General features: G+C 36.8%; 1 protein-coding gene across 4 annotated transcripts; it reads left to right on the top strand.

Annotated features, from left to right (window-relative positions):
- The first annotated feature begins 18,040 nt into the window (after positions 1–18,040).
- Positions 18,041–71,273, top strand: ERCC6L2 (ERCC excision repair 6 like 2). Of its 4 annotated transcripts, none has more exons than XM_009561626.2 (19): positions 18,041–18,136; positions 22,122–22,543; positions 25,128–25,247; positions 27,163–27,356; positions 28,675–28,836; positions 29,494–29,701; positions 31,102–31,242; positions 32,343–32,456; positions 33,910–34,029; positions 38,245–38,316; positions 39,469–39,614; positions 44,156–44,251; positions 45,448–45,547; positions 49,742–49,894; positions 51,070–51,150; positions 52,514–53,705; positions 54,387–54,541; positions 68,082–68,266; positions 70,080–71,273. In XM_009561626.2, exons 1-19 carry the CDS (start codon positions 18,118–18,120, stop codon positions 71,032–71,034), a joined length of 4,635 nt encoding a protein of 1,544 aa, XP_009559921.1. In that variant the 5' UTR covers positions 18,041–18,117; the 3' UTR covers positions 71,035–71,273. The 4 variants fall into 4 exon arrangements, 3 of the variants coding, with proteins under 3 accessions (XP_009559921.1, XP_053910557.1, XP_053910556.1); XM_054054581.1 differs by lacking the exon at positions 18,041–18,136 and adding an exon at positions 23,742–23,806 and having other exon boundaries at positions 22,466–22,543; positions 70,080–71,272; XR_008447827.1 differs by lacking the exons at positions 45,448–45,547; positions 54,387–54,541; positions 68,082–68,266; positions 70,080–71,273 and having other exon boundaries at positions 52,514–52,649.
- The last annotated feature ends 816 nt before the right edge of the window (positions 71,274–72,089 follow it).

Here is a 72,089-nt window from a genome sequence, read left to right as displayed (position 1 = left end):
GCTTTCACTTCTCGGGACTCAAAATTTCCCAAAGTCATCATTGTACAGACCTGTAATTACCAACTGAATCTCTCAAATAAGGACCATTTGAGATTCAGAATTCAGACCTTTTGCTATTCAAATCTTGAAGGATTTGTTTTCCACAGAAAAGAAATTCCATATTCCATAATATTTCCAAGTGTTTTTCAATTTAACTCCATGAACACAAGACTAATAGGCCCATACACCAAATTGGTTCATATGTGGTCTACTGAGAAGCATTTTTATAACTTTTAGTCACTTTGGGGGCTTACCTTGCCAGACAAGGAGTATTTCCATTCTTTGGTGAGAGCCAGATAAACAGAATTTTGCCACAAATAGTTAATCTTCTGTAGTAAGACAGAAGCATTTACCATAAAACATAATACAGGGATTGCAGCCTAACATTACCACCACCACAGTTCATAAATTCAAGTAGAAGTGATTCTCCCTGCTATTCTTGAGGCCTTATGCTCATATTCTTTACCAGCCAGAATCTTTCTCCTTTTCTAAATCTCTCCTCAGCCCTTAAGCTTTAGGCAAAACTTGCAGACTTCCAAAACAGACTCATAGGGCCCATGGTAGATGATTTTCTAGTATTTAGTATATGATGAGCAAAATATAGTCTCATGGAAACCAACACTATAAACAGAAGCCCACCTTCATACGCAAAAAGCTTTGATGAGTGGCACTGTGTTAGGATACAGTGCTTTGTCTCAGGGCTGAGGAGTACCTCATCTCTACCCAGTCTTGAGAATCCACTTGCACAAGACTTGCAGTAGTGCCTAATGTGACTAAGAAGTCCCAGTATATCAGCAAGAAGTCTGCAGCCAAAAGCGTATGACAAACTTCTGAGCATGAAATGGACAATAACAGTATTTTTAGGGGACACACACCCCTGTTGTCTTTTTTTCAGATTAATGAGAACAGCTAATTGCGGTGCAGTGATGAAATTCCTGAAGCTGTGTTTGAATTACAGTGTTCTTTGGAGACAGCAAACATATTCCAACTTAAATCCATTTCTTAAGAGGGAAATAAAAATGGAAGCCCCCACATGACACAGGGAGTGTGTCTGCATTGTATCTTCCGAGGGCTAGAGTTGTGTGTTTATTAGATAGAATCATAGAACGACTAGGTTGGAAGGGACCCACTGGGTCATCGAGTCCAACCATTCCTAACACTCCCTAAATCATACCCCTCATCACCTCGTCCATCCATCCCTTAAACACCTCCAGGGATGGTCACTCAACCACCTCCCTGGGCAGCCTGTTCCAGTGCCCAATGCCCTTTTCTGTAAAAAATTTTTTCCTGATGTCAAGCCTGAACCTCCCCTGGTGGAGATTGAAGCCATTCCACCTTGTCTTGTCCGCTGTCACTTGGGAGAAAAGGCCAGCTCCCTTCTCTCCACAACCTCCTTTCAGGTAGTTGTAGAGAGCAATAAGGTCTCCCCTCAGCCTCCTCTTCTCCAGCCTAAACAACCCCAGCTCTCTCAGCTGCTTCTTATAAGACTTGTTCTCCAGCCCCCTCACCAGCTTCGTTGCCCTTCTCTGGACGCTCTCAGATTATGTGGTTGGGAATGTGACTGCATAATCTTTCAGCTATCAGTTGCCAGTTTGAAGCTCCCCCAACCTACGGATCTTTCATAAAAGAGGAACTGATGGGTTTTCCCAGTTCCAAGGGAAAAATTATCCGTCCTCAAAATTTAACATTAATTCAGTTAACCTGATTAAATGATTTAATAGTAAGTAAGTTTTGTCAGGAACATAGCTCCTGTCTGTAGCTCCTGTCACTTCGCCAGGGGCCTCTGTCCATGGTGCCAGCCCAGGCGCTTCCTTACTTGCAGTCTGCTGGGTAAGTGGCACAAGAGAAGGTCAGAAAGTGTGAATACTTAAGAATAACATACTAGAAGAGTCTGAAAGACACAATTTAAGATATCTCTTTAACCTTCTGGAGGATTACAAGAAAAATAAAATCGCAGCCATTTGATCTTTTCCTAAAACAGAGGTTTTAGAAAAATATTCATGTAACTCCACATGTAGAGAAAATGGGTTTGGTCCCAAAAGCCTACAATATAGACAGATAACAAAAAAGACAAAAAGCAAAAGGCATGCGGCAAGAGTAGAATGATACAGCAATGATATTGAGCATGTGTCTCTGTTTTCTTCAAATATGCCCTTTCATTTTTTTCTCCTTCTGTATTAACTGCCATGTTGAAGAAAGAATTGAAGAAATAAGATAAGTGTAGTAATATTAAATGAGAAGAAAACATATCTCCACAAACTCAAAAGGTACTTTTCTGCATAAAACTTGACCTAGCAAGGGCTGTAGCTTTTAAACTAACCTTTCTGCAAAATACTTACTCCAAAAAAACCTAGAAGTAAATTTACCACACAAAATTAGGCATCTAAATAAGAAACCCACTTGTAGACATGCCATTGCCTTATCTGCTGTGAAAGAAAACAGGCCTTTACAAACTGCATTATAGCTCCATCTGTAGGAAGCTTGGACATAAGTTATTGTGTGAGTCAGCAAATATATGTATGGATATGTCTCTCAGCTCCTGGATTTCTCGTACCTGTTTTTGAAAGCCTACAGTCTCTACTTCAAGCTCCCCTTTGAGCCTACAAATCCTTCCTGAATTCAGAAGGGAAACAGGCAAAAGGAAAGGCAAGAAAGATATAGAAGTGATGTCATAACCTATGTCTTCATACCAGCTAACTGAACCAGTTAATGCTACTTGAAAGTTAGAAAAAGACTCTATATAAAATATATGATGGCGATGTGACTGGAACACTTTTCTAGGTTTAGTACCTGTGACTTAAGTTTTTTTCTTTGTCAGCTCCAACACTGTGACAATGTTTTAAAGTGGCAGTCAGCTATGACGACGAAGCTGGTGAAGGGGCTGGAGAACAATTCCTATGAGGAGCAGCTGAGGGAATAGGGGCTGTTTAGCCTGGAGAATAGGAGGCTGAGGGGAGATCTTATCACTCTCTACAACTACCTAAAAGGAGGTTGTAGAAATGTTTGTGTTGGTATCTACTCCCAGGTGATAGGTGATAGGACAAAAGGGTTTTAAGTTGTGTCAGGGGAAGTTCAGATTGGACATTAGGGAAAATGTCTTCACAGAAAGGGTTATTAAGCACTGGAACAGGCTGTCCAGGGAGATGGTTGAGTCACCATCCCTGGAGGTGTTTAAAAAGCGGGTAGAGAAAGTTCTTAGAGATCTGATTTAGTAGTAGACAGGTATAGTTGGAACTGATGGTCTCAAAGTTCTTTTCCAACTTAGTGATTCTATGATTCTATGATGATTGTTCAACTAGAATAAAACTTATTTTGGGTTTTGGAGAGAGGTATTATTGTTGGGTTTTTTCCTCAGGAGAAAAATAGGAGTTCTGTAGGAACTAGGAACATTAATATGTTTTTTTCTCCCTGTCTAAATTCCTGGGCCTTCACCCACTCTATGAAGCCACAGCTCTGATGCAACTGGAAGTAAATATTCAACAGCATCGATAAACTGTGTAGATATTAGCATAGTGATCTAAGAGTTTCATCTATGACTGGATACTAAATAACTAAACTACCTTTAAACTGGCTTGCTTGGGTGCGGTTATCAGTGTCATTTCAACTAGTCAGAGCACAATGCAGGCTGCACAGCCTACAAGAAAAAACACAAAGCTTATCTTTGCTAGGCTCTTTTCTGACATGGTTGAACTTCTACTTGATACTTAGATTAGCTAATTTAAAGCTAAATCACTGTAGATAATCTGCAGAATGAATTTCTGCTACAATACTATAATATAGCTACACTGGGATACTCTTCTAACTTAAATACAATCCACACTGACAACAGAGTACTATTTTTGGAAATAACCTGTCCTATTTACCGAAACAGTTAATTCAGTAATTTCTTAGTCAAAATATATAATGAGAAATTGTGCTACTTATATTAGGATACTGGGAGAAGATTTCAGTACACATGTAGACTCACTGGTTTTGCGAAATGAAATTGCATTTGTACAAAGACAGTGGCTAGGTTTCAGTGGTGTATTTTAATTGACAGTTATGTGAAAACTTACTAAAATAGTACTCAATTTTCTTATTTTAGAGGCACATTCATTTTAAAACAGAGAGCAGAGTCAATCACTGCACAACATAGTCTTTTCTGGTTATGTTATAGAAATGGCCACATCCACTTTAGCTGATATGGGAGGATGACTTCTACATTTATAACAGACTGCCTTCTTGGCATGAACATTGCTGTTCCAGTGCAGATTTCTATATGACATGTTTCTGCAGCTAAGCTTGCAGCTGAGTTTGGAGTGCTTTGAATTCTGTATGAATCTCTAACTTCTAGTACAAAACAATGTATTACCAGTAAAAGTTAGTCTTAGAATTTGAATTTAGTAGTGTAAATCCGGAGTTTAGCAACTAGAAACTAAGAATCAATAGATGTTTCATTTCTAGCTATTGTAAAATTTCTTTTTTCTCTGGGTCAAGTCTTTTGATCAAACTCCTAGTGTTTACTTGCTTCTCTATGAGATAGAGTCATACAATCATAGAATCACTTCATCAGAAAAGAACTTTGAGATCATATTACAAAGTTGGTAATATAGCAAAGTGGAGAATTGTGTAGTCACACAGTTGCTTTCACAATGTACTGCAGTTTGTCTGGCATTTGTAATTTATAGTGCCCTACAATAATTTGAAAATACCTGTAGGCATATTTCCCAGTGGCTATGTTTTTTTCTGGTGAGCAATTAAAAGGCACAAGATATGTTTGCCTTCTTTTTGCAACAAACAAAGCACATCAGGATCAATCCTGGTCCCCGAGAATACTGTAATCTAGATTTGTACTGCAGGAAAACCCCTCTAGTGAATAAGATGAAAGCAGTTCATTTTTCATGAATAATCATCCCTCAAAATTTATGGAGTGGGAACAGAGTACCAAATTTGACATACGAAACGAATTATATACCAAGAGATTTTGACTGACTTCTCCAGATCATGCCTTTAAAAAGACTTATGGTAACAATGAATTCTGTTTGTTCCAGTGCTAACATTCAGCTGTGTGAATGCTGTACTTTGGATCTTTTTTTTTATATTGTACCATATATATTCTAATTTTCCATATGACGTTGCAAAACACATGTGATTTTATTATTGGCCTTTTGGCCAATTTCAACTGAAGAGACAGAAAAAAATAGCTTTTGACAAAGCTAGTCAGAAGGCGGTTGGGGTGATCATACATACAAACTCTTGATGAAAGAAGGCCTGGTTTCAAGTTAGACTATGTTGCTCAACATTTTCTCTGGTCAAGTTGTAAAAACTATGATTACATTTCTAAAATTCAATGAAATTTGTCATGTGGATAGAGAGGTCAATACAAATGGCATTGCCAAAGGAAAGGCGGATAAGAGGGAGTTAATACCTATTTTGCTTGGCTTCTGCTAGTCAGCTGACAATAGATATTATGGTCTACATAGGAACTAGCAAGAAAGAACCTGGTGAACCTATAAAGGGCAAAAAATACAGTTTGTTAAGTCTCCTGTTTCCAAAGTACTTAGGAAAATGAAAGAAAAAAAGCAAGATATTAACCAGAATTTTCATTTTTCATCTATTTTTTCTCTCTTGAAATGTAGTTCCACTTCTCAAATAGGATTTTCACAGAGCTATAAGAAGCATAGACACACAACTGGCCCAGATTCATAACCAAAGAATCACAGAAAAGTTTGGCTTGGAAGGGACCTTGAAGATCATCTAGTTCCAACCCCCCTGCCATGGGCAGGGACAGGTAAACCGTACTTGCAGATCATTTCTAAGTAAATGTGAACAACTTAGATTTTAACTAGAATTAAGTTTATTTCTGGAAAATGAATTTAGATAGGCAGGTCTTTTTTTTATTATTTGCCATCTAATCCTTCAATTCTTTCAAAAGTCCATCATTTTGCTTGAAGTAACAGAGCTCATTTAGAAATGCATCAGAGTAAGAAAGCATCAAACACAAAAGAAGGGACATTGGTGTCTCTAATTATGTTGCACCACTCAGACTTCTGTGGATTCATACAGTCTCTTCTAAATCAGGCTAAACACAGATTTAAAAGCAAACATCACAGAAGAAGAAAAAATGGCTATTTGTTTATGACTTTCATTACAGATAAAAACATTATAGATGTAAAGATTTTTATCATATCTTAGAAACTGTAGGCGTCTGGACTTCTGGTTGTCCCATTACAGTAAGAAGACATATGAAGGTTTATTGAATGGGTGACTGGCATGCCAGCTGTCTAGCAATGGAAGATAAAACTCTTTCCTCTGAAGTGTTACCTGCACATTTTATGGTACTCTATCAAACATTCTGTCAATAAAAAACCTTAAATTATTTGATATCATTTAGTATATTACAACGGAGGCACTAATATAGTTAATACCTCTCAAGTGTTAAGAGCATAAACAAAATTCGGTTTTCACACTGCTTTCACTGCTGTTTGAATTGCTACCTAGCCTCTAAGCACTAAAGAAAAACAGCTTACATTGACAGAAATAAATCCCAGTGTAGAGGTAAAAGTTTACGTTTGAACTATCCTAAGAAATCCGTTGTACAGAAGCATGGTAACTGTGGTTTCTCCATACCAGCAGTGAATCCAGCGATACTTAGCAATCCAGAACTATGTATTCCTGAAAGGGAGAGTGACATCAAAACTACTAAGCATTTTCAGGGATCCAGTAATACAGACTGGTTTCTTCTGATTTCAGATGTGGTTTGTTTAACTGACAAATTGGATTTTATTTCCTAGTCAACTATATCTTTCAATGACCAATCATCATCCTGCCCTGAAATAAATGTTACCTGATTAAAGTAGTAAAGGTTAAAACATTTAAAACACATGCTGCAGATCTCAGAAATCAAGTCAAGATGTGTAAGGGTAAGAATTATTAGAGGATTTATGAAATCTGCCCCGAACAAATTAATTCATCAGTTTAGCCAAAGGCCTGTCAATGAATTCAAGCGCTTTTAAAAAATTGAACATCTGTTGCATATTTAAAGGTTCTGTTTATATTTGAAAGTAGTGGATTATTCTTTCTGAGGCAGGATACACAGTTTACATAAATGTACTTGGAAATTAAATTGGAATTGTTGTCATGTCCTTGATGATTGTGGTAATCCATGGAGGATCCCAGCAATCATTAGTCCTCGAATCTTTGGAGTGATTGAAGAGAATTAGACGGTGAGTGAAACTGCAAGACATATCCATAAATCTGGATAATGACATTGTCAAAACAGCTTATTACCTTACAAGAGTTAATAGCAGGTGCCCCCCCCATGCCCCTAAAAGGAATAAAGATTACATGGCTTTTTAGAAACAAGGTGGAATTCTCTTTGCCTTTGTGCTCTCTCTGAGATAACACAATGCCCTAGGGTCTCATTTGTCTTAACACTAAGTATTGATTAATCTCAGTCTGTTTCAGATAATCACTTAAGAAAGGCTAGGCTTGATCAGAAAATGTGCATTAAGCAAAAGTTTAAGCACGTAGGCTTCTACTTCTGTATGTCTATACAAATATGCTGTTGTAAATGAACACCCCAGATTCTGTGGAAACTGCGCTGTTCCAGCTATATTAACTTAATATACATACAGGTATAAATGAATGCAGCCACCTACGAATTGAGAATTTTTTAAAATCTTTCTATATTTTGCCTAAAATATTCTTAGAAAATATTACACCAATGCACATGAATGCAAATGCTATTCATAGGCTATTCATATACTACAGAAGACACAGAATATCAAGCCAAAAATTTTGCTTAGATCTCTCCTCTGCCTCATTTTCAGTGCCGGCTGCTGCTACTCCCTTTATTTTTATGGCTCGGCTGCTGCTACTCCCTTTATTTTTATGGCTCTATTAGTTGTAGTAGTTAGATGAGAAGCATCAGTGAAGTCACAGTAACAGCACATCTGTCTTAACACAGAGTTATGCCCTCTCACCTACACACATAGAGCTGGGTACAAGTGACAAGTTAATCTACTTTAAGAAAAAACCATGCAATATGAGTGACTGGCTGTGACAAGAAGGCTCTGGAGAACTTTTTTTCTGCTATATTTTCTCTTCTAATTACGCCTATGCCTTTAGATTTGGATTTTTCCTTTTTATTTTTATCTCTTTTTTGTTGTTGTTGAAAGGCAAAGGACTACATTTGCTAATTGGCCTGAGGAATCAGATTTAAAGTTAGCAAGCAGTCATCCTCAGAAACAAAAATATTCTTCCAAACTCCAATAAATGCTCCTCTTCTTTGGCCCTGGTCTGTCCCTTAAAATTTGCTAGCAAATTTAGTAATTACAAACTAATTTAATACAACAGCAAATATAACAACAACATAAAGAACCCTGTTCTGTTTAAAAATAAGCAAAAAGTGTTACTGGCGGGGTCTAACCCCAGTATTTGGGGTTTACTTGTTTTCAAGTTTTTTTTTTTATAAGGAAGGCTATTGCCTCTCTCTGAAATAAATTAAAGTTAGGAAAAAAGTGTATGTTTTCAACATTAATTCCTTTCATAAGCCATGTTGTTTTTTTCCGTGGTTTATAAATAACTTTCTCTATATGCTACATCTTGAAACAAATCTGCTATCAACTCAGAATTTGTTGGATAAAGTGAATCACAGAAAATAGAAGAACAGTGCTCTTCAAAGTAAATGAGAATTTGATTACAGATGAGGAAGCTACGTGTATTTGATTTGGACAGTAAGACACAGCTGTTATGGCATATGAATCAAGTTTCCCATCCTGTAGCCTTATTAAGTTTTAGTTGTTGATAATTGCATTTGAAATCTTTAATTACAAACTAGGAATGAGTTGTAGTTTGTTTAGGGGCCAGCGACACATCATACACTTATAGCTGTATATGCAAATCGATAGACAGGGCATTTTGATTAAACCTAACAGAGATGTTACCTATTAAAATTATCAGTTACCTGACAACACTTCTAAGTGATATTAGCCCAATAAAAGGCATGTATGGCAACTTACTTTTTAATTTAATATATTTATACTATATATAAATATTATACATAAATGTAATAAATCTAATGACATAATACTTATAATATAGTTTTATAGAATCATAGAATAGTTAGAGTTGGAAGGGACCTTAAGGATCACCTAGTTCCAACCCCCCTGCCATGGGCAGGGACTCCTCCCACCAGATCAGACTGCCCAAGTTCCCATCCAACCTGGCCTTGAACACCTCCAGCGATGGGGCAGCCACAGCTTCCCTGGACAACCTGTGCCAGTGTCTCACCACCTTCAGTGTGAAGAATTTCCTCCTTATGTCTAGTCTTCCTTATGCCCTTCTCCAGTTTATACCCATTACCCCTAGTCCTATGACTACAAGCCTTTGTGAACAGTCCCTCTCCAGTTTTCCTGTAGCCCCTTCAGGTACTGGAAGGTAGCTATAAGGTCTCCTTGGAGCCTTCTCTTCTCCAGGCTGAAAAACCCCAACTGTCTCAGCCTGTCCTCGTATGCTGCTGCTGGAGCACCTCCCACATAGAATTTAAATTTTATTAAAATAAAAATATAATTTTTAATTAACATTTTATACTTAAATTTAAATATTTTATATACATATATTTATAGAAATATTTTCTATTTAAATTTTATATTAATGTTGTTTATAATATTATTTATTAATATTTAATATATATTTCTGATACTTCCATTTAAGTAAATTAACTTCTACTATAACTGGCTTAATCATTTCTTCTGTGCTTTAGAAATCATGTAATGATTGTTCTCCTATTTTACCTTCAGTTCTTCAATGTTATCAACATTATCCATAAGCAAAGACTTGGAAAAGTCCACCAGTAGTTTAACTAGTATTGCAGTTTGTTGCTGATATCACAAAAAATGTGAGGTTTTTTTTTAACATAACAGTGAACACTGAGCAGGGGCTCAGACTTTCTCTAAATCAAAGATATACTTTGCAGTGCAGTTCCCAACGTGTTATGAAATAACTCTGTGCTTGAGTTACTGGTTTGATATAGTTGTTGTATTGAAAGCTGATTAAGCAGAATTAATTTCTTACGTACTGGCCCCTGACGTTTGTGGTTTCTGGCACCAAGAGCAGTCTGATCCTTCCAGTAAAAGAGGTTAACTGACTTCAGAGTTAGGGAAAAGTCCCCCAGGAACAAAAATATTCCTGCCTTTCACATGAACACACATCATTCTTACATGCTTTAAGGGAACTGACTGGTGAATTGCTTGACAACTCCCCAGTTAACTTGTCTAGCTCCAGTTTCCATCTTTAACATGTTTGTACATAGATATAATATTCCCCTAAAAACTGCCACTTCATCAAGTTACCCTATTTTGCTAGATGCGTTGCATAGATAACACAAAGAAGAAACACAGGAAATAATTTATATAAAGCACTGGATTCTACTGACAGTATTGGAATAGGATTTCTTTCTTTTTTGAACAAGAGTTGTATCTTTATAACAGAGGTTCAGAGTTGTTTCCTGATCTGCCTTTGTATGTGTGTGTCTGGATGCTTCCTTAAAAGTGTAACACATGAAGTTATGGCTCACACAATGAGGAAACTGCTTTAAACAAGTCAGAAGGGAGAAAAAAGAAAAAAGATTTACTTTAACAGGACAAATAAGTGCGAGTTTTCTTTATTTCTTTATCATCATCATCATAGGAGCCTAGCAACTCACGGCTAGCATCACGTTTTCAAGACGATCTACATTTCGTTTGATTAGTGATGCTTTAGCCAGATTGGACCTCATGATTAAGTCAGATGATTGTTTACAAGGGTTACGTATTTCAGGTTTTGTGACAGCTGCCATGTTATGCTCAAAGAAAAAAAAAAAATTATGACTTTCCAAGTTTAGTCTTTTTTTTTTTTGCTCTCTTTTGGTCTGTGTGTGGTTTCAGTCTTTCCTTTCATGCTTTGCTGTCAATCAAGACTAAAAAACTGAAATCAAACCTGAGGAAGAAAATGCTTTATATGTTTTCCTCAAGGAAAAAGGGATTACTGAAAACAAACTCAACTGTAATCTCCATAAACCATTTCTATGACTACTACTCCTAATGGAAAAGTTTGTTCCTTTTCTGAAGTAATTTTTCTTTCTAAAATGAAATGTGTAACACATAATAAAAGACCCTCTGAAGAACAATTATGCTGCTTCGATATAACCAGACTCAGAGCATAACTGAGACTGGTCCACAAGCCTTTTGAATGTTCACATATTTTTCTGAAATGTTCAAAACCACTCTACACAAATACCTGCTACAAAACCAATGGAGCTGACAAGCCTCATTACCCACTTCCCCCTCCAGGCAATTATGAAATCTGAGTGTCACTGACATGATCCTTTTATATACAGTATTTATTTAAGGACAAAACTCTACATTTTCCTCAAGTCACTCTTTAACCAGACACTAGAAGGAAATGAATCTATACTTCACAACACTTGTGGAATCAGTCTCTTAGGTTTATTCAAGCCCAGTAACACATCATCTGGCAGACCAACTTTTAAGGACAACTTTGCAGCACTTTATAAGAATTATATTACTCTGACTTCTAAGAGCTACTATGATTCAGGACTGGCTAGACTCTTTCTGAGAATGACTTAGCAATTCAACGGATATCTGATTTATTGGGTTAAATTCACAAAGTATTATTTATCTTTTATGTGTTGTGCACACATTGAAGTGTTGTGCAGCATTTCCAGACATCCTTAATCAGCATTATCAAGCTTTCTCTATTAAAATTGACAATATAAAACAGAAGAAGGACTTGAAGATCTTATGAGATTGGCAATATGCATACAGCTAGGTAAGCATTGGTGCTGCATGTTTTGACACTGGGCTTGGGGACAAATGGGACTAAGCAATCTGCCTGGTATTTAAAGCTCTTAATTTTTAAATACTGGACAGCATAAGCAGTTAGCCAGAACTTTGTCCAACAGACTTCAAAGAATCACAGAACAGCTGAGGTTAGAATCATAGTATAGTTTGGTTTCAAAGGGATCTTTAAAGGCCACCTGGTCCAACTCCCCTACAATGAGAAGGGATAACTTTGACTAGATCTGATTCTTCAGAGCCCCATCTAACCTGACCTCGAATGTTTCTAAGGTGGAGGGCATCTACCACCCCTCTGGGCAACCTGTTCCAGTGTTTCATCACTCTCATTGTAAAAAATTTCTTCCTTACAGCTAGATTGATTCTACATTGTTTTAGTTTAAAACAATTATCTCTTATATACTAAAAACTCTGTCCCCAAAGGCTAGAATGCCATAGAGAGCGTCTATGTCCAAACTCAAAGTAGGGTCACCAAGAGCAGGTTGTTTAGGCCTATGTCCAGCTGGATTTTTAATATGTCTATGAACAGAGATTGCACAACTTCTGTGAGAAAACTGTGGCAGTGTTTGGTCACCTTCACAGCTGAAGAGCTTTTCCTTATATTTAAATGACATGTCTTGTTTTGATCTGTGAACACTGCCTGTTGCCTTGGGTACCACTCAGAAAAGTATGGCTCCATCCTCTTATTTCCTCCCATGAGGACCTTGTGCACAATGACTAGACCTTCCCTGAGATGTCTCTTCTTGAGCCTACACAATCCCAGCTCTCAGCTTCTTCTGGTACAGTAAGACGCTCCAGTCCCATAATCTCCATGGTCTTGGACTTTCTCCAGTATATCTATGTTTTTCTTGTTATGGGGACCGAAAAACTGGACATAGTATTTCAGATACGGTTTCACCTGGGCTGAATAGAGGGGAAGGGTCACCTTCCTTGACCTGCTGGACAATGCTTTTCCTACCCTAGCCCAAACTACTGTTGGCTGTCAGTGCTGCAAGGGTGCAATGCTGATTCATTGCCAGCTCACAGTTACACAGGACTCACAGGTCTTTTGCTGCACAGTTGCTTTCCAACTAGCTGGTCTCCAGCCTATACTGCTGCATAGGTTTATCCACCCCCCCAGTGTAGGACTGTGTTGAATTCATAAGATTCCTGTCTGTCCACTTCTAAAGCCTACCACAATCCTTCTCAGATGGCAGGACAATCATCTGGGCTGTCAACCACTCCTCCCAACTGTGTATCATCTATAAACTTGCTGAAGATGCATTCTGTCCCACCATCCAAGTCATTAATGAGATGGCCAGCATTAGCCCCAGTATCAGACCCCAAAACACTGCACTAGTAATGGGACTGCAGCTGGACATTGTGATGCTGATAACAGTCCTTAAAGCCCTGAAATTCAGCCAGTTTTCGCTGCTTACTTATCTAGCGCATAATTTATCATTCTCTATATCAAGGATGTTATGGGAGAAAGTGATGAAAGCCTTGCTGAAGTCAAGGTAAACGACATAAACTGTTCTCCCTTAGTCCACTAAGACAGTAATTTAATTGTAAAGGGTTGACGGGTTGGTCAGGTATGAGTCTGATCTACTGAAATTCATGGTTATGATCCTGCAGTTTGCTTTGTTCCCTTTCTCAGGATCCTGGACTCCATGATCTCATAGTCACTACAGACTAGGCAGAGGTCCTGCCTCTCTCACATTAAACGTCAGTTCTGCTTCCCACTGTTCTGGCTTAACCTTCCTGGCCCAGGTTGTCTAAAGCAGCGCTCCAGTCACATGAGCTACCCTGCCACCTCTCTATGATCTGAATGAGACTAGCCCTGCAGCTGCACACGAGGGCTCAAATGTCCCTTGTTTGATCCCTGTGGGGTGTGCATTAGTGTACACACACTTCAGAGCACCGTTCCTCGGATTTCCCCAAAGAGCTCTGAAAGCATCCTGAACACTATTAATGGGTGAAGTGTAAAATACTGTGGCAAATGAACTGCTGGAGAGATAAAAGACCTTCCAAAATGTTAATTCAGTGCATATCACGTTACTGGGCTCGTCTTTGTAGCACTTTTAATGCTGCCATGCTTAATTAATACCACTGGATTGAACCACCTCTTCTTTCTTCTAGTATAGAACTAAACAACTGACTGACTTGCGGTTTCAAAAATTCCAGGTGCCTGTACTTTCCATGGGTTTCAGTTTGACTTGCAAATGCTGAGTGCATCTGAGGATCACTAGCTTGCTTTGTTTTCAGACATACTGACTTGGAGTATGCCTTAAATGTAACTAAGCTGCCCTTTTTAGATACACATTGGTTAATTTATATCCTCTCTCTTCTCTCTCTCTCTCTCTCTCTCTCTCTCTCTCTCAGAAGAGTCACCAGGAAGGCCACAATGTTACAAGTGAAATGCTTTCAGGGATATAGCACATATTTAAAAAGTGCTTATCCCCATTATCCTATTCATTTTTGTTGCTATATGAGCCTAATAGTTCTCTTACGAAATCTAAACTAAGTCAAATATGAGCAGAGATCAAATTTTCATGTGGAGTTTGGATATATACAACTTTTCAGTAACGGCAACAGCTTTTAAAAATGAAATCCTTTTACAAACCTTTTGCAGGGAAATGCTGTGTGAGACGTTTTTGACATTCTATCAAATAACTTCAACTTTAAGCTAGGAAGACTTCCTGAAAGAAGGATTTTTACACTCCAAAACCTTCCAAAGAAACATGACAGAATGAAATAATTTTCTGCTCTCTCAAAACATTTTCATTGCAGGCCTGGCCCCAGCCTCAGCGCACCAGTTTGTTTTCTAGCATTTTTTTTTCAAAGTGGAGTAAAGACACAGGAACTTCTTGTACTCTGCAAGAGGAATTTTAATGGCATGCTCATGTTAGGGGTGTGTTCCTTCCTATCTTCTCTCTCCTTAAGTGAAGAGCTGCAAGTGCTACCTGACTGTAACAGGGACTCATTCTAGCGACTTCACTAGGTGTTTTCAAGTGCAACTCAGTTTCCAGCTAAGCCATTGAGGTCTTACCACTGACATAAAAGCAGAACAGAATCTTTGGAGTGTAAGCAAAATTTTACTGCCTGTTTATTAGAAGAATTATAGTGTTTAAGCAAGATTTTAATCAGTTTCTTAGTTCCTTCTATTGTGAAGTCATAATATTGCATTTGTGACTATAAAATAACAGCTGCACTCTGCATGAAAGAGTCTTTATTAAGCACAAATGCAACGTAGTATTCGTCAAATAAACACCTTGTGGTATAAGCACGCATTTACCTTCAAACACCATCCTGTTTCAAACCTTGCTTTAGAATCAGAGCCTATATTATCACTGATTTTTCTAAGGTGCTCTGAGGGGTGAGGCATATTAAGAATCTGAGGTCCTGGAAAAGTCATATTGTGTTTATTTTGTCAATTTTTTAATATGTGAAATGTCATCCTGTTTTCAACTATGATGGTCTAGTTCTTGTCAAATTTCTTTGAATTGAATGCAGTCAAGTTCATGAATACAAGTATATTTTTAAAACAATGTAATTTATTGGTTCTATATTAATTTTTATTTAACAGTCTCTACCAACATACGTTGTGGCTGATATTCATGTAGTTTATTGTTGCAGCAACTGTATTAGCGCTTTCATGCCTGCTATTCTCTCGCTACCCTCATATAACTGGCTAATCAAAACTCATACAGCTTTCATTAATTTCTGCTAGAACAAAACTCTGGATAAAAGAAGGACCTTAACATTGCTTCAGGTCGCATAAGTCTTCATTAGTCTTTGAGCAGGCAGGTGAGCGCCTGCATGCCAGCAGCATGTAGACCCACATATTAGAAAATGTATTACCATGCCTCGTTTCTGAAAATATCACAGGATGTAGAACTTTGATAAGGTTAGTCTGACTATCCCTCTTCTAGCGATGTTACTGCATATACCAAAAGGATCACATGGGTTTTTCTTTCCCTGTAATGCTTAATACCTCCTCAACATGACATAATTAGAAACAAAGATGGACATCAATCCGAAACCTGTCTCCTGCATTAGAAAAGTAATCAAAGTTCCTTTGAAATGGATCTTGCATGATGTTTACACACTTGATTTTTGTTTAACGAGACTACATAGTATTGCATTACTAAATCCATGTTAAAGCACTTCGTCAAAGTAATAGTAGTGACTTGGAAACTCATACCCTTCATCTGACATTCTATTAAATTTCTGCCGAAATGAGGCAATCTGAATAGATTTCTTGGTGTGGCTGAATTTTTTCAGCAAGATTAAGATGGTTGGTAGTGACCAAGTTATAATTTGCAAAGTAGTGGGATGTCATTCAGAGGGATCTGAATAGGCCGAAATAGGCCTGTGCAAACCTCATGAGATTCAACAGAGCCAAGCGCAAGGTCCTACGCTCAGGACAGGGCAATCCACAGTTTCAATTCAGGATGAGGGGTGATGTGGTTGAGAGCAGCCATGCAGAAAAGGACTTGGCGGTGCTGGTTGACAAGAAGCTCGACCTTTTATTCTTAAACTCCCAAGTGATTGTGCCCCCCTTATTTCCCCACTGGCTGGGTACTTTTGAGGTTTACAGCCTATTCGATTCTTCTAATTAGCCTAAAAATTCTCCTGCCACTGTTCACATCTCCCACCATATCTCACTCCCTTCCATTATCTAGACACTTCCTTCCATTGTTTTCGGTTTCTTAGAACCCTTTATGGCTTGCACCATGTCAGTTTGTAATGATATCAATACCAAAAATGCCAGCAAATGAAACTCTCTGAGACTCATTCTGGAGTTTTAGAAAGCAAACACCCTTTATCAGGCCTGGGCAACATGGAGGAGTAAACTCCATTGGTTGTGTGCAACAAGACAAAGGCTAGTTACAGAATATATTTCCCACTTACTTGCGTATGTATAAATTTTCCCAGAAATCTTACGCATGTTCTATTACTTTCCAAGGTCTAATTTTAATGTTATGAAACTTTGCAACAGTTAAAACTTTTGCTAATTTGGAGTTGGCTCCTGCTTTCTGCCTAATCTTGGTTGTAAGATAGAAAATACTGTAAACGGAGGTGATTACAGAAGAAGAGACGTATGTTCAGCATAGATCACACCTCACACAAAGCGTTATCATCTTCAAGGAACAAACAGTATTTGGAAATCACCATTTTAAAGAAAACATGCTATCAGAGGGACATTCTGTCTAACTATCAAAAAACCACAACTGCTTAGACAAAACTTAACTGTACTTTAGTGTAAATCAAAATACTCCACTTTGTGAAGTTTCATAGTAGTCCATATATTGTATCACTCTTACCATTTTATACAAGGACTGCATCATTCTGTTTTAATCTTTGACTGCAATCCTAACTTATGTGAGGCACAAAGCTTTGGGGATCTTTGTGTCTGGTCCTAATAGGGCAAAATTCAGTGCCTGTATTGCAAAAACAACATTACTTTTCTTAACACTCCATGACTGACTAAAAAATAAGATTAATAATGTTAGGTTCCTTTTTTTGTCCCTCTACAGACATTGCTACAAACAAGGCCTGCATTAGGGAGGAAATTCAGTTACAGCACGGGTTAAGATGCCAGCATTCCACCCGCAATAGTGATGCTCCACTGAGTGAGTGCCACAGCCTGTACAACACCGCACCGTGCTTGCTCCTGGGGCTCTGTGCTATGCGAATCTGCGCTGGATTTGGAGGGATCTCCCGGGGATGGGAGAGGAGGAGAGGGAAGGGAGGGGAGGGAATGATAATGGGGGAGGGAATGATACCAGAGGAGAGGAGAGGAGAGGAGAGGAGAGGAGAGGAGAGGAGAGGAGAGGAGAGGAGAGGAGAGGGGAAAGGGAGGAGAATGGAGCGGAGGGAAAGGGAGGAGAGGGAAGGGGAAGGGAAAGGAGGGAAAGGGGAAGGCAGGAGAAGGGAAGGAAAGGGAAGGGAGGAGAGGAGAGGGGGAAGAAAGAGAGGAGAGGAGGGGAATGGGAGAGGGAGAGAGGGGAGGGGAGGGGAAGGGACGGGACGCCCCCGCCCCGCCTCTCGCGACTCCGCCCGCCAAACCTCGCGAGACTTGGCGCTGTTACCCGGAGCTGCGCCGGCTCCTTTAAGAGCGGGACAGCTCTGCGCCTCTCGCGATAGTCGCGCGCCTGCCCCGCACCGGGGCGGGACGGGGGTGGGGGGGCGTCGGGGGTCGTCAGTGACCTCGGGCGCGGCTCCTGCCGAGAGGGCGGCGGGGACTCCGAAAGTTACAATGTGTGATGATGTCCCAGGTAAGCGTCGCCTAGTGCCTTGCGGGGGCTTTGTCGCTCGCTCACGTGGTCCCGGAGGGGGAGCAGGTGCGGGAGCTGCGAGGCGCTTGGGGGCGGCTCGCTGGGGGTGTCCCTGTGTCACAGCGCTGCGAGGTCCAGGTGCTCGGGTGTGGGGTGCTGTGGGGCCATCGTGCGTGGTGGGGGTGATGTGATGGCGGAGAGCGGCCCTGCAGGGAAGGACTTGGGGGTGCTGGTCGATGAGAAGCTCGACATGAGCCGGCAATGTGCACTCACAGCCCAGAAGGCCAACCGTGTCCTGGGCTGCATCAGAAGAAGCGTGGCCAGCAGGTCGAGTAAAGTGATTCTGCCCCTCTATTCCCCTCTTGTGAGAACTCATCTGGAATACTGTGTCCAGTTCTGGAATCTTCAAGATAAGAAGGATATGGAACTGTTAGAACGGGTCCAGAGGAGGGTTACAAACATGATCAGAGGGCTGGAGCACCTTCTGTACGAGGACAGGGTGAGAGAGTTTGGGTTGTTCAGCCTGGAGAAGAGAAGGCTCAGAGGAGACCTTATAGCGACCTTCCAGTACCTGAAGGGGATACAGGAAAACTGGAGAGGCACTGTTCACAAAGGCTTGTAGTCATAGGACTAGGGGTGATGGGTATAAACTGGAGAGGGGTGGGTTTAGACGAGACATGAGGAAGAAATTCTTCACACTAAGGGTGGTGAGGCACTGGCACAGGTTGCCCAGGGAAGTTGTGGCTGCCCCATCCCTGGAGGTGTTCCAGGCCAGGTTGGATGAGGCCTTGGGCAGCCTGGTCTAGTGGGATGTCCCTGCCCATAGCAGGGAGGCTGGAACTAGATGACCTTTAAGGTCCCTTACAACTCACACTATTCTATGATTCCATGTTTTGGAAATGCTCAGTGAGAGAATTATTTTTAAAATCGGTTTTATTTATCAGGAACGTTTGATTTTTTTTTGTAGGACAAGCGGAAATGTGGTTAAATGAACTCAAAATATCTGGAAGACAACTTTTTTTGGTTTTTAATTTATTTAACGACTCTGTAGTCAAGCTTTGCAATTTAAGAAAGCGCAGTACATTTACATTCTGGCATCCTTGAATTTTGCTTTCGCACTCGTCAGAGCATAAGAAACCTCTTTGCACTCTACATTAAGTAGTCAAACCTCAATAGTTAGAAAGTGTTCATGGTACTTATACAATTTTGTGGTTGAGGAGTAGTTGTTTAAAGTACTGTGTGAAGGTGGTCCATTAGCGGCATGGTTTATAACAGTTGTATATAACGACATTTTTTTCGTCTGTGATAAAAAGGGTAAGTATAGGCAGACATCTTAAATACTAGCTTTCTTCATTGATGGCACGTGTACCATCACGTGTATCCATATTAGGAAGCCACACCATAATGAAGATAATATTCTTCATTTTTAAAGATGGTATTCTAAATGAATTGTAGTTCTGGGTCAAAACCCAAGAAGCTAGTGAATCAGGCTAGCTAAAGTAGCAATTCTTGCTTTGGATTGTACTGTGCTATTGTAGCAGTGGTTTGCTTAATACCATTGCTGTACTTTTCTTGCCCTGTGTTTCATTCTGTTCCTTGTTTCTCACTAGGTTTGCAGTTTGGTAATACTGAAACAATGTGATTTATTCCACTTCACACCTGGAACTCTAATTATGACAAGGCATATGCAACTCATTAAACTCTAAGTAAACGCTTAGTTTAAAGCAAGGGCACTGTCATCTCAAATTGTAGTTTTAACTTGAGAGCCTCTTATCTAATGTTACGTGTCACTTCAGATATCACTGTAAAAGAAAGTAGTTATGAAAATACTCTCTCTTATTTTAAAGTTTGTTTTGCATATTCAGCAGGGTGCTGTATGTAGCTGGTTTCATTTTTTCAGTATTGCTTCTTGATTTTGAGAAATGACTCTAAGACAGATGCTACTGGGAGTTAATCTGCACTTTTTTTTGCATGTATTTGAGTGTGTGAAACAGTACAAATGCCTTGAACTTTAAGGGATTAGTTACATGTGATTTGTTGCATGTATTGTGATCTTCACCCTTGGCCTTAAAAGATACGCTTGAGCTTCAAGACTCTGAGAAGGTTTGGAGGAATGGCTGAGGGTATGGAGTGGCTTACATATGGGTCACAGAGTGCGCAGTTAAACATGCAAAGGATGATGAGGGGCGTTATGAAAGAGATCTGCAAAATGATGTGGTATATAAGAATTAATGAGCGGTCAGTTTAGGTTGTGGTATCCAAGTTCATAGCAGGCAAAAGCTTGTCAGCTGTTAGAGAGCAAATCTGTGAAATTGTAGTCAGAAGACAACGAATGCAAGAAATCTGTGTGTGTTAAAGGCAGAATGGAGCTACTTGAAGGAGAGAGGTCTACTGGTGTTTGCAGGTAGGCAAACCACACCTGTCTCAGGAATTCTGTCACTAAAAGAATATTTAAGGGTGAAGAACTTCAGAAGAGAGGCATTCTGTATGCTGTGTTGTTTTTATCGTTGCCTGGATGTTAGCTTATGGCCACATGCAGACTAGTGGCCTACATAGATGCTTTTGTTTTCTTTTAGTGTACTAATTTAATTAATTTTTTAAATGACATGTAATTATCATTGATCTAACTAATATGTTGTGGAGAATAATCTTGTGAGCATACACTTTCAGGAACTAGTGAGAAGAACATATTCACTCCATGGGTTTTTCATGCGGAAACATAAAAACAAGGGAAAGTGAAGAGTCTTGCCTTCAGGACTATCCCTTTTCTTGCTTCTGAAAAGTGATTGAGTTGACAAACCCAGATATACTACTATTGATCATAGTTACAAAGTACAAATGCTATGTTGCAAGATTATCTCTCTTGCTGCTTCCCATAAAAACCTGAGGTGCCTCTCACTGCTGCTGATAATGGCTTTCTCAGTAGTAGCAAAACTTGTTCCAACAAATAGATGAGAAACAATGAAAGTTAAGAAATGAATCATATATGTTCCTCTGTTTGGTTTAGGTTGACTTGTCAGGGGATGGTTGGAAATTGTTTTCACAAACAAAGAAGGCCAACATTTCCTCAGTTCAGATTTGGAAAACTTGTGTGTGACTCTTATTTACTAGGTCTTTCTCTTTTTACTATGAAGAGCGAAGGCCTTGTTTTTTCTGCTAGATGCATTTTGTTGCATTTTTCCTTTTCAGTACGATATGGATTCTATGGACTATGATGCACTGCTGTTCTTATTTTTCTCTTTCTCTGTTAGCAACATGCATATAGTTTAGAGATTATTTTTGTGCATGTAAAGCTGAGATAGATGAAAATGAAGCAGTTCAGTCATCTCTGTTGTTCATGTTTGGTATGCTGTATTAAGGCCATAGTGAGACCACATAGAGGAACAGATTTTTAACATTTCCAAACGGGACAGCTATGTAAGCAGTTTACTGAGAAATTAGGTACCTTGATGACTGATGTAGGCAAATGATATGGTACTAAGGGTTTGTGAGTACGCTTGTTGTTTTTAAACGCAAGAGGTTTTTACCTGTTAGAGCGTTAGGAGAAATGTGATGTTTTCCTGTGTGATTGCTTTTATAAAACAATGTACTGACTCTACAGTTCTGCGTTCACATGGGTCAGAAGTTTTCCTAATATAGAAGGCCTTTTTGACAAGACCACTAATCTGTAATTGGACGCTAAACCTGCAGACATCAGCATATGGATGTTTGTGTGAAGCCACTGTGGAATAACACGTTGTATCAGATTATGGTTTTTATGTGAGATTTTCTTCCTCTAGCCTTTCAGATATTTATAAAATAGCAGCACTTCAGAAAATTTTAGTTTAATGATCAGTATCCTAATTCTAGTGCTACCTTCAGTAAGCCCTTAAGTTTTATACATTTTGTCAAATAAATTTATATCCAATGTTTATTTGTGTGACAGAATGAAATACTTTGTATGTATGGCCAGTTTATAACTATATATGTTTGGGTTTTTTTATAGATTGGCATATTGGGGAGAAATGCCTTGCCTCTTCTCTTGAAAATGGGGAACTTCATGAAGGAACAGTATACTCTCTTGAAAAGGACAAGAATGGAAAATCATTTGCTGTTGTATCATTCTCGGAGCACAAAGAAATGAAAGTACCAATAACTGAACTTTGTGGAGTCAAAGCCAGTAGAGGACCCTGGAAAAGCTTAATATTTGATGATGGTGACCTGGAAAAGCCTTATTTTCCTGACAAAAATCCTCCATCACCTGCAGTTGCTTTTAAATTATCTGACAATGGTGATTTTATCCCGTATACAATTAACAGATACCTGCGTGATTATCAAAGGGAAGGAGTCCAATTTCTGTATAGACACTATGCTAATAAAAGAGGGTGTATTCTTGGAGATGATATGGGCCTTGGAAAGACAATACAGGTATTCTTTTTTATTGTTAAATTGAGAGAATAGTTAAGCTTTTTTGGCAGTGTGCTTTCTGTGAGTTATAAATCTTTTTAAAAATAATGTATTTAGGAAAAGCCACCTCAGTGGAGCTTACCCTTCCTTTTCTGTTGTGGAAATTAGGAGGCAAGACATCACCATCTAGGGCAGCGCTTAGAGACAGTTGCCATTGCTGTATTTAAGGTTCAGTTCTGACAGGCCACAAAACTGGAGTGTGGCCCCTTTTAATGTACGTGCAGGCAGTTATAGTAGTTAAAATATTGGTTTTCATTTTATCTTGAATGTACTTGGAGGATTGCTAGCTCTGCATCAGGAAAGTTACTTGCACTGGAGTATGGTAAAACTACTTGCCGCTCTTGTCTGACTGTAGCTCTTTAAATGTCTTTTTCCATTTTTCTCATGGAAACCAATAGTTTGACTGTACTGGGAGCAAGAAGGAGCAGACGTGCTTACTCCCATCTCTGGAAAAAGTGCTTAGATGTTCGACGTTATTTTTATCACTGTTCCCGAAATACAGCTTGATTTGATGATAGGACAAAGTAGAGGTGGATTTTTCTGTTATGCTGTGAATCAGTGTGGCCCAAGCGGTTTATTTTACCAAAATTAGGATTGTTTTACGTTTGAAAATTTTCGTTAATCTGTCTGGTTTTAAGTTAGCAGTTTGAATCTCATGGTGGCTAATCTGTCTTTCTCTGTTTTCTCCCTCCGTGTTAAGTGGCAAGCTCATTCCTTCACTGGAAGATTCTGGCTGTAGCATCTGTTTCTGTAATGAGTTGGTCATGTTTATCACATAATAACGGTGTGTTCTTGTGTTGAATTCACATCTGATGGTTATTGCTTTTAGTAATGGTGTCAGGTTTGCAGAAGAAAGGTAGAAGTTTTGAAGATGATTTTGTGTATTTTTTATAAAATACAGTATTTGTTTCAAGTTCAGTTTGGGAGAGGCTGTTGGGTGGATATGAAATGAAAGATTTCACTGGCTTAGAAAAGATTAGTATGTATGAAAGAAGAAATATTGAACTTAATCAAGTAGCAAGTAACTGATTTATCCTTATAGAAAATCTGTCTTATTTCTCAGTTGGCTGAACCTTATTGTTTCCAAATTATAGGTTGATTTATGAGATGAAGATTTTTCTAGAAAACTTTTGCATTTTAATATTCTTTGTACTTACAGACTGATTTTTGCTTGAATGGCCTGAATATATGGCTCTTCCATTTCAAGCTGAAGGTGAAGTGGAGGCAAGTAGAATAATGTTTCTTAAGGTTTTTAAATTAAGTTGAAGTTTCCCATTAAGGCCTTCAGGTTGCTTCCTGCTTTATCTGGAAGAGCCAGAGGTTTCTCGGCAGAGTTGCCCTGTTACAGCCTTTTGCTATTGTTGCAAAGTTGTGATGCATAATTCTTCCAAAAGTGTAGGATCTGGAACACACATGGGGATTTTGTGTTGAGTTGAATTTTATTGTTATTCTTGAAAAGATTAAAAAAAATTAGTCATAAAACAGTGCAAACTTGCTGTTTGTCTTAGCCTCAGTTTATATGAAATATTATGTATAAAAATGTTTGGTTTTCTTTTCTTTACGTATCTCTTTCCCAGAGATGTGTGATGGGTTTCCTTTCTTTTCTGCTTACCTACCTTTACTTTTCTTGAGTATATTTCCTGCAGTTCTGGCTGGTTCTTTTCTCTGCATGGTTAGAGGGAGAAAACTGGAAACTGTGTAGCAGCCGCAAAAGGAAGGGGCTGGAGCTGGTTGCTCGGGGTAAAGGTAGCTGTTGGATTTTCAAAAGAAGGGCCTATCTCTGATGATACTTCTGTTTCTTGCTGCTGCTTACCCCCATGAATACTAAGCAGGTTTTACAGATTTGAATGTTCTGGACAGATATCTCTGTGCTGCCTTCCTGTTTTGGATTACTGAGGGAGCAGCTTGGAGTAACCTGTGCTTGGGTATTTGTCCCCACTGTAGTGCATTATAGTAACTGCCTTCTCATTTTCAAAGGGAAATCACCTTGACTGATTTGAGGCAAGTGAGAGAATATAGACCCAAACACAACAGAAAGAACTGGTTTTGAAGTTAGTGATTAGAGTCGGGAGGAATGGAACATAGAGAAAGCAAGATACTAGTAAAAAATCTGACCTCTAGCTTAAAACTCTTCTTCCTTTCGTAGAAGCAGTGTCAGGCATGTAGTTAGCAAGTGTGTCTTCCTTCTGTTGTCTCATCTGTGTTTCAAGTGTCCTAAAAATGGAATAAAAACTTGTCTCCAGTTTTTGTTGGCTCACTTGTAATCTGTTCTGTGGTTTTGAGTCTTCTCCACTCAGAGAAAAAAAGAGTAAAATAGAGCAATTAATTGCTCTTGTCATGACTTCAGGATTCTCCAAGGGAAGGCTTTCGTGTTTTAAATTGATTTAAAACAAGCAAACCCGCTAAACAAACAAAAAAAAGTCAAGCAAAACTACCTTTCTAAATCCCATACAGGATTTTGTCCTGAGTGTTCTTTTTTTTCAATTGAACTAATTAATTTTCGCATTTTTATACCTAATTACTGAGAGTTGTTTTCTTTCTCAAGGTTATTTCATTTTTGGCTGCGGTGTTGCACAAAAAGGGAACACATGAAGATATTGAAAATAATATGCCAGAATTTTTGCTGAAGAGAATGAAAAAAGAATCAAAGTGCTACACAAAGAAGGTACAGCTTTTAGTGATACAAGCTTAAGGATGTCAGTAAAAGGCAATACTTGGATTTTTTGTTTGTTTGCTTTAGGAGTTTATGTATATTCATTTTCAGTACTCGGTTGCTTAGGTAGATTAAGGCTTCATGGCCTTCCTAAAAGTGTGAGGGAAGCCTTCAGTTTCCCAGACTGCCATAGTGTGTTATCTAGCTGTTACTGTCTAATCCATTAACACCGTTTATCTGCACTAATACAAAACATTTGGAAACACCTGGATGAGATTTGTCGCTAGAGTACTTTGAAAAGCTCTTGTCAGGGCGTAGAAAAATAGTTTTGTGTGATTGTGTTTTTAAAGTGCAAATAGATGTGGAACTGTTGTAATGGGTCCCAAGGAGGGCTATTAAGATGATCGGAGGGCTGGAGCACCTCTGCTGTGAAGACAGGCAGAGAGACATGGGGTTGTTTAGCCTGGAGAAGAGAAGGCTCTGGGGAGACCTTATAGCAGACTTCTAGTACCTGAAGGGGGCCTACAAGGAAGCTGGGAAGGGGCTTTTTACAAGGGTGTGTAGCGATAGGATGAAGGGGAATGGCTTTAAATCAAAAGGGAGAAGATTTAGATGTAGACATTACGAGGAAATTTTCCCCACTGAGAGTGGTGAGGCACTGGAACAGGTTGCCCAGGGACGTTGTGGATGCCTCCTCCCTAGAAGTGTTACAGGTCAGATTGGATGGGGCCTTGAGCAGCCTGTTCTAGTGAGAGGTGTCCCTGCCCATGTCATGTGGGTTGGAACTGGATGATCTGTAAGGACGCTTCGAACCCAAACCATTCTGTGGTTCTGTGTGACTATATTAATGTGATGTTTAAATAATTAAGGCAAATGCATGTGTTTGGAAAACTTTGTTCCTAATATTCTTGTGAGCTCATACACTGTCTTGGGTGACTGTCATAGTGTCAGAAGGCTGACCGATAATCTAGGTAATCAAATACAGCAAATAGATACACGTAAAAGATCTGTATAAACAAGAGAAATCTGGAGATCATTTTATTTTTGCTTACCACAAGACCCATGCATGCTGGTTTTATTTTATTGGAATCTTTAACTGGCAGAATGGTTCATATGACATTAGCTGTGTGAAAAATGGATACAGGGTTCTCAGGAAGGATAGGCAGAGAAGAAATGGTGAAGGGATGTCACTTCATGTGAAAATAATCAGGAAATATTCTGACTGGGAATAAGAGAAGAAGAGTTTCGGTTTGAGAAAAATTAAGTATTGGAACAGGTGGTAGAGAGAGTGGTTGTGGACTGCCTAATCTCAGAGTTTTGAATAGTAGGGAAAGCCTTAAATGTCTCGATTTAGTGTTGTCCCTATTTTGACTAGGAAAAAGAAATAAGTTGGACTAGAAACTTCCTGAGATCACTTCCTAACTCATTGATTGCATTCGTCTATGATGTTAAATGAGTTGTATGAGCGGTCTTAAATTTTTAAGCCCTTTTCAAGTCTTTCTGTCTTAAAGTCATATATTGACTTGTGGATGGAAATGTGCTGTTTACCTTCTTCATCCTTTTGTTTTCTCCATCTCTGAAACATTTTGTGGTACACAGATACAGGTGCTATGACAAAGCAAAGCAGTAGTATCTTGTGTTTTATTGCAGTTGTTAGAGTATAATTTGATGAAGTAGCACTACTTTGTTATCTGTTCTAGTATTACTGTATTTTTCTTTTGTACTATTTACATAATCTGGGTAAACTGAGTAATTTGGAGTTCATATTGACTCTTCAGGTACTTTCTATGCTATTCTTTGAAGTGACAGAATTGAGAAATTCAAACTATAAGGCAGTAAAATAAATCTCAATAATTTGGCTTTCCTTTTTGAGAAGCTGCTATATTGTGATTTTTCCCATTATACTATAACATCTATTTGTTTTCAGGCTTTCCTCATAGTGGCCCCTCTTTCAGTGCTGTACAACTGGAAGGATGAGTTAGACACATGGGGGTACTTTAAAGTCTCTATCTTACATGGCAGTAAAAAGGATGATGTCTTGAGTCGCATCAGGCGAGGAAAATGCGAAGTTGCCCTCACAACATATGAGATACTTCGCCTGTATTTGGATGAATTTAACAGGTAGTGATATTAATGTATTTTATTTTACACACAGAATTTTTAACTGTTTAAGTTTGCATTGTTCTTATTCTTTCTGTATAATGTATTTACTGTTCATTCTAATGACTCGTGTTGAAGAGGAAAATCTCATTTAACTACAATTTACTCTGTACTGTCTTTGTGGTCAGATGCTTGGGAAAAGTTTCAGTAGTTTTCACAAAGCTAGTTTTTGCTGTTTACCTGTTCATGAAGTGTTCTCTAAATGGTGCAAAAGTTGCCTGCCTGTTGAAAACCACTGGTAGCTGAAAGGTGCACAGAAGATGCATCTGTCTTCCAGTATGGTGTAAAAAGCAAAATATCTGGAATTTTTTGCAGACGTTCAAAATATATTTTGCTTGTTATTTGCACTTTTCACCAACTTGATGGAATTCTTCAGACCTAAAGTTTTTGGAAAATAAGATGTGTATATGTGCCTCTGTGTGTAATTTTAAATACCTGGATGAATTTATTTAGCAGGCATCAAAAATGCCACAAGATAAGCCTTCAGATTAGTAAACTAAATGAAGCTTGGTCAGGAGAGAGGTTTCTTTCTGAAGATGTCTGTTAGTTTTTTGCTGCTTGAAGTATTGTCAAAGGGGATGTGATTTTCTTCCAAAATACTCATTTATACATATAAAGCGATCTCAAAGTTAATAAATCTAGTGACTTGATGGCTTGAATTAGTATCACAGTATGCAGGTTGTTTAACCTCCAAGTTATGCTTGAACTGTCTGCAAAATATCTTTGCCTGCTTCTAGAGATGTTCCTCCTAATCACAAACTCCTTTACCATATTGATATCATATAGATATTAAAGAAATTGAGTGATACTTTCCTGTAGAAAACCATGCAGGTTGAAATGCTTTGTCTACTTCTATTTACACTGGATAACTTTTGTTGGAAAAATGAAGCGTATCTGTTAAGCTTGTTTCAGTAATTTACCTTAAGAGATTTGTTTCATTTTTCTGAATCTTGCTTATATGTGGAATTAGTGCTGCTGCAATGTGCCGGATTGATTGCTTTAGAGATTGAAAGCTGCTTTTTTTTTTCGCAGTAAGCATTTGATAATGTATTTGGCTCTATCGTTTAGCCGTTACACTCAACTATGGCAACTGAATTTACTAAACAAACAGACTATAAGGAAGCTTAGTAGTGTGACACGATGTGAGACAGGAAAACCAAAAAGTAACAGATGGCTTATAATAATCACAGCTGTGTGTGACTGACTTCACTTAATATGTGTATGTGGGATGACGGAACAGGTAGTATGAGTAAATACAATATTTGTTATTGATCTGCAGTGTAGAGTGGTCGGCTGTGATAGTGGATGAAGCACACAGAATCAAGAATCCAAAGGCTCAAATAACTCAAACCATGAAGTCATTGAAATGCCTTGTTCGCATAGGTCTTACTGGAACCATTCTTCAAAACAATATGAAGGAACTTTGGTGTGTTATGGACTGGTAAATAAAATATCTTTTTTTGACTTGAAACACCTCTGTATGTTAACCATGCAGTGGGACTGGGATAGGGCTGGATGATTTGGACCCATCTGCGTCAAGAAAACAACAAACCACAACCCTCTCCCTGAAACCTCCAGTGTTTTGTGAGAATGTATGTTTTTCCATAGCTATATTGGTGGTACTTACTTTCTAGTAAATTTACTGCTTAGTAAATTGTAGTAACTGCATATCCCAATATTTACTGTTAATAAAAACAGTAAAAATAGAAAACATGACTGCTCTTCCAATTTATTTTCCTGAACAGTAGTAGCCCTGTGGTTTAGAGGCTCTATATATTTGTGACTTCTCTTACTGTGCTGAACTTTAGATTTTTCTGGAGGTGGCAGCCCTTTCCCAAGGGGACTCTTTTAACATTTGATCATCACAGTAAGCAAATGAAAAATAGCTTGTCTGGAAGTAGTATGTTTCTATTTATACACAACTTTTATGAATTTCTCTAGTGATTGTTAATTTAAGATCTCTTGGTGTTAGCCAGATAAAATTTATAGTATGCTTCTAGTAAATGGAAAAGGACAGACTGCCTTGGACTAAAGAAAATGCTGTGACTCCCTCACACCCACTGCCCCTATCTCCCCACACCCTTTTGTTTTTTACTAGGGCTGTACCAGGACTTTTGGGTAGCAGACTACAGTTCAAGAAGAAGTTTTCTGATCCAGTTGAGCATGGTCAGAGGCATACTGCAACGAAAAGAGAGCTAGCAACAGGTCGTAAGGCCATGGTAAAGCTAGCAAGAAAAATGTCTGCCTGGTTTCTGAGACGTACCAAAGCGCTTATCAGCGATCAGTTGCCAAAAAAAGAAGACAGAGTAAGAATACCTGCACATTTCAAATATAGTGCTAATGAATATGTCTTTTTTTTTTTTTGGTTGGTGTTTTTCTCCTTCATCATGTCTTTAGTTCATGGTTTTCTTTCAGACTTAGGAAATTAAGAACTCAGAGCCTTGCAAAAAATGCACATGCAGTTGTGTGCTTTGTTCACATAATTACTATGATTGCATGTTGAAATGGAGTTAATCAAGCATGAAAATGCTCAGCTAGACTTCTGACTAGTGATTTACACATCTATTTTATATGCACTTTTATATTTATCTGTGCAAACTCAACACAGTAAATCTCTTAAAGTATGTAGGACTTCTGAATTTGCAGTTTTACACTTTGTGTGTAGATCAGTGTGCTTTTCTTTAACTCCCTCATTTTCAATCGCTAAATAAAAGAAAACCTTCAAACCTAAAGGTACTTTTTAGGTTTGTAATCTTGTTAATCTAATGGCATTGTAAACATTATATAAAGTAATGATACTTATGACTATAGCTAAAAGTTCTGATGAATTCTTATTAGATATTTGTGCTTTCTTTCTAAGTACAGCTAAAGGTTAGTTTGCACATGGCTTTGTTTTCAAAATTTGGTATTTATTTTTCATCCTTAGTGTAATAATAATGTCACCTAAACTGCCTTCTCAAAGAAAGATTAGCACAAACATCAGTCAGTTGCTTTTCTAAATCTAGTGGTTTTTATTCTTTTCGTTCTCTGGTTAATGTGAATATATGATCAAATTACTGCTGTATTATTATAGCTCAGCATTGTGCTGCTGCTGTGTGGGTGGCCTAGGTTAAGGAATGATCCTGGGATTTCTGTCTCCTGCTGCTTAAGACTAAAGATGTCATGGAGATGCCACCTATGGTCTTTAAGAAGAGGGATAAGAGTTTTGGCCATAGCACTGTGTAGATCCTTGCCTTCTCATTGCTTATTCTGTTTGTCCTGTCTGTGATAGTGCCTTACAACAGCTAGTGCCTAATAAGTAGAAAGAAATGGTAATTTGAGCAACTGGCAAAGGTTAGGGGGATCATTAATTTCAATTATGCATTTATTTCTCTCACTTTTCCCTCTTCCTCCTATCCCTCCACAAAAGCCATACTGAAAGGTTTATAGAAACCTAAGAGCGAGTTGTTGTAGTTGGATATTGTTACTCTTTGTAGAATTTTGGGAGGGGATAAAATAGCTGTACATAAATTATAGATACAGTTTCATACTATTAAGATGTCAAGATCCATTTTTTTCATTTAGTGTTAGAATAACTTCATGTAAAAATTTGAGTAAATATACTCTTGTTTTTCTGCTTTATTTTCAGTGTTTCATGTTTTTGATGCAGTGCTCTTTGCTTTTCATTGTGTGCTGTGCGTAACTGGGGGTTCTCTCTCTTTGGCAGATGGTATACTGTTCGCTGACCGAATTCCAGAGAGCGGTGTACCAGGCTGTGCTAGAGACAGAGGATGTAAGCTTAGTATTGCGAGCAGGAGAGCCTTGTAGCTGCAACAGTGGCCGTAAAAGGAAGAACTGTTGCTACAAAGTAAGAATTTGCACTGTATGGATTTTAGAACATGGCTTTTCTGGTTTGTGTGGTAGTTGGATTTTCCCAAGAGAGTGCCAATGAAGAACTGGTTGAAATGGCTGCATGATTGTAGGCCAACTGTTTGGGAAGTCTTGCCTAGAAACGGGTGGTTGCATCACAAGCATGATAGAGTTAGGCACTTCTGGATTACACCAAAGCTGCTCTGCATGCCCTGAGAAGGTGGTTGTTATTTATGCAGTAAATTCTAGGTTTGTTGTGTTAATAAGTGCACCTGTGAAACAGTTGATGTTGGCAAGGGTATTGTGTTGGGATGTTCAGTATGTCATGCATGCTGCTTCCGTATGCCTCAGGCTGCAAAGAAGCTGCAAATCGGAGGCATCTTGGACCCAGGAGATTTTGTGGGCTTCGCTTCTGTTGTGACTGCAGTTGGACTGTGTCTTTCTATGCCACTAAACATGTGCTTTGCTTTGCCTTGCTTAGTTCACAAAGGGCGTTGGGTGGGCCTGCAGTTACTTAAGTGCTCTTGTGGACTGTCTTATTCCAAAGTTAGACATGAAGTTTAGTAACTTGAGAAAGGAAAGGAAAATTAATATTGGTTGAATCAGCCAACCATAACCAGAAAAATAGCTGATGCTGTTGCTGCTGCTGCACTGTAGAATGTTTGAATTATGTTACTTGAGATGTTTATAAAACTTTATACATTACTGTTATAGAAAAACGTAAAGTTAGCAGCTGTAGGGTAAGAAGTCATTCAAACAGCTCTGGTTTGATTTACATTTAAATAAGTTGTAAAGTTATGGTCTTTTTGTCTACCAAGTAATTTCTGTAGATATCTGAAATGTTTAGCAAACTATGAACAGAGCTGTAGTTCTTTTTTCCCCCTTTTTGAGGAAGTGTTTTCTATCCACAAGGTCACAAAGCTGAGAGGGGAAAGAACGTGCTGCTTTTTTGTTAGAGGTACATTATGCTTCTCTTTGGGATCAATTATAGTACTACTTAGAATTGCTGGTGCATTGAACTCTGTAAGAACAGCTCTTACTTTTGATAATTTCTTATTTCCATGAGTATTTTTTTTGCACAAATGTTTTTTTTTGTAGGTAAATGCTCATGGTGAAACAATTAAGTCATTGCGCTTCAGTTACTTGACAATCCTACAGAAGGTAGCAAATCATGCTGCACTGCTACAGACAGACAACACTACTAAGCAGCAGGTTAGTTTTTAGAAGTATCTGAAAGCTACTTATGGAAAATGGTTGAAAACTCTTGAATGAAAATTGCTACTAACCTCCTTCTAAAGTCTTAACTAACTGAAATGATGATATTTTGAAAAATTCCTTTTTCATTCAGTAATTTAGAATGTAACCCTTTTAAATTGATAGAGATGTTGCACAATAGTATGTTCATTTAGTTGATGCATATCTGAAAGTAAGGGTTACGGAAACATTGTGATCTTTTTTAATGATGTCTAATAATACCATTTATGACAAGTGCCTACTAAGAGGAATGCCTTTGTGCACATAAATTAGTAACAAGGAATTAGAATGGGGGTTTTTTTCCTTCTGGTATGTTATATTTAGAGCTAAGCCTTAAATCATGAGAAATGTGTTTTAGTAGGAAATGCTCAACTTCATAACAGTATGAGTTTGCATTGTTACTGTGGCAAGTAACCTACAAGAGCCACAAAAGGCAGAGCTTTTAAAAATGATTGGACTTGATTCTTAAGATCCAAAAATGAGCAAATGTATTTAGGGATGTTACCGGTTCCTCTCAGAAATCACAAGGAAATGGAAATGAGGAAGTCCTAAGTAATTGTGGCAACTTTTTTTTTCCATTAAAGCAGTTTTGCTGTTCAGAAAATGTTGCATCTAGTGTCAAGGGCCTTATACACAGTAAATATGTGAACATTTTCAGTGTTGGCTTTTTTAATTTTGTGTATATAGTTGTTGTTGTAATAACATTTGAGAGTTTAAAGAACCACTGAAATAACAATATATTAGTATTTTGAGACTTTCTTTTTCAGCATGCAGAGTTATTAACCTCTCCAAAATATGCAGAGGAAACTGATATCTTGTAGTATTTCTCACCTTGAATACTGAAGTCTTATCACGCATGTTATTCTGAGGTGAGAGATGAGATCTTTCGTGCTTGTCTGGAAAAGACGACTTAGTGTGTGGTTACATTCAAGTTACGAGCTACCTAAATTCTAGCAATGGAGCTTTAATGTGGCTTTTGAACAGTTTAAATGCATATCACTTTTTTTTGTCTTATCAATGGGACTGTATTGACTTATCATGCCAGAGGTGCTGGTACACAACTGTTGGCTAACGCAAACTTCAAGCCAACAGTGTTATTGAGACGGACAATTCTGGTCAGTCTTATTGCTATCTCTACCCAGGGGAAGATATTTTGGACGTCTGTTACACTAGTAACTAGAATCCATGGTTTCAGATTAGGACCTTTCTTTTTTAAATTAAGCAAACCGAAACATGCAAGAGGTATTTTGTGCAGCACTTCTGTAGGGAACTGAATAAAACCACAACTTTTTGTTTAAGTTACTCCATCAGATTACTTGTTTCAACATCTTTAACTCGTTGTACAGCTTACTGGTATCCCGATGTAGCTCTAATTTCTAACGTCCATTCAAACTTTTTGCGTTTCTTCCAGGAAGCACATATCAAACGGGTGTGTAACCAGGTATTTTCCAGTTTTCCAGATTTCGTGCAGTTAAGCAAAGATGCAGCCTTTGAAACAATTTCAGATCCCAAGTACAGTGGAAAAATGAAGGTAAATTTGTTCTTTAGAGGAAAAATAAGAAATAGTAACAGATCTGCAGCTGTAGTGTACAGATACAAGAAAATGTTCACCTAATATTTGTGGTTTTTTAACCATTCTGTTTAAGGTAGTGGTACCCCAGGACAGATCTGTCTTGGATCAGTGTGCCTCTGGGCAAAGAGTGGTTAAGAGTGACCTGTAATGCTTAAGATAAAGATGCTAGCTTCACATATTTAATGATGATCATGGAAATCTTGCAGTCAAGGGGGCTGGACTACAAAACCGTTGATTTATTGGCAGTCAGAAATGTTTGGGGAGGGAAAGAGCAAAACAAATTCTTTACGGACTTAATGACTTTTAGAATCTATCCTTCTGTTTTTTTGAAGTAATATTTATATTGAAAAATATTTCTTCAGTGTGTTTGGTAGGTGAGAGAACCACAATATACATTTCTGTAGAAAAGTAAGAAAGGAAATAAAAATTACTATAATTTATTTATAGAAAACTTTGTTCCTCTGACATTTTAAAAAAGTGGCATCAGACACTACACTTTAGTAGCGGTAAGCAAAGCTATAAAGCAATGTAGACTTTTTTTATCCAATGTGAGAAACTATGATGTGATATTATGAGGGTTTCTTGTTTGGTTTGGGTTTTTTAATTTACTAATTATAAAATAGAAGCACTTTCATATGCTGCCTTAATGACAGCCCAGTAGACTTACAGAATATTTTTCCACTGATGACATCTGGTTTTGTGCATATGATGCTTTATTTTAAAAATCTGTAGTGTCAGTGCATTGCAAACTGGATGAAATTTATCTAAGAATGATTGAAAGGATTGCTTAATGTGAGGAAAATTAGTCTGCTTTCTTTTGTAAGGAGAAATTGAGTTTTGCATCATTTCATGAAGTGTATCTTAGTATAAACAGAATATTCTGATCTGTGTGGTGTTATCTCTGTACCTGGAAGCAGGAGTTTTATGTAACAAGCCAAGTAGCCTTCAAGTGCAGTGGTTTCCGCGTCCTTTAAATTTGACTTCAAAATGATGCTGATGCCAAAAATTTCTTCATATACTTCTGGTATTGTAGGTAGCTTTTTTTTTATGCTCTGGAAGGAAAGTCATTCAGAAGGTACTCCATTTAGAAGGTCACTCTTGCCATCACAAAGTGATCAGAGGAGAGTCGTCAAATACTAGAGCCTGAAAACTGCTTTATATATTTTTAACATTTTATTTGGAATTAAATGAGCCAAATTATAGTAAAATGTTTTTAGTAGCCTTTTAGTACTGTAGTACTGCAATACTGTACATTTTTTATTCTATAAATGAATTCTGGAAGCTAATTGATATACTTTTGTAACTCTCATCTGGTAGCATAGACTGAATAAGTATAATTTGTTCCTTTAAATTTAGTACAGACTACCCAGAAATTTTAGTAGAGGTGATTATTCTTTTGTAGCTGAGCATATTTGCAAAGGGAAAGTTTGTGGCATTTATTAAATTTATTCTGGGCAAGGGAAGGGCTGGGTTTTATCAGTGAGGTTCATTAGCGCAGCAGATGTCACTGTAGGGTTAAAGAGATTAACCTGTTTGCTGAAATACCTTCTGTTCTCTCACAAAGCAGAGATAACTTATTTGGGGAAACATAGCTTTTAGCACTGTGGAAAATGCTTGCTGCTACCAGTGAAACTAGAATGACTGGAATGCGAGTGTGAGTGTATAGCATATCGGTGTTTGTCTTACCTTGTGCTATGGGTACAGTCAGCTCTACATGTTTTGCAAACTGTAGCTCTTACAACATGACAGCCCAAGTCTGCTGTTCTGAATTTAAGGTTATAGCAAGAGCCTGGAAAAAGCAACCCTTATAATCCAAATGTACATGTATAAGTATTAATTGTATACCTTTGGACTCTTAACACATCCTTGTTAAGGTGGGAGGTGGATAATGACACAGTAGCATGATAAGAATTTCAGCTATTTTTTTTGTGGAATTATCCCTTCATTTTCAGTTATACTGTGGAACGTAAAGTTTTCAGAATGCTTTGCTTGCGCTTTCTATTGCAAGTTGTATTTCATGCGTAGGTTTTTAACTTGGAATAGTTGAATATGTGAGAACTGAAGTGGAAGGAGTGTACTGCCTGGTTTGGAAACGATCCTTTTTCCATCATTAAAACATTGGGGATGTGCAAAGTGGAAGGACAAGTGATTCCATTACTTTTTGAACACAAAGACTGGAGATTGTTCACACAGAAGGATCAGAGACTGCTTGGAAAAGAAGAATGAATGTAGTTTTAAAAGCCTGTAGTAATTCTCATTACTATTTTGTATGGTTATTTCTATAGTTTTGTTGAAATTCTGGCTCAGAGAGACTGTATGTGCTGTCTAGATGAAAAGGGCTATTAAATGCCTGGGCACTTGAAATAGCTTTTTTTTTTTTAACCTATGCATGTAGTATTTCCACAGACATTAATTTGTGGAGTTTTGGAATGTTGTTTTAATTGATATAAATCTCTTAGGAATAGCTGTTTTGGATTGGTTTATTTATTTTGCCTGGCATATTATCATTATTTCAGTAGGAAAGTGGAAGTCTATCTGAGCACCTTGCAAATAATACTAACTTCCACTATTAAGCATAACCCTAACCCAGGCTTGGAAGGCTAAAAAACATGCTAGGCTAGCTCAGACATCTTTATGCAAACTATGTATTCTCAGATGTGAGAAGTCAGGTTTCATCACAGTCAAACAACTCACAATTTAAAGTAAGAAGAGGATATGCATGTGGAGTTCTACACAGAGCATGTTACTTTTACTTAAGTATGATCAAGTATTTCTTTTTCAGACTAACAGCATTCAGGATAATACTCCAATGTACAAGCACACAATTTAATCCTCTTTGTGAGACCGCTCATTACTTCCCTCTGTTCATCAGAGCTGAATCCAGAGCTATTTATCCAGAATATCTAAAAAACCAATGGGCATGACATTGATCCATTTTATTTAAATAGACTGGGTGTATTTGTGTTCTCCTATGGGAAATTAATTATTTGACCTATACTCTAATAGTAACAACAATAACAGAGTACCCAAATTCCTTCTACTTGAAAAGCACGTCACTGGTTTTCTTCTGTTTCTTAATGGACCTAAATAAAATGCAAATGTAAATCATTTAGCTCTTATTAAATCGCCTGGTGTGGATTTTATTTCTTAATAAGATATATCCTAGTCTGCATGTTGTACAGTGGATCCAGGCAAAAACTACCTTGTTTGTACTTTGTTTTTATTGTAATTTGCTGGCTAATATTTATGAAAGGGCTTATGAGTGACATAGAACTACTCTTCTATATTCTAGATATTATCCCAAATGATGAATTTAATATAAACATTCCTCATTGTTGTCAAAGATTTGTTAGGCTTTTAGTGAAATCAGCGTTGATTAACGGTTTGTGTATTTATCACTGAATAAACACAATTTTTAAATATTTGTTGCCCAGTGGGAGAAAGATACAGACATGGTAGAAAAAATTCCTCTTTTTCATTTGTGTATTTCTTCTGCGTGGTATTCTGGAGCTGCCATTGCCAGATGTGGACATGCTTCTTTTGAAATTAACAGTATCGCCATTATACACAAGGGTCTGGATTATTTGCTTCCCCACCACAAGAACATTGTGTGTGGGCAGATTATTGGCACTTCAAGGTCTGTGCTGAGTCTGGGAAGCTGGATCCTACTGTAAATAGAGCAGCAGATTAGAGTGGGAGTGGGGAGGGGCGTACATCTCACTGATTATTTTAACAAGGCAGGTTCCAAGAATTTCTGTACTCAGATGTAGTACAGAAAGCTTAAACAGACCTTCCTGATTTCAGGGGAATTGTGTGCATTTGCTAAATGCAAAAAATCACAAGCTGAGCTAGTATGTGAGCTAAGTAACATTTTGTTGCAGTCTACGTGGTGACACAATTAGCTTCTGGGTTTACCTGTTAGCAGTATGGTTGCCCTTTCATAGCTGCTATAAGATTTCCATGTAGATCCCCGAATAATGCATCGGTCTGTCATCTCCATTACCTTTGACACATTTATTATATTAGTGATATTTTTGTTATGCCTGTCTTTGGCTTTGCAAACAATTAATTACAGTGTAACCTGTTTTAAAAACTGAAAACAGAAGTAAGCATGTATGAGATGACCTGTAGATATTTTAAACTTTTCATTTATATTCTGATGTTTGTTTACAGGTCCTTCAGAAGCTTTTAAATCACTTCAGAAAAAACAAGGATAAAGTTCTTCTTTTTTCCTTTTCCACAAAGGTGAGCTCCATATGATTTTTATCAATTAACTGCAGCAATAGGTTCTGAAGCTTAAAGTATGAAGTGACTGCTGTGAACCTACATTTGTCTGTACTATGGCAAATAATTGAGACGGACATGAAGTGCCACGCTCCAGAAAGATGATGAAACGTGTTATCTCCTGATTAAAATGCTGATGGCAAACAAAAGTAATATGCTGCTGCCTTCCTTGGAGCTTTTTGAAATTGTTGTATTACTTTAGGTGTAGATAGGTCATAATGACTTCAGCTCTTGAGTTAGAGCAGTGTCATGGCAAGATACGACTGAAGTGTCATGCAACCTTTGTGTTGTACTGAGAGTAGTTTAATTTTCGCTGTTCTATTGGCTTTTGACTGTCGCCAGTGATGAAACTTTATCCTTGAGACTTTTTACACTACTTGGTTTAAACTGAAAACAGTGTTTAATTGGAGCAAGAGATATATGCACACTTTGCTTTTAAGGGACTTGCTCCTTGATTTTCTTGTTAAGGTACAACATGTTTCCTGAAATGGTGCTGACTGTAATATGGCTTTCTTTACTTAAATATTTGTAATGATAGCATTTAGAAATATTTAAAAATAATAGTGTGAATGACAGTCCAGAATTTAAAATACTTAATATTGTGGTTTTAAGGCAGACTGCAAATGTAATATTTACATGCAGTAGTGAAACGCTCACATATCCTAGGCTGTACTTCACGGTGGTGATGGGCCCCTGGTTACTGCAGTCTCTGTCACTCTGTCCCTTTGAACTCTGGCTGTGCATACCAGCCTGTTTCTGTGCTGGCTTTGGTGCTCATTTAACATATTTGAAGTCATTGTAACTTGCTAAGATGGTTGAAAACTGTTTAAGTTGCCTGCCTGCTTACTGGGTCAGCATCACTTAGAGGTGGGGCAGACAGCCAGGGTTGGAGGATTGAATGACACCAGAGCAGATCAACTTTAATCACCTTGAGTGTTGTAGAATCAAGCTGAAGAGTGTGGTTGTTGATATCAAAACGGTGAAGATTTACTGTTGTTGTAAATGCTTGGTCTATTGAAAACATATTTGCAAAACATGACCTCTGTGATTATGGTTAATTGAAAAGATAACAGTAAGCGCTTACTCTTTTTTTTTTCTTATTTTTCCACCCAGTTGCTAGATGTACTGGAACAATACTGTATGGCATCTGGGCTAGATTACCGAAGACTTGATGGAAATACAAAACCAGAAGATAGGACCAGAATTGTGAGAGAGTTCAACAACGTTCAAGAAATTACCATATGTCTTGTATCTACAATGTAAGAAAATTTATCTTGTAGTCTGTTTCATTCTGTCTTTCTAGTGTTTAGCAAATAAGTTACTCTGCATTTTTCTTGATGACGTTGTGAGGAATTACTTTTTGAGAAAGTCAATTGTTCTCTTGTCTGTTAGCAAATGTAGATTTACTGCTGTGGACTGAAGCTTCTTCCCAAAATATCTGAAACTTCCTTCCTTCCCTTCTCTTTTGCTTTATGATGATTGCTAAGACCTGAACTGAAACAAGCAGTTCTTCTGAATCCTGGTTTTAAATTTCCACTTGCTGTAGGAATGAGGAAAACTGAAATGCTGTATTAAAGTGTAAAATTATTTTTCAGTTACTGCAATTTATTAACCACGTTAATTAGCATGTATCTATTTAAAATACTTCAAACAATCATTGATTGTCTTTGAAAAACATATTTGCTTATCAGATCTGCTAAATCAATTTATGATGGATAGTGAATTCTTTTTAAATAGAGCAATATGTTCAACTAAAATTAAGGGAAATGTGATGACCTCCCTGCCCTTTTTCTTTCTTTAGTCCCGTTTTCCTTTCATCTTGGATGAAGTTTGTTACCAAGCAAAGGGCAGAAGGCAAACAGAGGAAAACTTTAATACTGCTGAGGAAAACTCAGTGAAACTAGATCAAACATGCAAATAGGCTGTTCTTGCCGGTATGGTCACTTTGGCCATTCTTTACCCAAAGTGGGCGTGTTAAAAGTTAGATAGGAGGATCCGCACTGCCTCTGTTTAATTGGAAATTAGACGTAATCTTAGGCTGTTAAAAATGCGTGTTAGAAACATCTTTGCATCCTCTCTGGTGCTCGCAGGCAGTGTTGCGAAGAAATTTATTTTGTTGGTCATGCACATTTATTTGTAATCTCTGTCACTGGTGGAACCTGGCTGTCAGCTTCCCTAAGACCTTCATAGGTCCCTATGTTTGTTGCTGAAGACAGCAGGGCATTACTGCCTGTGTAGCATCAGGATAGATGATGCTCTAATTTGTGCTTCTGTCACTCTAGTTTAGTTGTACAATTATCACCTTTTCAGTTCTCTTCCATTAATTTACATAGAAATAAAAATGGTCAGGTAAACAGAGATGGATTCTCTTCTTTCTGCTATTAGAACTTGTGAATACAGAGATCGGTGAGCTTTCCATGCCTGTTGGTGGTGCTTGAGATGAGTCTTAATCCTGATCTTAGTATTTCTCATCTTACTGAGTAAATCGAAGAAACAAACGATGGAATTGCAGTCAATGTAACCGGTGTTTACTAAGAAAATCAGAAAGTACAATTCTTTATATAGTTTATCACAAATGACAAAGTTGTCTTTTTGCTTGTTTGATATACAGTAATGGAAGCAGCTTTAATTTTGTAGTCCTTTGGAAATCAGAAAGTGCTTTATCTCAATTCAACTTTACAAGGAGTTCATCCTTCCTCTTAGAATTCAGATATTGGGGCTTCACAGTGTATTCTTTATTTCTAAATACATAATAAGTTGACAGAATTGGGTCATACTCTTCTGTCTGTACTTTCTCGCAAAGATTTTGGCTGACTGTTCTGCATAGTCAACTTGTATGTGTTTTAAAAGTCTTGTTGTTCAGAGAGCCAAATGTTCGTTTTTGCTGAAAATACTTGCAGTCTTTTGGCTCCAAAAATGCATTCTCCACAGCATGAAATCCCTGCATAGTGATCTTGAGTCTGCCATTATATTCTACTGGCACAGTTAACATGCATCTTTAAACAGGAAGCTCCAATCTATAAATTAGTGAGTTACAGTGCAGACAGCGGTCGTGACTTCACTGTTGAATATATGATGTTTCTGATTTATATTCAGGGCTTTTTACACTGCAAAATGCTGTTTCTGCCTGGAATTGCCTAGGTATTGTCCGTAGACGTTTGGAAGTCCTGAATTTAATTGGTTGCTGATTTTCTTAAGAAATAGGACCTTAAACTACCAAGTAAAAAAAATACATAAATCTGTCTATCTATGTCTATATAGCTTAAACTCAAGTTTTACAGTCAATAGTAGCGTCAAAGAGTCATATAGCTATCCATAGTCCTTTTATGGATAGCTTTGCCTAATATAACTGTGGATAAATATATTTTACGGGTGTTGAGAGAAAATATGATTGATTTCTAGAGAGCTTGTAAATTCCATCAAACCAGTAGATATAAATTACTAATTTCAGCCTTGAACTTCATTGAAAAGTAGGTGTGCATATGTTGTAACTTCTAAGGCTCATGAAATAGATCTGTTTCAGAATGCTTTGGTCCTGTGCTGGTCTTGCTGGGAAAATCCGTGATTAGTTGCAAGAAAGGAGGAGGAAAGGTTGCAATACATACTTCTGTTCTGCTTGCAATGTTCTCACTGTGTATTGCTGTCCATTACTTTGCACTTTCAAGACTTTAACTTATTCTTAACTACGTTGTAAAAATTACTTTTAAAGTGTGTGTAGTCAAATTGAAAGAACTCTCCACCATGAGATCTCACTGAAATAGAGAGCTTTGAAACAATAAAAATCTTGCCTCAGTAAATAGAATTACATAGTCACAGTCTTCATGGAAACTTCCTAATGTGATAGTTTGGTAACTTCCTAACATCGTGGTATTAAGTTGTCAGTGTTAGGATATAAAAATAAGCACAGTTTAATACTGTGCAGTTTTAAATAAGATGATCTCTTGAAAACTGTTGTTTGTAATAGAACTGTTACGTGACATTTCATACAGATTTCTTTTGAGCTGTAGTATAGTAATGTATATGGGACGTCTTTCAATGGTGACTTTAAACCTGGTTAAAATTATGTTTAAAATGGAAGGTATTCTTTACAATGCACAAGCTAACTACTGCATTTGTTCTGTCCATGAAGAGTGTAGGAACCATTCTTTTTCTGTTTTGGACTATCTGAATTTTTCGTGGCATATCTAAAAATATTGAAAGATAAAATCTTTATAAAGCAAAGTGTCCTGTTTAGTTAATTTTAATAGTCAGTCTGTTTTACTGACACTAAGGCTTTGCACTTATTTCAATTCTAAATATCTCGAGTTTTTTTTTATGAGAAGGAATTTGGAAAAATATGTTGACTTGTGTTTCAGTGTGACTGCAGAGTTGGTTTGGTAAGGTGAGAGGCTGAATTCTGTCCTCGCTAAAAAGATATGCTCCATACTCCAAAGTACAGTAAGATATTCTGGAAAATATGAAGATTTTTATTCAGCATTTCAGACTTCGAGAGCACTCATCCTCTGGAAATGTCTGTTAATATTGGCAGGTTCCCATGTCCTCTCCCTTTCCAGATTTAACTAACACCACACCTGGAAGGTAGAGGCCACAACTGTATTTACATTAACAAGGATTCCATGAAGACCAAAAGGGTGTGGGATGCTGTAAACTTTTGCTTTCTGTCTCCATTTATTCACATCTCTGAACACTTTACCTTTCCAACTGCTTTAAAGAAACAGAATATGAAGTAATCTATTAAATCCAGCTGCTCGCTAAATTAAAGGGGACTGACTTTTTCAAATCCACTTGAAGTTAGTACTACATGAATGTAAAGAATTGTTGTAATGGTTAAATTAGCAATAGTATTCAACATGTATAGGAACTTGTCTCTTTTTTGGAGAATGTTGGTTGAGCCACTTGAAAAGTGTTTTCAGTATTTGCTTGTTTTGCAGCTGGATAAGACCTGGTGTTTTCCTCACTTTTGTTCCTCTCCAGTTATGTGTATGCTAAACTTGAAGAAACTGAGCAGTTTTGTTAGATTCAGCAAGGGCATTAGCTAGCTACTTCAGGTTAAGGCCGTGCTCAAATTCTTTGCTGAAAAGCACAATACATCTATTGAATGTTTAAGACTGTGTAACTGGTACCCCCATGACTATTTACTCCCAGAGCAGACAATTTTCTTACAGTAACTTTTTTCCTTGTAATGAAATGTATGAATGTTGCAGATATGCAGCTATGTGGCCAACTATATTTTTAACGACTGATTTACATACTGTACAAATGTACTTGTGACAGTTGTTAATTCTTACAGATGTGATTTACCCTAGACTGACCATTTAGTGGAAGCTGCATAGCATTATTATCAAAACTATGTTCTGGGATTAGAGGGAGTAAAATTTAATGCAGACTTTGTATTTAAGATATAGTTTTCCTTCTTCTACAATGTGACTGGCTTAAAAGTGGTTATGAATTTCAGTATAGTCATTGCAGGAGTTGATCTGTGTAGGGCTCAATGAGTATGAAGTAGCAATCAGGACTTTTACTATAGAAAGGTGATAACAGTTGGTTATGACTCAGTCATGCAGTGTGTAATCTTCCTGCTGCCTAGGTGAGGCGACTGCATTTTACAGCAGGGGTTATTTAAGTACTTTGTGCTTTTTAACACAATAGTAACACAGAGCTGTACCACACTACTTTCAATACCTCTACTGTGCTCTTTTTTTTAATGTTGGGGAAGGGCATGCTGATATGGGCCTAATTCACTGAAAATAGCTTGTTCTACTTAGTCAAATAGTTCTATTTTTTTCATTTTTGTTTTTAGGGCTGGTGGACTGGGTCTTAATTTTGTCGGTGCCAATGTTGTTATACTGTTTGATCCTACGTGGAACCCAGCAAATGATCTTCAAGCTATTGACAGGTACACTCTCAAAATACAGAACTTGATCCATGTTGTACGCTTCTTTTGCTCTGATCCTGTAATTGTCCAAGCAAACTTTCCTAGGGAAAGAAGTCTTTTATGTAGTCTGACTTGTCCACAAGACACTAAGAAATGTCCAGCTAAATTACTTTTTAGCTTTGGTGTTCTTATTTTAACGCTGAATTTTACTGCTATTTTTAGAATATAATCTATTAGAAGTCTCATTACTATTAATGAATCTATTAGTGGGCCCCTCACCACAAGAAGGATGTTGAGGCTCTGGAGCGTGTCCAGAGAAGAGCAACAAAGCTGGTGAGGGGGCTGGAGAACAAGTCTTACGAGGAGCGGCTGAGAGAGCTGGGGTTGTTTAGCCTGGAGAAGAGGAGGCTGAGGGGAGACCTTATTACTCTCTACAACTACCTGAAAGGAGGTTGTGGAGAGGAGGGAGCTGGCCTCTTCTCCCAAGTGACAGGGGACAGGACTAGAGGGAATGGCCTGAAGCTCCATCAGGGGAGGTTCAGGTTGGATATCAGAAAAAAATTCTTCACAGTAAGAGTCATTGGGTACTGGAACAGGCTGCCCAGGGAGGGGGTCGAGTCGCCTTCCCTGGAGGTGTTTAAGGAACGGGTGGATGAAGTGCTTAGGGACATGGTTTAGGGAGTGTTAGGAATGGTTGGACTCGATGATCCAATGGGTCCTTTCCAACCTTGTGATTCTGTGATTCTGTCTCAGAATTTGCCATTTAGAACGCTGCCTGTTCATTAGCTCTATTTATTATGTTGTAACTTGCAGAGTGCTTTATAAAGTTAAGAAAGAACAGATTGCCCAAGTAATACGTGATCTAACTCCTGTAAAATGCAAATAGGAGAATGTCTTGTGCAAGAGCATATGGAGGTGGAGTGAGGGGGAGGGGCAAGAGACTGGCGAAATCGTTCTCAAGAGAGGTGGGACACAACTTGAAGAGAAAGCTTTCTCAACTGCATAGGCCTGAGAAAAAACTTGGAAAACTAAGAGCGAAGGAAAGGTGAATGGAATGCTTAGGCAAATTTGAAAAAGTGAAGGAAAGAAACGTAACACCAAACAACTCATAAATGATTTAGATTACCCCTGTTTTATTGAAAGGCTTTTAAAAATTCATTTATTTACTACTCCTAATTGGTGATAAAATGTTTTTTGATATGAAACTGTCCTTGCAGAGCTTATAGAATTGGCCAATACAAAGATGTTAAAGTGTTTAGATTGATATCCCTGGGAACTGTGGAGGAGATGATGTACTTGCGACAAGTTTATAAACAGGTAAAGTTGACAAAATTTTAATTGGGAGTTTATTTAGCTAGTTCAATGCCTGAAAGCTAAGCTAGCCTATAGCAATGTTGTCTACCTTGGTTTTATGATATATATGTACAGTCATTTATTAAGTAGAGATACATCATTTACCAGTTGTGAAATAACAAAACAGCATGATGTTTGTATTGAAGTTTTTTTTGTAACTTGTACCAGTTTAATTATGCAATCTGCAGTAATCGGGTTATACAAAGAAGAGAAGAGAACTATTTAAAAGATTGTAAAATACATGTCTGAAAGTTGTGGTTTGTATCTGCAGTGATCTGATTCAGGCAGCTTTTTTGAAAGGCTGGATGAAAAGTTCTCAAAAATCTAGCTGGTGCTATAGAAGAAAAGCAAGAAGACATTGCTGCTTTCCTGCCATTGAAAACTTATTTATGAAAGGAGAGGGAAAAGGCTTGTAGTTGCTTCCATTATGAAGATAAGAAGTGATGTCTGTTAGAATACTCAGCCTGGAACCATCGCTGTCTCTGAATTTTGCTACTTATATTGATAAGTTTAAAAATCTAAGAGTGGTAAAACCAAAGTATGTGGTTTAAGGAACTCATAATCTAGCAACTGTTTGCTGATGAGAGTAGAATCATTACAAAATATAAGTAAAATCAAACATGAAAACTTAGAATGGTTTGGTTTGGAAGGGACCTTAAAGATCATCCAGTTATACCCCCCTGCCATGGGCAGAGACACCTCCCACTAAATCAGGCTGCCCAAGGCGCATCCAACCTGACCCTGACACTTCCAGGGATGATGCATCCACAACTTCCCTGGACAACCTTTTTCATTGCCTCACCACCCTCAGCATGAAGAATTTCTGCTTAATGTCTAATCTAAATCTTCCTCCTTCCAATTTAAAGCCATTCCCTGCTCTTGCTGTCACTACACGCTCCTGTAAAAAGTCCCTCCCCAGCATTCTTGTAGGACCTCTTTAAGTACTGGAAGGCTACTATGTCTCCTTGGAGCCTTCTCCAGGCTGAACAAGCCCAACTCTTTCAGTGTGTCCTCATTATGGGAGGTCCTTCAGCCCTCTGATCATCTTTGTAGCCCTCCTCTGGATCCGTTCCAACAAATCTGTATCCGTGTTTTGTTGGATATTCCTGAACTGGACACGATACCCTAGGTGGGGTTTCGTGAGAGAAGAGTAGAGCGGCAGAATCATCTACTTTGACCTGCTGGCCACGCTTCTTTTGATGCAGCCCGGAATACAGTTGGCTGCCTGGGCTGCAAGCACACATTGCTGGTTCATGTAGAGGTTCTCATCAACCAGCACCCCAAAATTGTTCGCTGCAGGGCTGCTCTCAATCACATCACCCCCCATCCTGTATTGAACCGAGGGATTGCCTCAGCTGAGGTGGAGGACCTTTCACTTGACCTTGTTTAGAACCTCATGAGTTTGAAACGGACCCACTTCTCCAGCTTGTCCTGGTCCCTCTGGATGTAACATCCTGTCCTCCCAGTGTGGCAACTGCACCACTCGGCTTGGTGTCATCTGCAAACTTGCTGAGGGTGCTCTTGATCTTGCTGTCTATATAACTGATGAAGATATTAAACATTCCTGGTTCCAGTACGGATCCCTGAGGGACACCACTTGTCATGGATCTCCATCTGATCAACATCAAACTGTTGACCACTAGTCTCAGAATACGACCATCCAACTAATCCACCAAACATTCCACCTATCAAATTCATATCTCTCCAATTTAGAGAGAAGGATGTTGTGGGGGACCTTCTCAAAGGCTTTACAGAAATCCAGAGAGATTATATCCATTGCTTTTCCTGTGTCCACTGAAGTGGTCACCCTCTCATAGAAAACCACAAAAAACAAAAAGCAGGCTGCAGAATAATAAGAAATTAGATGAAGTAAGAATGTGTTTCTCAATAAAAGTTGCAAGTTAAGAAATAAAGATAGTTGGCTTTAAATTATGCTATGGACATTACAGGCTTATAAACTTGGAGAAGGGAAGAAAGTCAGTGAGGTACAGTTGTCCTGAAGAATGCATTGCATAGAAAAGACAAAGGAGGTCACCTCAGTAGGTAAATGATTATATTAAAGAAAGCTTCATGAAATTTTATTAACTAACCTAATAATTTCAATTTTGGGCCATACATAGGAAAAATTTAGTATTGAGTCTTTAGTGATAAGCACCCTCTTGTAGCAGAATTATTTACAAGGAATTGGTTGGAGGCTGAATGAGTGGGAAATAATGCAACAAAATTGTTGTTATACAGATTTAAGTGACTAACAAGAAAAAGCATTTTGACATGGGATCTGATTTCAGTCAGAAACCTCACAGCTGAAAGATAAGATCTTGAGTAATGTGTGTTGCATGCTTTAAGATGTTACTTTCAAGAGTGTAACAATTATCTTATCTCACTTAAATTCAATGTTATGCAGAAACAAACAAACAAAAAATCAGAGTTCTGTTTAATCTCGACAAAATGATCTAAATAAAAAAAGAGGAAACTTGTTGGGAAGTTAAAAGTCGTAGATGGTGGCTTGATGTAATCACAGGTGATTTGGCAGTTTTCAGGGACCATATCAGAAGCTCAGAATGAAGTAGACATTGTATTAAATGTTGAAATCATATACAAAGAGACTAAGTCCAAAAGCTGCTTTTGAAGAACAGTGGTCTATAAACATAAAGGTAATGATTTATTTTTTTTAGCGCATCAAGAGCATCAATTGTAGTGCATTATGGGATTTACTTTAGTAAGGCTTAAGGAAGTATTCTTTGCAAAATACCTGCTTAGTTTATTCTTTATACTTGCATTCATGAAAAAGCTTAAGAGAGCATTCAGTTCTAAAATTTCTCTTATTCGAAGTACTTTTCTGTGCTTCTGCTTGATTTCAACAGCAAGTGTCAGTAGGAGAGGTCTCTGAAAGACTAGCAAAATTTTCAACAGCAGATTATGACCAACTATATTCACTAAAATTCTGAAGGAGCCAGTCATTCTTCACAAAGGTCTTTGGAGTTGGTCTTCTTGTAGATAAAGAAGACTTGGATGAGGTTGTCTGTCTGGATTTCTGAAAAACATGTATAAAACTTCTTGAAAGGGTCTTTTTCTCCTCCCAAATGAACTTGTGTTTTCAAAGTTGAATAAAAAGAAATAAACAAGTATTGTAAATCTGGGATATTTTTTTTTTTTAGTCTACACTTGCATTTCATTCCCTGATATTGATGCTTGAGCAGTTAGGAAATTTTTTTTCTAAGTAGTGTTTGGTTGTCAGACCTAGACATATGTGTTGGAGAATCTAATATAAATGAAGTTGAAATCTAATATAACAGAAATGTGTAAAAGTTACATATGTATCCTAAAGAATACTTTTGTAAATTCCATGCATAATTCAAGAAAGAGTAAACTATGTTTGACTGAGGTTAAATTAGAATCTGACTGTATAGTTACTGGCCTACACAATTTGAGAGTTATGCTGTCTAGGAAAATGCCTGTTCAGTGCTAGAACTAGGAGTAGAAATGAAGAATTCTGAACTGTTGAGAGACAGTTACAAAAAAGTTACAGGTTTGGTGTCCATAAAACAGTGGTTTTGACATTTTTCCACTTAGTCAAATATACCAGTTATGTAAGTATTGAAAACTTGCAGTCAGGGGACTGCAGCTAAACCTGCCTGGCTTCAAAAATGTTTTAATTCTGCCTGACAAACTATTTATTTGTCTTCCCTTTTCACCTGGAAGATTTTTAAGTCAATTCTGTTCAACCTACTTAGCCAGAGTGCGTGATAATTAAAATGTTCATAGATAAGTACAAGTAGTCTTGTGGTTAGTTTTAGTCCTTACCAAGTAAGTGTGCAATGCAAAGGACTGAAAATACTGTGGAAATAGTGGGAATCTAGTATTCAGGAAAGAAAAGTCGTCCAGATGTAGAGGCATGTTAGTGGTGTGTATGGTGGTTGTATGACATTAGACAACAATAAAATAAGACTTAAAATATATTTTGTCATTCAGTAAAATCAAGCAGTTTTGTATTATACTGCAATCTGTTATACTAACATCTGCCAGTGGAATGAAAACAAAATATCCTCCCTTAGGAATTTCTTCCTATTCCAGTTGAAGCTGTGTATGTATTGCAGGAAATTTTGACATATTGTTGGAGCAAACATGTCTGAAATCTCTTTCGTTGTTCTGTTTCAGCAACTTCACTGTGCAGTTGTTGGAAGTGAGAATGCTAAGCGGTATTTTGAGGCAGTGCAAGGATCAAAGGAACATCAAGGAGAGCTTTTTGGGATCCATAACCTTTTCAAACTTAGGACTCATGGGTCCTGTCTTACCAAAGATATCCTGGAGGTGTGAAGTCTTACTCTTTTACTTCTGGATATTAGTTTTACATTTTTCCTTTCTTCATGAGATACTTCCATTCAAAATTATGACAAAATACTTTATATATAAACAGAGAAACTTAAACAGTACCTGTCTACGCAGTGTCTTAAATGAAATGGGCATGTTTATTTGTTGCTCTGATGTAGATCAGATAAATTCCCTTAAATCAAACAAAAAACTGGAAGAAATTTCCGAAAATTTGTTAATATGTTTTTTTCCTAATAAATATACTGTAACTTACTTTTGTGATGCTTTCATTTGTCAGCTTTGTCCACAGATGCACATTCATTAATATTCTATAGATATGATAGATGCTTATATTGTAGATTATAGAATATATGCTATTGATTAATAGCTTACAGTGACCTTTTAAGCCAAAATTCTTATCACAAAAATATATTTTATGACCATTGTAACCTTCGCGAAGTACCTTCTGAGATGCAAAAAACTGTTTAATAAAATATATTTTATCATACTAGATTTAAAAATGTTACAAGATGGAAGTAAATAACTGGGTCTTCATATTTAACGATTCATTTTATTTACTCTAGAGAGACTGGTGGCACAATTCCATAGCATTTACTGCACGCTGGTTTTATGTATACGCACTATTATACTTCTTTCTATTCAGCATGTTTGGTGCAGCTAACTTGCAATGAATTCCAAGCTGCAGCTTTATTCTAGGTTTCTGGCCTTTCCTTTATAATGTTATTTTGCCTATAGTGGAAGAGGCTAGGAGACATGATTTAGCAGTATAAGGGTTGCATAGCCATAAGCCAATGTGGTGTAAGAACACACAGTTTGGGGATATTATGTTTGAAAGTTCTCTAAATTAAGTCTAAATTAAAACATAGTATGTAATGTGAACATTGTAGCAGCTATTCTGCTTTGAAAAAAAGCTAAAACATATTGGAACAGTTTACGCATAAGAGCCTCCCAAATTATGCAGTGTGTGACTTTTCCTGCAGATCATGTTTAGATCAAAGAGCAATAAGTGCCAAAATGTAAGACTTTTTTGAGGCTTCAGTGACTGTACTTCTGATGCATGTAACTCTGTAGGAAAAGAGAAACTATTTTTTCTGGACTTACCTTTAACTTGGACCAGATACAGTTTTTTTTCTATACATTCTTGATTGTTTTAGAGAGAAGGTCGTGTAGAAGCAGGAGTTATGACAGCAACTACATGGCTAAAGGAAGAGACTTCTCCATGCAGCTCAGAAAAGGTGAGTTGTCTTTGTGAGCTACAGACCAGAGCGTGATTGTCTCTGGTTCCTACAGTGACAAATGTAGACAGTGTGGTATTGGGCTGGTAATGCTTTTACCTTAGATAGTATTTGTCATCTTTTATTGTCTGCTTGCCCTTGATTTTACATATAGTGAAGCACTTGATAATGTCACGCTGTTCGTATTTAAAGTGCAGTATTCTGAACATCTGGTAACAGGGTATTCTGTGACCTTTACAGCACTTGGATATCCTCAGTCTGAATGAAGGTATTGCTAACATGCTGTTGTTAGAGTGGTATTGTTCACTGAAGCATCACTCTGTAGTGTCTTAAGAGTGATAGCTTTATGATAGAATGTGACATGACATATGACAGGTTTCTCATCAATAAGTCAGTTGAGAATTCAACACTTACTGTTGTTTAGAGGATTTTGGTTAGGGGGTTGTGGAAAGGTGTGCAATTGGTTTAGAGGATTGAAAGCTTGCTCTTATGCTTTTTGGAGAATTCTGTGGGTAAAGATCAGTATTTAAATCAATATGGCATCAGATTAGTCATAATCTCACATTGCTAATGCTTCACTGTGTGTTCCTAGTCTCTCAGTAGATATGGTGACAAACAGTATTTTTAGCTTATGTTAAATGCTTTTTGATAAGTGAAGTGGTATTAGGATTAGTATGTTAATTTTAAAACCTCACGTACAGAAGTTTAGTATTTACCCTTCTGACTTTTTATTTATATGTTATCATAATAATTACCTCAGTGGTACACAGTTCCAGAGTTGTGTTCTGAACTTCTGTAGCTTCAAAGTATTTTAAGGTGTTGCCTGAAGTTAATTTTTTTTGATTACAGTAGACCTCAACTAGTTGTAAGAGCAGAATGATATGTACCTCTGGCTCTTTTGTACTGTGTAAGCTACTATAAACAAGGAGGTTGACCACTGCTGGGATTTTTTTTTTTGGATGAATGTATTTACACAATATTAAGGTTTGAGTCATGAAGTCGCTTTTCAAACTACCTTTGAAAGACAAAAAGTTGCAACACGATCAGTATGAACTAGAAAAATATGGGCGTGGATTGGAAAGACATAGATTGTTTTAGCTGTTTGCAGCTTATATAATCTCAAATATGTTTTTTCATTTTCGTTCTGCTAAAAGTTTTGTTTGGCCCAAGACTCTCATATAATTTCTCTTTATGATTTGGTTTGTATTTGCTTTCTTTTTGTATATTGTATACTATATTGTATATTTTATATCGAGTAGTATAACAAAAATCCACTTTTTTTCTGCCCCACTGGGGAATTAGATGTGTTACATGTATTATTTGTGTTTTAAATATCTTTCCTGTAAATTACTTTTATTTTTAGTGTGAACAACCAGACTGCAAAGAAGATAGAAATCCCAGAAGCAATCAAGTACAATTAAAGAGAGACGAAACAGATTTTTTTGATGACCTTAGTGATGATGATATTCTGGAAACTTCTGTGAAAAAATGTGACAGAAGAAAGCCTTGCAATGCAAATAATTTAATGGTAACAAAAGGACAGCTTTCCTTAATGCAATGTGGATTCTCTAAGTTGCTGCAAAGAGAAATTGAAACTACTAAAGAAGAGTGTAATAACTATAACTCTCAGCATTCAAATTCTGATGATCAGACTATAAGAGCAAATATAAATAGCAAGCATAGCAATTTTCTGAAATCTCGAAGCCATGTGCATGTTTTGGAGCATAGAAAAGCTGTTCCATCACCAGATGAAACTAATAAACAAGGTATGCGTAGTACAGACCGGATCGTTTTACCAGTCTCTGAGGCAGAAGAGGGGACAGAAAGTGAGGATAAATGGACTCCAAAGGAGAGTTATGTAGCCATTGTAACTGAATCAAGTTCTGAAGAGGATCAGGATGTCATCTTTCCCACCCAAGTTCCAACTTGCCGGCAAGCAGTGTTTGCTAAAAAAGTTGAAATTCACAGGGCAGCACCTAAAAATTGTGAAGAGTTAGCAAAAGAGAAAGGTAGATTGGTATTTAAGGGAGACAGTAGACAGCTCCATAGTCCTAGGTCAAATTTTACCAAAGTCTTGTCTTTTGAAGACATCAAGAACAACACAAGGGATTTGAAAGTGTCAAGCGACATAAGTGATGAGTCTGATGATATTGAAATTTCCCATAATTCTGAATCAAGAAAGTTAAAAACTTACAGCTGCCTGAAGTGTAAAGAAAGACACGGCCATGATAGTGGACTAGGTAGTTTCTCAAAATCTCTGCTACTGTCAAAGAAGCGTAGTAGAAAAATAAAAGAAAGTGATTCTCAGAATATAGATGAATTTTCATCGTCTGAAGATAACTTACCAGTTGAGGAAATTCATGCTGGAAAGCAAAGCTGTAAGTGTAAAAGACAGAGAAGCAGAGTTCAGTTTGAGTCTGAAATGCTTCATCCTATTCAAGATACGTCTGTTGGACAAATGAAGTCTAGCAATTATGCGATGTGTAGAACTTCTGCAAGTAAAATTGAATTTGAAGATCAAGAGCAAAATGCAGGATCGATGGACAGATATTTAGGTAACTAGTTACTTTATTTCTCTGATTTTTATTTTGAGTGAAGTAGTGATGCATGTTTATGATCATTGGCAGGTTTTAAGTTCTTCCTTCTATACATGTTTTTGTTACAAGATGCTAATAAATGCTCTGGTAAATTATTTAGTAATGTCTTTCTGTATATTTCTTTCTATCCATTAGCCTTATTTTCCTGTCTTATGAGGTGATGGGTTGCTTTGTAATAGATTTGTTAAGAATTCAGAAATCTAAATATGTGAACTGTAAAGCCTTAAGCCTTGATAGGGCTGTTAGATTCTTTTTTTTCTTGTACATAAGTTTTGATTTATATTATTTTGGAGTTTGAAATTCCACGTAGAAGATTTGATTCTGTTAGAGAGTTAACTTTAAACATTAATATTGCAGCCATCTATCTAATCATAGATACTTTGAAACTTCTGCTTTGTCCATCTGAAAAGTGCACTGAAATGGAAGCAATACATTTGATTCATCCATACTGTCTGTATGGATCTGAATAAGTCTGATTGTTGTTCATGTCATAAAGCTGAGAAACTTGGTACTGAGTGAAATCATAACATTTTACAACTTTAACTTTTTAAACAATCACAATATCTTTCTTCAGTGCCTTTGTTTATGTTCAGGATTTTGGAATAAATCTTTGATTATGTCTTTCTTTTAATATATCAGATGGTGTTCAAGAAGTGGCATATATTCATTCGAATCAGAATGTGGTCGGATCCAGCAAGGCTGAGAATCGCTTGAGCCGGTGGGCAGTGCGAGATGTATTTGAGTTGAAGCAGTTTTCCCAGCTCCCTGCTAATATAGCAGTCTGTAGTGCCAAGGTAAAGAAAAATGTTTGGGAAATGTTGTTTTTACTGGTATAAAACCTAGTTTTTCATCTTCTAAAGCTCTAACAAACTTGTTTTTCTATTAATGGCCACCATGAATGATCAAAGCCACTGAGGATGAGAGGAGGAGGAGGCTCAAATGGAGGTCTAATAAATTACTTTTGGGTTTTGTTTTAGGTTTTGTTGGCTTTTTTAACATTGGCTAGCTCTTAAACAGTTGGGAATTAAGCTGTGGGGTACCCTCTGTGAGTTTTTTCTGACAAAAGCAGTAAGATTAAGGATGAGTGTTTGAAATCAAATTCTGTGCCATGCTTTTCTGATTTGAGGCTTGAAAACAACTTCAGTTTGTCCTGGTTCCTGTTAACAAAAATCCAGTTGCCACAGTACATGCCAGAATATCTGTGGCTTAGAAAGTCAAACATAAATCAATTTGCCGATTTTTTTTTTTCTTGGTGTGGACACATGCAGTTGCTATAGTAGTCTAAAGTAATAGTCATTGTTGTCTATGCTTAATTTCTGAAATGTAAAACTTGAGTTTACTGGGAGGGCTTATCTACAGGAACAGATATGTTTTATGCTTCTTGTTTGTCATGCGTCTTGTTTAATTACATTTGTAGTACAAACAAATCTGGAATAAATTCAGGTACAGCTTCCAGGTTTTTGTTCTTATTATATAGTGGTTTTAATCAACTGTAATTATCTGGACACTTTGTTTGCCTTATAATAAACATTTCCTGGACTGATTTTAAGATAAACCACAGCCACAGAATAAGTAATTGGTGAACGTGCAGTTTAGTCTTTGCAAACATATTAGTAGTCACTATAGAAGCTGTAGACAGAAGACTGTGTCTGCAGTGGCTAAGAGTTACTTCCAGTGTTGTTGCTGTACTGTATTTAATTAAGCAATTAGCAGGGATGCCAAAGAATTTTTTGCACTAGGAAGATCAAACCAGGCCAGCTAGTAAAAGTGAGGGCTTTTCAATTCTAACAAATTTGCATTAGAATGTCCCTTATTAACAGCAAAGTTGATCAAAAATATTCAAGAATGGTGTAGAAGAATCCTTATTTAATGGCAATGGCTGACAACATTAATAAAACTAAACATAAATGGAAAAAGCTTCGAAGAGACTGCTTTGAATACGTCTGTTGATTCACCTATGTGTGAAACTAGTTTGTGGAAGTCATTTGTGTTGTTCATGTAACTTGCATCTAATTATTTAGAATTTGTTTGACTGCAACTGTTACAAATTAACCTCTCTTGATTAGCCTGTCAGTCAGTTTTTCTAAGATATTTATTTTTCACTCAAAAGCAACAGTAGTATCAGTTCTCTTGGAGATTTAAGCAGGAAGAAAAGCATCAATAACTATGGAATAGCCTGCCTCTTTCTTTGCTTCTTGTTCTTTCTTTGATATAGACACAATAATCTAGAAATAATGCCTACATGGCTGCGTGTTTTTCAATGTGGAGCTTTGAATTTGCTTGCTCGACTTGAAGCTCTGGCAGCAGTTTTTTTCATAGACAACTTTGAAATATAGTATACTTAGAATGTTAGTGCTGCTATTTCCTATCTTCCTATCTAAAAGGGGTTCTATGAAGAACATGATCATTGTTGCTCTTCTGGCCACAGGTCTTTACTCTGGTCATTTTTCTCATATTTGCTCTAAGTTTAAGTTAAGATATTCACTGTGAGTGCAACTAACTGTGCTATGAAGAGAATGCTGATTTCAAGTTAAGTTTGAAAATAAGTTTTACAACTTCTTTTTGAAAAGAAGTTTTTAACTTCAAGAAGTTAAAGTAGCATTATATGTGACATTAAAAATACAGATGAAGATTGAAAATACAGTTTAAATTTCCATCATTATTTTTGGTAAATAAGATTATAGCATTAAGTATTGGAATGTAAATTGTAGCCTGATTAGTTATTGAAAGGAAACCAAAACATTTGTCAGCTGAAGTTTCTCACTGATGTTACTTTCTAGTGTCATTGTTATAGCTGTTTCTCAGAAATTGTGTAGCTGTTTCTGTTTGCTCTAGGTGTCAATGATCACAGTCTTAATTAAAAAGCTTTCCTATAGTGTATTTATATTGGCATTCTGTTTGATAGCATCATGGAGGTGCCTGAATAATGCCCAGATAACATTTATTCCCCTTTTAAGGCATATTTAATTAATTTGTCTTATTTCTAAGCAGGTGTGATCAAAAAAGGATCTCTTTCTATCTTTTCATAGATGGGTCTCTTTGGGACAAAAGTAGAATACCCTTTGTTCCGTTCATTACACCTGTGCCAACTCTGTCTTCCTGCTTTGCGATTTTTCTCTGTAATCTATCTATAATAATGTATTTGTGACTTAATGAAGTTTAAATACATTTTTCAAGAGGTGACTAGTATCTCTGGGAAAGGCATACGCGAACACTAAGTATTTTGTTGAAATGGACAAGCTGTAACTTGGGAAATACAACTTTTCCTACAAGTCTTGGCTGAAGACTGAATGAAACATTTTTACTTCCTTGTTACATATGAATCTAGAATGACAGGCATAATAATGTAAGTAATGGTAATAACTAATAAGTACAAGTAATTAATTAAGGTAAGCTCTTGTAAGAACATTGACTTTCTGTTTATTTCTTGCTATTGACTAGTCATCTAATCATGTTTTGGGTTCACTTAATAAGTGCCATGATATTTTACATCCTAGGTTAAGTTCTTTATTTTCAGTAGTTGATTAATGGAAAAAGTGTGAATATGAGTAAGAGCAAAAATAAGTTGCTGGAAGACAATATAGTAGAAGTCTTATTTCTAGTTCTCTATCTGCAGTAGATAGGAGTATAAATTAGGTTTATTAATCCTGCCTTTATTACTGAAGCTTAGTCTAATGTAGTCCCTTGAGCTGTAGAAACTACTTGAAAACAGAGTAGACCGAAAAACCTGTGAGGACCCTTCCTTCAAAGTGAAAGAGGTTGCATGAGATGAATATCATTGAGAGCCAAGGTAGAAGGGATGGGAGGCAGGGAGTTATGCTCCTCACCAGAGAACTTTGAAGGTATGTAGAACATCTTACTTAAAAAGTAACTAATGAATAAGTAAACCTGGATTTAAGTTGGTGATAAAAAGTGTAATATTTGAACTTGGAGGTAGGAAGAGCTGTTTGTCTAGGTAATATTCTCTTTCCTTAATTTGATTTTGGAGGTCTGTATTAGATCTGCATTCTTGGCACTGTTGTAATAGAGTCAAATCTCTCTTAACCTCTTAAACTGTAGGTTTCAGTCAAGCATATTTTTTTTATCCAGTAGTAAGTAGTCTCTATATCCTTAATGTTACCTGTGTTAGTATTCATATACCCAGCTTTTCTCTGAAGCATTAGAACATATTATTTTAATCTCCTATTATTTTGTACCATTAAAGACTTAAGGGTACAAAATCTTTGTTCTTTTTATGAGAAATAGGTCTAGCTACTATTTCTTCTGCTCTTACTTCCTTTGTGCTCCAGGTTCAATAACAGTCCTAGTACTTCAAGACTGCCTCAGAGCCTTTAACTCTTCTTTCTCCTGAGGTGGTAGGGAGCACAGTCACACTCTCTATTTTTGTTTGCTGTAAAAGAAATTATGTAAATTGACTGCTTCAGCTAGAATATTGATGCAATACTGCATGCTTGCTTATTATTTATTTCCATAAATTCTATATGACTATTGAAAATAGTTATGGAACTGCAGTCAGCATACAAAGTGTACCATCAAGAAATAAAAATAAAATGTCGTGAGAGCTCTGTCACAACATAACAGCCGTGAAAGATGAAATAAAAATCTGGAAGTGGTTAAAGTAATGGTATAAAGCATGCATTAATTATACAAGCAAGAGAATAAACTGTATCTTGGTTGAATATCATGAGTCAATATGAGTCCAGCATTTGAACTAAGGAAAGATATCTTTGAATATTGTTTGTATGTGACAATGATAGAAACAAACAAATGTGAAAGGTTTTATTGCATAATCCTGAAGAAACTAGAATAGGGTTTCTCTTTGTCACATTCTCTCCATTCTCTTTGTCACAGTCCATGAAATTGCTTGCAAGTGGGAGAAGATTCTGTAGCTGTAGTTGAGTTAAAGCAGCATTTTAAATGAAGATATACTGTTGTATTGTTAAAGAGGGAGCTTTCATAAATAGTCACCTGCAGCAATGAGTATCTGCTTATATTTTGCGATTATAATCAGGGAGGTACTTAAAAAGACCAAATATTTTTTTCTTTTAGATTGGCATGATATTTACGTATTTAGTATTCTATCTTGAAGGAATATCTAGAATTACATTAAAAAAACTTACTACCAACAGTTCCTGAATTGTACAGATAATCCTCTGTCTGAAGATTGTCTATAATCTGACAACTGACCACAACTCGTAGTGTCAGGTCAATTTAGATTTTGAGAAAAAGGGACAGAAAAACAGTCTGATATTTTCCCTTAAACAGTTGATGTTTCTGGTAGTTTTACTTATGTGGAAGGCATTGAAGCATCAATAATTAGAGGTAGAAATTTTTGAGGTAAAAATTGTATATCTCAACTTCCTCTGGAGTTTTAAAGACCTAGAACTTAAGTGTACCAGAAGGAAGTCTATTGTCTCTTTTTGCTTTGGCTATTTGTAACCTTTCATAACAAGTCATAATGGTTACAGCAGAAGTTGTGGTCAGTTCTGTGATACCGCAACACAAAGAGAATCACACCAGGCTTTCAATATTCTTAACATTGAAGGGCATAAAATGCATGTAATTTAGTGTGAAAGATATCCACTCCATTAAAAATTACTGAGATCTGGTAATTGTTGCTACCTTATGAATAAGTATACAAAATATACTTGATCTGCTATTTCTTAGATCATTAATAACAAAGATTTTCTAGTCTTCTGTGTGGAAGTCCAAGTGAAGAAGATTATATTACAAATTAATCTATGGAATAAGTAACTTTTTTTTAGCATTAATTTATTGGGTCCTGGCTGATTTAATGTCATCGAGTCATCTTTGCTCTCCATTTTAGTTTCCATTCAAGTCTTCTGTTTGCATTTGTGTGCAGACTTGATTAAAAATTTATTTTTAAAATTTTATTTTAATTTTATTTTAATTTTATTTTAATTTTATTAATTTATTTTATTTTAATTTTTTTTTTCTTGAAACCAGTAGAAGATTGTCTCTGTTAAGCCATTACTCTCTGTTAAGATTGCATTTTGTTCTTAATCTATGCTGTTTTAACTATAGAAAGAAGGATTATGAAAACAAAAGCTTCTAAAAGAAAATGTTAAATGTTGACTGGACATGTAGTCTGGATTTTAAGTCCACCAATTTTCACAGCGGACCTTCAAATATTTCAGCCTCGCACTAAAAAAAAAGTCTTCAGTGATTCATGTGATGTCTTGCTAAATATTATACTGGCATTATTAATTTGGGGGGAAAAAATGAAGTGTTAACTTTTTCTCCAAAACATTAGTCATCTACTAAGTATTTTTAGAGGTTTTAGGGGTTTTGACTCTTTTCTGGTGGTTTCCAGCTTCAAAAGCAACCTGGCAGGACCTGTTACTTTGATTTTGAGGTGATTTGCACTGTTTCTTATGAAGCTTTTCCTAAACAACTGTAAGAAATAGAAACCTTCCAGAGGCTATATTAAATATCTTACTTTAATGTTTCTAGTCTATTGTGAAGTAAAGTACTGCATTATTTAATTAATTTCCTGATTAATTTCTGTGTAAATTGGCAAAATCAGCCGATGTAAAATGCTTTATGTGAGTACAGAAGTCTGGAATGGGCTTTCTTTAGTTCCTTGAACGCTGAATTTGTATAGTATTTCTTCAATGGGAATCTTGGGGGCAGAGGGTGTTAGTGCATGAGGAAGACTTTGGAGAAGGTTTGGGGGTCTCACAGAAAAAGAGAAGAAATGGGAACAGGACATACTAAATTTGAAAAACTGTTGATGCCCCACGTTAGAGCTATTTGCACTTTTTAGTATGTGGAAAAGTATTAGACGCAAGAACTTGTACTGTACCTGTTGAATATGTGGAGTCTTTTTTCAGTCAGCTGCGTGTTTTCAACTTAAGTTTACTTAAAGTTTTACTGAAAAGAAATGTACAAAGACAGCCATTCAATTGAGGATTAATCACTATGGCAACCAAAATGTGGTGACTGAAAAGGGGGAGGATGTATTCTCCCCTCAGCTTTTGCCAGCTGTCATATTCAACCTCTGTGGCATGAATTCAGGCCAAAATATAGACTGTGACCAGCTCTAAGAAACTATATCTGTATTTTTATAAATTGGTACAAGAATTGCACTATAAAAGAAGACTTAATCCTCTGAATTGGATGACAGACATTTGGCGCTCTTGCCAGTGTTTGACAGAGAAATAATGGGATGCTTTGTAGTAAAACCTGGATTAACGGTAAACCCCTCTTTATGTTATTGCAGTGTGGTGTAAATGAGAGAACTAAGCATGCTGTCAGCCTAGGCAAAAAACCATGCCCTTTGTATCTCCAGTGCAGATTTAAGTGTGGTTGAGAGTACTGTAAATACAAAAGTTTTGTTATTGAGAACTTCTCTTTATCATATTTGTATTATGCTGACATTTTGTAGATTATTTAAACAAGGAGTTTCTGTTAGTTCTAGTAACTCAGATTGCAGTGTGTTTGTACAGCTTCTTGATTCAACAGGTTTAGATGTTTGTTTACAAAAAGTAGTCTTTGGGAGATAACATTCCATTATCCTTGCTTTTCTAGGATGAGGAATGCTGTTCAGTTTTAAAATAATTGTTCCCAACTGATTGGCCTGTAGTGCTGCTTTTAGTTTACAGTTTCAGTTTAAAATAGAATTAACCGTTTCAGTGTGGCTTTGGGCTTTTTTAATGCAGTAAGCTTAACGTGGCATTTTGTAACACATGTAGTTGTGTATTCATTATGGTGTATCTGCATGGCTTTTGGTTTTGCTGCTATTTGATGGAAGGCTGAGTGGGTGAAAGAAGATAGGTGCAAGTCCACAGGCTTGTACTGGAATAAAAAAATTACCTTAGCTTTGAATTCTGAGACAGGTATCTTCTATATTGATTTATGGTCAGACTGTTGGTGCAAGAAAGGGATATGGCACAGAGGAGTCAACAAATTAAATAAAACTGCTTCCAATGAGAAATTCTTGCTCCATTACCTGACTGGGGAAGAATCAGACTCAGAAGTGTGAAGCGGAACCCAACACATCCTCAATTGACTTAGTAGTCTCCACTATCAAGGAAAAGATATTTTATGGAACGTCCGTGGTCGTGGTTAATATAAGCAGGCAAGCTACATATGACTAGAGGAAAATAACTCCTTATTGCTGTGATAAAATTTCTTTACTTTTATCAAGTATAGCTAAGTACTGGTCTCTTGGTGATGGCAGAATATTTTGGAGGAGTAATTTGGACCCAGAATAAGGCTAGCATTTTTCATAGCTTGAAGGATATTTCTGCTTTTGGTCTCCTGTGATACAATAAAATATTAGATAGCTTTATATTCCAAAGCCAAGATCTTAAGTAGCTTTGTTTAGTTCCGAAAGTTTAAGTATAAATATGATTGTCCTAAGTTATTCAAAAAATCCTAAGGTACATTAACATCATTTTCTAAGGCAGTTGTGGTACTGACCATTAGCTGTACAGTTTCCTCTATTTCTCATTGTACAATCCTGTTTTGTTAGGACAATAGACAAATCTAGTCTGTGAAACTGCTGTGCAGTAGTCTATTTTCTCTAAGTAGAAAATAAATTCTGGTTTATTTAAGAATCAGGTGAAAATAGAGATTTTCAATATTTGATTAGTTTTTTCGTTGTCTTGACCATATGTATCTCATTTTTAGGGAAACTACATAAAGTTTGATGTGGAAACTGTTTACTTTGTCTTCCTTGGCATGCAGAGTAATTTAGGAAGAAATTGTTGTTTGACACGTGTATATGTAGAAGAGAGATGGAAGCAAGACCAAGAATGAACAGTCAGGTAGCAAACATTTCAGGGTATTTATGTATGTCCTGACAAGTAGAGGAAACATAGGTAAACTAAACTAAAAACAATATCTAAGAATAATATTTGTTCAAGAAGACAATATAGAAAAGCCACGTGAATTCATATTTATTATGGGAAAACTCTCCGGGGAGTGGGGAGAGTTGGACAAAAAAACAAACAAAAAGCTATAAAGAAAAGAGATTAGCTGAAATAATTTAGAATTGTAATTTGGTTAGATGAATTCTCTGTAAATCAGTAAGTATTACCTGATAAAAATAAGTAATCTAAAACCCACTGCAACTCACAATATATCTTGAGAGTCATGTATTTTCTCAGGTTTTGGTGCAGTGGGAAAATACAAGGTAGAGTATGGCATAAAGGTTTGCTCTGTTCTTGCAAGCTGTGTTTTAAGAGGATAGTCATTCTGAACTCACTGTTTCATGCTTTTGTATGATTTAAGTGACTGGAAGGCAGCTAAGAGTTTGGAGAAGTCCTTTGTTGTTTGTTTTAGAAATGAAAACAAACAATGAAACTGTGCGATGGAAAATATCCTGGATATTTGGCAGCAGTGGTTTCATGCATACCTGAAGAGAAAAGCCTGTTAATGCTGTGTCAGCTATGAGTGGGGGAAGCCAGAGGGAGTTACTGCCTACTGAAAGTCAGTAGTTGGCAAGATATTTACTATAGTGATACTTCAGGTAGTCAGCCAGAAAGAGAGGGAGATGCTTACATGTACTACAACTATGGCTGAGGAATAATTATGCAAGCACGTTTTCAACTTCAAATTCAGGCGTTTGAAGGAAGTTCATTATCCTCTTGAGTATGGTGGCTTGAATGGCCACAAACATGAGAGAGGTTTCTCTCAATCTCTATTTCTCCTTTTTCCTGCGTTCATCTTGGTACTAGCCTCTGCTCAATTGCATCCCCATGCATTTTCATCTTGCTGTACTTAGAAAGATTTTGTTCTAAGTTCTAAAGAGTGAAAATGGAAATTCAGAGATTTAAGGTGGCCAGTGCTCCAGAATGTAGAGCCACTTCTTTATGCCTGCTGTAGGAAGAACAGATACTGAAATTTTCTTCTGTCAAAGATAGATACAAATTTGTTCTGGTAGATATATACTATTTTTAAAACTGCTTTAACTGTGAAGCAGGAGACAGATTGTCATACACAGCTAACAGATCCAAGAATTGTTGCAGATTCAAGATTGAATCTGTAAAAAGTTACTGCTGCATTGTGGCATTTAAATTCTTGCTTAATTCTCAGCTGCATGCCTTCATTCTTCTTGAAGAGTGTTATCCTTAAATGTGAACTGGGACCTTAAATGTGCAGGTGCTACTATTTTTGCTGATTAGAGCTTGTATGTAATAATGTAAGTTAAAGAAATAGAAACTCATTTGTGTCCAAAACTTGCTGTATGTGTGTTTTTTTCGTGTATGGTAAGAGATCCTAGGTTTTCTAGATACTTTTTAAGCTATTTTCTCCACAGCTATGTAGTAATCCTTCTTTCTGGCTTACTTGTCTGGAAAGCCTCTTCGCAATAAGTGCAGTAGGTGAATGGGGGATAGGATAACAAAAACAACTGTAAAACAGGAGGGAGTGGATGCACTTTTACATCTTATTTTCCCTAGTTTGCAATAGCATTTCACAATTTCATTTTACTGTACTTTTGTTTACTTTATTTCTTTCTAGTTACTGGGATATTTTCTGTGTTGTAACCTTTTCTCACTTTTTAATCTAAAAGTGTTGCCTTCTACTAAGAAACCTGCATCTGTGGCCTTTTGTGTTACATGCATGCCCTTGAAAGTAAGTTATTTCTTTTGAACTTTGTGTGAAGATTTTTTTTGATGACATAGATGTGCATGAAGTTGAATAAAACAGTAAAACTGTAAAAATGTTATCTTCAGTAGCTCAATAGAATTTTTTCATCTTCAATATTGGAGGAATTATTTTGCAATACATAATCATGTATTTGAAACTTTTAAACATATTGACATTTTTAAGTGAGAGAAAAAGCATGCTATTACTTATTTAGTAAAAATCTGAGGTTTTTGGATGGAATACAGATTCCAGGAGAGAATTTGTCGCTCTTAATGCAAACTGAGTTTTTTGCCTATTTTTCTTCTCACTGTGTTAAATTGGTTATTTTTTTTTCAGTAGATATGTGTCTGAGTCATAAAGCAAAGCCAGATTTGAACTTTGGCAAAATAGATGAATTTTTTGTGTGTGTGTGTGTGTAATTGTTCTTTTGAATTATCTTTTCTTTCTTTCTTTCTTTTTGAATAGCTCTTTCTAGTCCTGGGATATGCTTATGGACTTAACTCTGTCATCTTTTCCAATAAAGATTTGAAAACACTGTAGTTGAATCTTGTTATCATTAAACTGTCCTTTCAAGAAGTTTCAGCAACATTTGTACTTAATTAATATACAGACCTGTAAGTTAAAGATAAAGTGCACTTCCAGATGTGCTGAGTAGTTCTTGCATTGAAGGGTTTTTGTTTCCTTCATAATTCCAATCTTTCAGTTGTAACATATATTAGTTCATAGAGGGTCTGACTTTCATTGTATAAATAGGTTGTTAAATGTGTTAGTAGTGTAAGAACAAGGGACAGAGGGTTCCTAGCTGAATCAAATTGTGTTACTTTCAGTCTTGCTTTGCAAGATTGCCTTATACATACTTGATAATTCAGGTAAACAAGATCAGCGCTGTAAAGCCAACAGGGTATTCTGTGTAGGAGTGAACAATGGGACACACACACAGTAGTTTGGTCAGGAAAATGCTTGAGGAACTGAAAATGGAAAGCTGTTGAAAGGAATTGTTTATCATGAAATAGATTTCAATCAGTGAATTACACAGCAAACATCGGAAGAGAATTGGAAAGAAATTGACCATGAGAGGGAGAAATTAAGGAGAGTAATACATTAAGTCAAATTCAAAAGGAAGCTAAATAGTGTGGAATGTTGACAGTCCTGGAATGTTAACAAAAATTTTCACTTTAGGGTAACACTAGTAGAAAGATACAAGAAATTTTCATCTGTATGTGTGTAAAGCTTACTTTTTAAAGTCTCATCAGTAACAAACAGTAACAAACTTCAGATTTGACCTTTAACAGACATGGAAACTTCTCAAGAAAAAACGAAATAAGTGATTTAGTTTTACTGATGAAATGTTTCTAGACTCTTTGAAAGAAATTATTGGATTTGGGATTTTGGATTTAAGTTGGCAAATTTTCAAAAACATTCACAAGTTCCACAGAGCCAGTTGTTTAGTTGCAGCCTAACTGGGTGCTATTTAATCAATTGGCCTTGCTCCAGAGAGCTGAGAAGTTTTCAAGAGTAACTCCTAGTGGCTGTGGGCTTTCACTGGTCTTAGCTCCTGTAGCTCTTGGGGTAGCTTGTTTATAGTAACTTTTTCTGCCTACAGGAAAAATCTTTAAACAGCTAATGTAGGTAGGAGAAGAGGAGCTCTTCATGTATTTGGTGGTATTTTGCTGTTGTTCTTTTCAGTTTTGGCAGTTTGGCTTAACGTGCTTAAAATTTTGTACTTGCAGAACTAAATATGCCATTTACGTGTTTATTTGCAATTAGCAGTACTTTTTACATTAATGCTGATTCTCTGCAAAGACAAGCAATTTCACGACTTTTGGTGTGTTTACAGCAGTTGGCTTTTATCCCAAAGAGATTTTTAATTTCCTGTGTTTGAACATATGTGTAAACAAAAGTACTACTGCCTCATATTCTTTTGTCGTATTTAATAACAGGTAGATGGATGCAAATTCATGGTTGTTTAAAATACTTTTAAGACAGTTATTGACATGATTAGTCTTGTATTCTATGCAAGTTATGCTTGCTTGAATTAAATTATACAGTCCTGATTTCCTGACAGAGTGATAAATACATTAGGTCTTATTATAACAAGATCTAACTACTATAAATATTTTTCATGTCAAAATTAAATTAAATGTTTTAAAACTAGTATTGCTTTCTTATTTCAAAATACATTTTCCAAGTAGAATTCTGTAGTACCTATACATATCTATAAAAAAAAATGCTTTAAAAAGGATACTGAAGTAGCAAGATAGCTGTAGAATATTTATGCTGTATTTAACATCTGCTAATTCAATCTTAATTTTATTACTATCATCATAACATTATTGGGAGACAGGGTTTTTATCTTAATCAGGGCCTTGGTTTGAGGTTTGTGTAGTGAAACATTTAATAGGGCAGTGGAGTTTTAATCTTTGGAGTTGTGCGTTTAGCTTAAAGAGTGAAAATTTATACCTGTAGGTCCCTTACTACTAACATCTCTCTCTCTCTGCTAGTTTGAGGTTACTTGCATAAGTAATGGATTGAGAACAGACATGTGATCCTATAGCTCAAGAACGCTGAGAACAGAGAATGGAAATAAAAGAAATGACTGTGGATTAAACGGAAACACATTAGGAAGCAACATTGTAGATCCAAACCCAAATTTTGAACTTCAGATGACATGGTGTGAACACTATTTTCTTCTTTCAAGTGATGTTGGTGGGGAACTAAGGGCAGCTGTTCTTTCCCCTGACCTTGTTTGGAGAAATCTGGGGGGGTTGGAGAAATCTGGTGGGGGGAAGTGTTGTTTTCCTCTGTTTTTTCTCTGTTCTCAAACACATTCTTTAATTTTCGTGTTTCTCTTGGCTTGCGTTTTTGGGAAAGGGGAATTTTTGACAAGAATTTGTGAGAATTCCTGAAAAATAACCAAGTTGTAAATAAGGTTATTTTTTTTTTTGACTGTCGGTGCATGATAACTTGATCTGTAACACAATCTTCTTGATTTTGATTAGAATAATTATCTTTCTATGGCCATTGCATTTAGAATTTTGTTTTTAGCAGTTTTAATCTTACCAGTATTATAATGAAAGTATGTTCATTTATGAGTGGCTATAGTGATACCTCTTCTGAAAGTATCTTTAAACTCTGAAGAATTGTCAGATTCTGATATTGAGAAAAATTTTCTTTTTACTTCGGCATCTTTGAATTGTGTCATCATTTTAGCTTCTCTTAGTGTTAATTTGCAAAAGTAACTCAGTTTTGAATATTTACCTTGCAAGAATTGTGTAATTTACATTAACAGGCAGGAAGCAATGAATCCAAATAATCTTTTAATCTTGATATACAGTATCTTTCTGGATTAATGTATTAAGACTGTAAATTATTAACACAGACATTTTAAATTTGGTATTAACATCTCCAAGCTGCAAGTGAGATTTGGATTAAGTATTTGTATAAATAATGTTTATGTGTTAGAGAATCCATAGAGATCTTTCATTTAGTTTTACAATTAACCCACCTGGGAAAAAAACCCACCTTGTTCTCAGAGACCCAAGACCTGCCTTCAGTGGCTCTGGAAGTTTGTGAAAGAGTAGGGAGTTTACATTGCAGCTCTGACTCCTATTCTTGGCACTCAAACCACTGAGTGCTACCTAAGAGTAGGCATAATAGAGCTTACCGCTATGTCCCAGGCATAGCTGTTCTGATGATTTCTGTGTCTCATTTTACTAGAAAAATGATGAAAACCCAGAAGACGACGCAGCAGAGAGGGACATTAAGGCAGAGCAAGAAATATTGGCGAACAATAAGCAAAGTCACCAATGTGTTATGCATCCTGTGACGCAGAAAACCAAAAAAGTACACAAAGTAGGTTCAACTACCATCTTGATTGGAAAGACACCCAAAAGAATCCGCAGGTAAGACTGTTCTGGTGAGATGGAAATAAAATTCTAAGCTTGAAGCTAACTTCCCGCTGGGCAGTTGCTTTTGTCTTTGTTTCAGCCATAGTCAGGGAGTATTGATGATTTCTTGTGGCAAGAGCAGAACTAATGGCAAACTTCCACTTACACTACACAAAGAGTACCATAATAGATTAATAAAACTAATCGCACCTACAAATCATTTTAACGTGTTGATTCAATGTGTCATATATTACATAGCTGTGCAGATGTCATCACCACCAGTATATGTGGTATGTGCACCATGCAGTACCATGAACCAATGTTGAAACTGTATAGAAGCAAGAAATTTTATATTGTGAGCTTCCAGCTGCCTACTGGTTTTGCCCAACTCTCATCACTTCCATTGAAAGACTTCAATATGTTGGACTTTGTATTTATTTTTTTAACTTGGGGCTCAATGTTTTGTAATACCACTTCCAAACATGTTGCTTCCACCCTCATGTTTGGAAGTGTAGTAATTTTCATGCTTTTTCATTTTCCCTTTTCCCCAAACTGTTGTTAATATTAATACTTGAATTCAGTTGTTATATAGTTAGAAGTTCAATAACAATAGCCAGACAGTATATGAAATCAAAGGCAGAAAGCTGTAGCTAATTAGGCAAGCCTGTATAATTGGGATTTAGTATATATTTTTAACTTTGTTGTGAGACAAACTACTGTATGAAAGTTGGTATCTAGGTAATATCTTGAAGTGTTCAGAATCTGTAATATTAGCTATCTGGCCTCAGCTATCCAGGCTGTTACTGTGGAAGTGCCAAACTTGCTTACTATTATAGATACTGAAAATTCCAAATATTTAAGAGGCAGGTAAAGGAGAACGCTTCATGCTGAAAATACTCAAAATTGTAATCATAGTTATCAATAATCTGGTCAAGGTAAAAAATCTCTCAGGTGATGAAGTAATTAAAGGTGTTATTACAAGGTACTAAAGCTGAATCTAGCAAAAGCTTAAGCGTATTCATGCTTAAACGTTAAGCCAGTTGGTTGCAGTTGTACGTTGTAGTACATCTAGATCCACTGCGCAATGACTGAGGATGATTAGGTGCCTGACTTTGGTGTGTTGTGGTTGTGAAGCTGAGTGGGAAGCTGTCTGCAGTCACCACACACAAAGGGCATAGCTGGAAACGGCTGGTGAAGCAGTGTTTGAGGGAAACCAGTTGCTCACTGCCTACTGGATCCCAAGTAGAGGAAAGACATGCTTCATACTTGTTCTCTGACAAGGGAGCATAAACACACCTCTTCAGCCTTCCAATTAGGTTACCTGATCCCTTAGAAGCTTAGTTTCTTAGTAGAAATAATTATTCCATAGCTCACTAGGTAAGATGGAGGCGACAGTCCCTGTCTCCTGTGAATGTGTTTATCCAGCTCTTGTTTAACAACTGTTTTAAAAGGCATTTGATCAATTACTTTATGGTTTGTGGGACTTTCTTTTTAATAAAAAAAACTCTTACCATCTCTGCTTGTGCGTAATTTTTAAATCTGTCCCTTTGGTATGACACTTTACATACAATGAAAGTCTGTAACTCTTTGGGTCATAAGCTAAAGAAAGCACGCTGGAATTAGGATTCAGAAGTCACTTCAATTCTGTTCCTCTAAGGTAATTATTCTTTCTTCTCTTTGCTAATAATAACAAAGATCCTGGTAAGGAAGTTAATTTAGTGATTACTTTCTGGGATATGGGAAGTATGTGAATTGAATGAATTGCTGGAAAGCTGCCTTTATTTCTAGTTAAAAATGTCAATGCATTTTTCTTTATTGATAATTACAGAAGACAATTTGAGGAAATGGCATCTCACTTTAATATGGGTTCAGTGGAAGAACTAGCAGAGTATGTTGTAAAAGCTACATCAGAAACAAGACAGAAGATGTTGAAAGAATTCTATGTTTCCAAGCATCCAGAGTTGGATTCTTTCTTCTCGGTTGAAATACTAGCACAAGCTTCACATGATTGTGAAGAAAGTGAATTGGGCACAACATTTTCCAGAAAAAGAAAATCCGTTAGAAGATCTGAGTCTAGGTCTTCATTAGCTAAAGGTATACTTCTGAATGGAGCTACAGAAATGCAGAGCTATAAAGAAGTAAAGCAGCTTCATGATGACTACTGCACACAAGATATGTGTGTTGATGCAAAATGTAAACTGTCATCCACTGTTGCTACTCAGCATATTGGAAGGAGAAACAGTCAGGCATTCAAGGATTTTATGGCATCTGGCTCATTAAGCAATAAATCAGAAATAATTGAGGTGCTGTCCCTAAAAAGTTGTGAAGGACAGCAGGACTCCAGGGAAACACAGCTGCCAAGAAAAAGATCCTTGTCTCAGTCAGAAAATGGGGAGAGAAAAGCTCAGGGTTGTAAGAAAAAGTCTTTTGAGGACATACTTGGAGATACTTCTATTCTCAATGATCTCTTCAAAAATGATGGAAATGGGTCTACAGAATCTCCAAGGCAGTTTACTTCAGGGCATGTAGAAAAATCAAAGGAGAGACCAAAAGACTTCTGGGACATGCTGAATGAGCAGAATGAGGAAAGCCTCAGAAAGCTCACAGACGTAGCGGTCATAGAGAAGCTATGTGAAAGAGCACCTCATCAGCCAATGACAGAGGAGAAAGAAGTGTGTGAAAGTTCTCTTTGGAAAGAAAATGAGAATTTTCTATGGAAAAAGTATAGTCCAGGTGATTCAGATGAACCATCCACTGCTACATCTTGTAATGTAGTAAAATGAAAGTTTTTAAGTGAGTTGCAATATAATTAACTTAGTTAATTAATAAAATTTGCAGAACTTCAACTGTATGCAGTAAAATGTGATACCTTCATGAAATTAAAGGCAAAGGGATTAATTCATATTTATGACATTTTACAGATGTGAATATATATTTAATATGATACATATATATACATAGTATGTATGTGCATGTATAGTACATATGTAGTATATATTATTGTGAACTATGATATATTAATTTTTAATTAAACTTTTTAAAGTATTCTGAGTACAACTTGCTTTTTTGCATCTTGACTTTATTTCTGGACTCAGTAGAATTGCTAGATTATTTTTCTGCTTTACGTCCATTTGGACACCCTCCTTGATTGCAGCAGAGTCAGACGGTATTAAAAGGATTTGACAATGATACTGCACATATTTTCTGAGCTACTGGGACACAGGGATTTCATGAGACGGGGATAATGTCTTTGACTAATGACCTTTGAGGTTTCTATCTTCTATGATTTTGCTCAATCTTTGTTTGAAGTTGTAGAGCTTCTAATTATCTTCAGTGTCCGATTGCAGGTGAGTTTTTCAGCTTGATTAATGTGAAAAATCACCAATTTTTTTGTTCACTTTTTTCCCATTCAGGATCTACATCATATTGTCTTAGGTGTACAATTTCATCTTTCATTACACTTTAATCTCATTTTTATTTTGATAGACTTGTGTCATGTCTTTGTGGTGTGGTATGGATAAAACTTTGGTGTTTTATTTTTTTGTGCAAGGAAGGAAGAATAAGAATAGTCTTTTAAAAATTTTTAAATATATATACACATATGCTGTTTGCCAGTGAGTTTCAGGAAGAATCTAAAGCCATTCAGTAATTCAGACTTACTGTTGTCTCCATTTATTTCATACATTTGAGAATCTCACAGGAAAAAGACCAGTGTTTTATACTGGGAAAACTTTTCTTGCTTGGCTTAATAAATGAAACAACTTTGATTTTGTAATCATTGTATTCTGAAAAAACTTTAGAACATGTATTACATATGCACTTAGAAAATATGCAATTG

The sequence above is a fragment of the Cuculus canorus genome, chromosome Z, assembly GCF_017976375.1.
Source record: "Cuculus canorus isolate bCucCan1 chromosome Z, bCucCan1.pri, whole genome shotgun sequence".
NCBI classification, from domain to species: domain Eukaryota; kingdom Metazoa; phylum Chordata; class Aves; order Cuculiformes; family Cuculidae; genus Cuculus; species Cuculus canorus.
Note: the sequence above shows the minus strand (reverse complement) of the source record. Positions and strands in the feature narration are given on the sequence as shown.

Bases quoted from the DNA above. Each gene is read 5' to 3' on its own strand.
- ERCC6L2 (XM_009561626.2), top strand. The intron at 22,544-25,127 runs GTATTCTTTTTT...TTCTTTCTCAAG, and splicing joins GCCTTGGAAAGACAATACAG to GTTATTTCATTTTTGGCTGC. The intron at 31,243-32,342 runs GTAAGAATTTGC...TTTTTTTTGTAG, and splicing joins GGAAGAACTGTTGCTACAAA to GTAAATGCTCATGGTGAAAC.